At 39.1% G+C, this 71,577-nt stretch overlaps 5 protein-coding genes across 12 annotated transcripts; 2 read left to right on the top strand and 3 right to left on the bottom strand.

Annotated features, from left to right (window-relative positions):
* Nucleotides 1-25,300: 25,300 nt before the first annotated feature.
* LOC131332771 (uncharacterized mitochondrial protein AtMg00810-like) lies at nt 25,301-26,302 on the bottom strand. The gene is made up of 2 exons (XM_058367069.1): nt 26,058-26,302; nt 25,301-25,955 (listed from the first exon to the last, which is right to left on the bottom strand). The coding sequence occupies exons 1-2, from the start codon at nt 26,300-26,302 to the stop codon at nt 25,301-25,303; spliced, it is 900 nt and encodes a 299-aa protein (XP_058223052.1).
* Nucleotides 26,303-34,339: 8,037 nt separating this feature from the next.
* On the top strand, nt 34,340-35,144 carry LOC131331910 (dof zinc finger protein DOF1.5-like). Its single transcript, XM_058365875.1, has one exon. The coding sequence runs from the start codon at nt 34,455-34,457 to the stop codon at nt 34,938-34,940; it is 486 nt and encodes a 161-aa protein (XP_058221858.1). The 5' UTR covers nt 34,340-34,454; the 3' UTR covers nt 34,941-35,144.
* Nucleotides 35,145-42,190: 7,046 nt separating this feature from the next.
* Nucleotides 42,191-47,080, bottom strand: LOC131333518 (NADH dehydrogenase [ubiquinone] iron-sulfur protein 7, mitochondrial). Its single transcript, XM_058368080.1, has 2 exons — nt 46,504-47,080; nt 42,191-42,737 (listed from the first exon to the last, which is right to left on the bottom strand). Exons 1-2 carry the CDS (start codon nt 46,902-46,904, stop codon nt 42,503-42,505), a joined length of 636 nt encoding a protein of 211 aa, XP_058224063.1. The 5' UTR covers nt 46,905-47,080; the 3' UTR covers nt 42,191-42,502.
* An 8,182-nt stretch (nt 47,081-55,262) lies between these two features.
* On the top strand, nt 55,263-61,157 carry LOC131333197 (protein NDL2-like). Of its 6 annotated transcripts, none has more exons than XM_058367594.1 (11): nt 55,265-55,410; nt 56,718-56,817; nt 57,973-58,070; nt 58,190-58,278; nt 59,121-59,181; nt 59,302-59,388; nt 59,480-59,557; nt 59,636-59,692; nt 59,809-59,864; nt 60,185-60,320; nt 60,821-61,157. In XM_058367594.1, the coding sequence occupies exons 1-11, from the start codon at nt 55,351-55,353 to the stop codon at nt 61,040-61,042; spliced, it is 1,044 nt and encodes a 347-aa protein (XP_058223577.1). In that variant the 5' UTR covers nt 55,265-55,350; the 3' UTR covers nt 61,043-61,157. The 6 variants fall into 6 exon arrangements, with proteins under 6 accessions (XP_058223580.1, XP_058223577.1, XP_058223576.1 ...); XM_058367593.1 differs by having other exon boundaries at nt 57,970-58,070; XM_058367597.1 differs by lacking the exon at nt 56,718-56,817 and having other exon boundaries at nt 55,263-55,410; nt 58,162-58,278.
* A 2,749-nt stretch (nt 61,158-63,906) lies between these two features.
* On the bottom strand, nt 63,907-71,327 carry LOC131333196 (homeobox protein ATH1). 3 transcript variants are annotated; one of them, XM_058367592.1, is made up of 5 exons: nt 69,870-71,327; nt 66,622-67,692; nt 65,450-65,805; nt 64,864-64,924; nt 63,907-64,387 (listed from the first exon to the last, which is right to left on the bottom strand). In XM_058367592.1, exons 2-5 carry the CDS (start codon nt 67,663-67,665, stop codon nt 64,220-64,222), a joined length of 1,629 nt encoding a protein of 542 aa, XP_058223575.1. In that variant the 5' UTR covers nt 67,666-67,692; nt 69,870-71,327; the 3' UTR covers nt 63,907-64,219. The 3 variants fall into 3 exon arrangements, with proteins under 3 accessions (XP_058223575.1, XP_058223574.1, XP_058223573.1); XM_058367591.1 differs by having other exon boundaries at nt 66,622-67,667; XM_058367590.1 differs by having other exon boundaries at nt 66,622-71,327.
* Between the last annotated feature and the right edge of the window lie 250 nt (nt 71,328-71,577).

Raw genomic sequence — 71,577 nt, 5'->3', positions numbered from 1 at the left:
GTTCTTCTTCACCGCCAAGAATCCGTAGCATTGCCAGGGCGTGTCCTGCCCACTCTCCGCCTCGTAAATTAAATCGCATTCGCAAAGGCCCAATGACCGAAGAAGCTCCAGTTCATACTCTATGTGATTATCTGAATCCAAAACGGGCTCCTTAAGTATCTCCTATCGTTATTCCGACTCCGACCGCTGGGAATGCATTTGAATTCAAAGCTGAGTATCTTCGGATAATTTCAGAATTTCGGGGGTGAGAATTGGAGGATCCTTATTTGCATATCCGTGAGTTCGAGAATATTCTACACTCTTTCGTTACAGTCCCGGGACAACTTGATCAAGCTCGCCTGAAGTTGTTCCCATTCACTCTCAAGGACAAGGCGAAAACAATGGTTCAATTCTTTGAAGCCTCGATCTTTGCGTAACTGGGGAGAAGTTCAGGATGCTTTCACCACTAAATTCTTTCCAGCAAGCAGGACGAAGTTACTTATCGATCAGATTCAATGTTTCAAGTTACCACAAGTATTGGGAGCGATACAAGGACTTGCTTATGTCGGTTCCTCATCGTAACCTTCCGTTGTATCTCAGAGTCAACTATTTCTACACAGGGTGTTCCCAAGAGAGTAAACAACTTCTGGATACTATGGGTGGAGATGATTTTATGGGAAAGACACCGGAGGATGCTTGGGATTACTATGAGTCACTAGTTGAGAAGACCCAGTCTTGGCAATTTGCAGATCCAGGAGATAGAGTGATGTACAATCAAGGTCCTATAGGTTCAAGAAAATTCTCTATTGCAGAGCACACAGCTTTTGAAACTCGATTGGAGGAGATTGCTCGGAAACTTGACAAGTTGGAATTAAAAAGTGCTCAATCTCAAGAAGTGAAAGTAGTGCGCCAATTGGAAGAAGTATGTGTTATTTGTGAGATTGTGGGCCATTCTACCGAAGCGTGCCCCAACATTCCTGCTCTTAAGAACGTGATTAATGAGATTGCTCCAGAAGAAGTACATGTCGTCCAACGTTTTGACCCTTATTCTCAATCTTATAATCCGGGGACAAGGCAACATCCGGCTTTCCGTTGGAATCAATCTAATGAAGGGAGTTCTTCTCAAGTTCTACCCCCCGCTCCTCAATTACCTTGGAAGCAACCTCAGAATGCTTTCCGTTTCCCTCAAGCTCAAGGCCCGCCAGGATTTGCTCCTTCTACTTTGTTCCCACATGCAAACCAATTTCAACAACAACCTGCCCAGTTCCACCAACAACCACCAAAACGTTCTTGGGAAGATCAATTCAGTCCTCTCTTGCAAGGTCAAACTGCTATCAATGAGCAACAAACTTAGATGATGAATGATATCAGAAACCAGTTGGGGAAGTTGACAAATACAGTGGGTTTGTTACAACAAGAGAAGGGAAAGTTTCCTACTCAACCTAATCCGCAACCGAATTCTAATCCGTCTTCTCAAGGTCTTCACTTTGCTAGCTCTTCGGTGACTTTTCCCGAGCAAACAAAGGCTATTATTTCTCTTCGAAATGGCAAGATGGTGGATAACCAAGTGGTGATGCCTCCGGAACCTACCTTGTTACCCTCGCCTATCGAGCATTCAATTCCAATTCTTGGGGAATCTCCCAAGGAAGCAAGCAATAAGACTCTTGAAGAAGAAGAAAAGGGTAAAGGCAAGAACAAGGAAAGTGTACCGGACCCTCAAGTTATTCCAACACCGGCTCCGTATCCTAATCGTTTGAAGGTTTTGGCGAAACCAAACTACAATGCGGAGTTGCATAAGTTATTCAATCAAGTGAAGATCAACATTCCTCTCATGGATGCAGTCAAGCAAATTCCCTCATATGCCAAGTATCTTAAGAATTTGTGTACTCGGAAGCGCAAGCTCAATGTTCAAAAGAAGATATTCCTTACTGAGCAAGTGAGTTCTATCATTCAAACGAATATCGTGCCTAAGTACAAGGATCCAGGGAGCCCTACTATCGCTGTCACAATTGGAGGGAAGCGAATCGAACAAGCTTTGCTCGATCTTGGTGCTAGTGTTAATCTACTTCCATACTCTGTTTATCAAGAACTTGGGTTGGGGGAGATAAAGCCTACTCGTGTCACACTACAGTTGGCCGATCGAAGTGTTCGTGTACCAAGAGGGGTAGCGGAAGATGTTCTAGAGCAAGTTGATCAGTTTGTCTATCCGGTGGATTTTGTGATTCTCGATACAAATCTGACCGACTCTTCTGCTGTTTCGACTCCAGTGATTCTTGGAAGACCCTTTTTAGCCACGGCGGATGTAGTTATCAATTGTTGAAATGGGCTTCTCAATATGACCTTCAGTAACATGAGGATGGAGGTCAATGTTTTTAATGTGGACAGTCAAATGGGGGATGACAAGAACGGGAATGAAGTGAGCCTTATTGATACTCTTGTAGAAGAACACGTGGACGAGTTGCTCTATAGTGATCCTTTGGAAGTTGCTCTTACAACCAAAGAGGCCGAATTTCTCGAGTCTTTTGAAGTGAGTTATTTGTGTGCGTTGCTCGATAAGGATGAAGTTTGTTCCATGACCTCTTAGACTCCAAAATTTGAAGAGTTTGAAGAACTACCCCCAATAGAGAAGAAGGTTCTTTCCTCTCTTGTGGATGCCCCTTTATATGATGATCCGGGGGGAAAACGCCTCACCACTAACGTTGTCTTTTTCGATCTCCCGTATCTTGATTCTTCCTCGGAAGACTTACTCTTTGCTCACGAGATGAACATGCTTGAAACGTCGGGCTGCTACTATGAAGATCCTTTGGAAAAATCTCTCACCGCTAAGGAAATGGATGCCGAAGTGGATTATTTGTATTCATCGTTGGCTAAACAGGATGCTTATGGACCAATCTTTGAAGAGTTGGAGCCCATGGAAGCTACAATTGTCCCTTCGAATTCTCCATGCCTTGATCCTCTCAACACTGAAGAAATGAATAGCGATGTAGATTTCTCACACTCTTTGTTAGAAAAATAAGATGCATGTGGGCCTATTCTTGAGAAGTTGCCAATCATAGAACCAATTGATTTTCTTGGTGTTGACAATTTTCTTGTGATATATCATCCTTATATTGTAGATTTGGTCAACAAATTGAAAATTGATTTTGTTTGGGCTTTGCACTTGGTGGAACTTAAGTTTTTAAAACGAATTCGACAATTGCTTTACTCAAAGTATCTTATCTTATGGCATGGTCGAGTTCAATTCTTCGCAAAGAGTGTAGCATGTGGTGTTATGTTCATTAGATTAGCTCTTAATGGCATGATAACAATTCGAAACCATCATGTGGATGAACATATTTTCTCTCTCTTTCACTCATTGTCACACTCTTTTTCTCTCTCTCATCTCTTTTTCATTTTCAACGGTCTAGTATAACCACCCATTTCTTATCCCATCGGTAAGAGATGGGAAGAAAAGTATGACTCGTGTGATCGCGTGAAGATTGGGTGGTTTGCATTTGTTTGTTTTGCATTTTCGTTGTGTTTACGTCGTGCTTTGTTTCTTTATTTTCTGTCTGTTTATTTTTGTTTTGTTTGAAGCAGGATAACACGGGTCGGTGTTACTAATGTCAATTATTTTGTGGAAAGTCGTCCTCTTAAGTCTTCTGCAGGGTTTATATGCTACCACACCAGCCTTGGTAGTTTGGGTCTAAAGCCGGAGTGAGTGAGGCGTTCAGGAGCCCTAAGCATGGGTGCGGCTAAACGCCGCGATTGTTAGTCTGATAAAGCTTTGGAAATGACCCAGTGTGACTAGCTATGGTTTCGAGTTGGTAGAACCGAAGGAGTAAATCCTGGAAGCATCTAATCTGACTAGAGCAAGACATTGATATCACATCCTCCAACTTGGTCGAGGTATTTAGGGGTTGACATTCCCCTTGGACGGTACATTCGCACACTCTTCCTCTTTTCGCTCTTGTTCTTCATGCTATGAGGGCATAGCATCGCTATAAGTTGGGGGGAGGGGTTAGCTATGTGCTATTTGTTGCATTTTTGGGAAATTTTGAAAAATTTGAAAAACTCAAAAACATTGAAAATTTTGAAAATCCAAAAAAATGAGAAAATGGAAAATTTCAAAAATAAATAAAAGTTTTTTACTTGCAATTCTTCCTTTTGTCATGGTTTTTTGTTCTCTTTCATGACTTGTTGCATGCTCAATAATTGTTAGTTGGCAAGAGTTTGTAGCAATACTAAGAAATTTTGTGCTTCTCAATTTGCATGCTTAGTTGAAAATTCAACGGTTTAGGTGTTAAGTAAGTTTTTGAGCAAGTTTTGGCCCATATCCCCATCTTTTCAATAAAAATGTTTGTAGTTAGGCGAATAATCGAATGTCCATCTCTAATTGTGTTTGAATGTCAATTTTCAATTATTTTGGAATCCAAAGCGCACTTAGGAAAGGATACAAGGCATTCTTTGCATGATCATACCACATATGAGTCACTTAATCCTACTTTGCATCCTAGTCTGTTTCTCATTCTTTGATTTAACATAGGCAACTGGTTGTTTGGAGGATTGTTGGGATCATTGTTCAATGTTCAAGGTGCTTTGGAGGTGTAACGCCCCGAATTTTGGGTACGTTAAGAAGACAATTTATTGATAAAATCTATAACGCCCTGAATTTTGGGTACGTTAAAAGGACATTTTATTGATAACATCAAATGGAGTCTGGCTCGTTATTACAACAAAACTCTCTCAAGAGTTCAATATTTACACAATGAAGGGGGGTCCTACGGTTCCTAACTACAGCTCCTCAGCTCCTCCATTCTTGCCAACTCCTCAGCTCCAAAGCCTCCATGGTGATTTGCTTACCCTGATCATCTACAAAATCTGACACATTATACCAGCGTCGCCACCGATATAATATGTCAGGGTCACCAAAAGGCAACACCGTGAGCTACAAAGCTCAGCAGGACAAACCCATACCCGCTAACCCATAACTTATAAACAAGGCTATAATACAACATCAATTTTCACATGATAAGTATAAACACAGTTTAATCAATGACATATCCACATTCATTAATCAACTATCATTCGTATTTCTCCTACGTGACTCATCGTAGACTGTGTCAACAATTTCACATATCAATTCACCTTTTCAAAAAACATTTGTTTACACACCCAATCTTTTAAAATCATTTGCATTGGCTCCGTACCGCGGATAACCAAGCTACACACCCAACCTTGGTTCCGCCGCGCCGGGTTCCCAAGTATCCTCACAATGGTTCCGCCGCGCCGGGTTCCCATTGGCACACAAAAATATTTGCATTGGCTCCGTACCGCGGATAACCAAGCTACACACCCAACCTCACAATGGTTCCGTTTTTCCCGGATCCCATTGGAACACACACAAAACACACTCCACACAATGGGCTACCACATCCGGCCACATTGCGGTTTCCAAAACATTTCCTTTCAAACCAAAAATTAGTTTTTAACACACCCAACCTCGGTTCCGCCGCGCCGGTCTCCTGAGTATCCTCACAATGGTTCCGCCGCGCCGGGTTCCCATTGGCACACAATTGCATTGGCTCCTCTCCGCGGATAACCAAGCCATACCTCACCATGGTTCCGCCGGTCCGGGTTCCCATGGGAACGCACACAACCTCACAATGGTTCCGCTATTCCGGATCTCCATTGGAACACACACAACCTCACAATGGTTCCGCTATTCCGGATCTCCATTGGAACACACACAACCTCACAATGGTTCCGCTTTTCCCGGATCCCATTGGAACACACACAACCTCACAATGGTTCCGCTATTCCGGATCTCCATTGGAACACACGCAACCTCACAATGGTTCCGCTATTCCGGATCTCCATTGGAACACACACAACCTCACAATGGTTCCGCTTTTCCCGGATTCCCATTGGAACGCACACAACCTCACAATGGTTCCGCTATTCCGGATCTCCATTGGAACACACACAACCTCACAATGGTTCCGCTTTTCCCGGATTCCCATTGGAACGCACACAACCTCACAATGGTTCCGCTATTCCGGATCTCCATTGGAACACACACAACCTCACAATGGTTCCGCTTTTCCCGGATTCCCATTGGAACGCACACAAAACACACACCACACAATGGGCTACCACGTCCGGCCACATTGTGGTTTTCACAATCCACGCAATGGGCTACCAAGTCCGGCCACATTACGAGTTTTCATACACACAACGGGCTACCAAGTCCGACCACGTTGCGGTTTTCAAAATCCACACGATGGGCTACCACGTCCGGCCACATCGCGGTTTCCAAAACATTTCAACCTTTTCAAATGTTTCTGTTACACACGCACACAACTCACATAATGCCACCCAAAACCGGTCATTATGTTGTTTCAAAAATATTTCCTTCCTCGGAAAACGTCTCCTTTCATTAATCACACCCTAGGTGTCATGTTTCTACATTCTCGGTTCTCGTGTCTCGTTTACATTCAAGACTCCGCGGTAGGACACGTATCTTTCTAACAAGATCGTCCAATTCTATATTACTTTAACACGCTCAATCACTACTTATAGCATAACGCCACATATACGGACGCCTTTGGAGTGTATCACTTATGCTTTATTCAAAGCACAACGCCACATGTACGGACGTCTTTGGAGTGAAATCACTTATGCTTTATCACATACCACAAGTAATACAAGCAATTCATATACGCATACTCATAACTATCTGTATGGAGGTATTCCCGAGCAGATACATTTAGTTACCAAACACGTGATGTTTGGGAACACGAGGTAAATACAACTGGACTTATCGCCGGGCAGTTCGGTGAACAGCGATATGGACCAGTGATATGAGAAGTCATGGCTATAAAAAGACTGTTCGGTTATGATACAGCCGAACAGATGATATAAAGAACCTAGCACGTGATACGAGTGATCACGGGCTGAAAGCAATACATTCGCTATCCGAATAAATGGTGTGTGGGACCATAGTTTGAATATAGACAGGACAGTCATGCTAAACAAGTGTTCGGCAATATGGACCAGTGACATGAGAAGTCAATAGTCCAGGAAGGTTGTACGGGCTCAAGGACCAGTTACATGTGAGGTAATTGGTTCAAGCCGTCTGCTCGGCTATGAGACGGCCGAACAAAGATTGAGCTCCAACTGAGAATGGGAGCAAAGGGAATACTCTGGAAGATTCCAGAATAGTCATGTCCCATATAGGGATAAAAGATCCCAAGAATATAGGATCTGAGAAAGATACCCAACGAGTATGGGATGTTCGGCTCTTAAAGGAAAAGAATCCTAAAAGGACTCTTTTCCATAAACTGATAACGGAAACGAGACTCCTTGATATCCTGGGTTTCCTATACGAGTTAGGAATCCTATGGCAATAAGGATGCTTGGACAGCAAGCATCCATAAATCTATAAATATGAGGAAAACCTAGAGGTGAAAGGTACGCAATATTGCATTATTATTGCTTTCCTACTGATAATTAGGGCTGAGTTTTCTAGTACGTGATACTAACAAAAGCATCGGAGGGCCTTTGCCACGAGAGGCAAAGGTGCACTCACCCCCTGTCTATTTTGCAGATTAGGGTTCAGACGTCGAGCTAGGGTTCCGGTGAAGAGGCACGAATAAGCCGTTGCAATCCAGTTGATCCGAAGCGTCAATTGTTTTCATCCCCCTACAATTGGCGCCGTCTGTGGGAAACGAAAGAATTCCCTTTTGAAATACGACCATGGTGGAAGTAACTCCAGCAACGCCGCATGAACCAAAAGATGTGTTAGACAAGGGAAGGGACAAATCACCACCCGGGGCTCCGAGAAAGCCCCAGGGTGGGCACAGAAGGAACACGAGTAAGGACCGCCCCCTTACCGTGCATCATAACTCCAAAAATAGAGGAGATGGAGAGACGGCTTCAAGATCCACGAGAAGGAGTAAATCCCATCAAAGGGATGAATCAATCGCGCACTCCAGGAGTGTGCACCATAGTGACGACGTTCTTGATAGGAAGAGGCAAGAAGTCGAGGAGTATGCTCGTCTGATTAAAAAACGAGAGCATGAGATCAGAGAATTGGAAAGAATTAGGGAGCATCCGGAGGATTCTGGCCTGTCTCGAGGAAATTCTAGAGGCAGTAGGTATGCTATGGTACAATACAGAAAAGATCCTTCACGAGGAAGAAGGAGCAGAAGTCCTGTTAGAGGGCGTCACGAAGCTTCTCCACGAAAAAGGGGAAGAACAAGTAGAAGCCGAACACCGGAGAGAAAGACTTCTTCAAGAAAAAGGAGGAGCAGAGACCGGAGTTCTACCCCCGAGGAAGAGGACACGAGAAAGCATCATCGAGACAGGTACGAGAGACCTGATGCTGATTGGGTCAAGGCTTCGGCCCACAAGTCAAAGGAGCAAGAGTATGGGACAGTGACTGCACGAGAAGCAGCACGCAAGGCCCTGAGTAATATTGCAGCCTCTCCCTTTACAAAGAGGCTACAAGAAGCAAGGTTGCCGAGCAGAGTGAAGCACGGTGCGTTCGTACTTTACGAGACAAATACGGATCCCGTAGCTCACATACAGCATTACCAACAGGCCATGTTTATGCATGAGAGGGATGATTCCATCTTGTGCAAGATGTTTCCCTCCAGTCTTGGCAAGGTGGCTTTATCTTGGTTTCATAAGTTGGCCCCACGATCCATACGAGGATGGAGGCAGTTGGCAGAAGAATTCACTGCTCGGTTCTTAACGAGCAGAAAGGCCCCAAAGACTTTTGAGAGTCTTTCCACCATGAAGCAGGAGGAGAACGAGCAGATCAGGGATTATGCAAAGAAGTACTGGGAAACTTTTAACGAAAGTGAAAGTTGCAGTGAAGAGTATGCAATTGCTACGTTCAAAACTGGTTTGCCTGTTCGGGGAGAGCTGCGCCGTTCATTGAATAAACATCCAGTAGCCACCTTGGCTAAATTGATGGAACGGATAGAGCAACATGCCAGAATGGAGGATGACATACTCCGTGAGGATGGCAGGACGATTGCCGAACAGCAGAAGGCACCTGCCAAAAAGGTGGATAAGCCTGAACCCAAGTCTTACAAAGACAAAAGGGAGTACGGGCAGGCTAAGAAAGAGCCATACAAGGACAAGCAAGCTCCTGACCCCAAGTCCTTCTTCTCTATCACTACAGTTTGGAAGGAGCCAATATACAGGATTCTTTATCGAATAAAGAATCAGCCATATTTCAAATGGCCCCCAAGTCTAGGCGGAGACAAAGATGCAAAGCGTGCTACAAATCAGCACTGCAGTTATCACAAAGATTGGGGCCATATGACCGAGGATTGTGAGGTATACAAGAGGCACCTTGATGATTTGGTCTCGCGGGGCTATCTCAAGGAGTTTATCCAGGAGGACCCTAAAGAGAAAGGGAAGGCCATGGAACTGGGTTACGAGCAACACCCTAAAGGCGTGATCCATATGATACATGGGCTGGCTGCACCTTATACGAGGAGTGAGGTAAGGCTGTTGCAAAGACAGGTCAAGCATGATCAGCACGTGATGCGGTTGGGAAACAAGAGAGGGCGAGAGACTAATGCATGCAACGAGAGCATGGCATTCAGTGACGATGATTTGGCGGAGGTCCAAATACCCCACAATGATGCATTGGTCGTGACCCTACGAGTTGGGGAATACGACATCGAAAGAATTCTAGTGGATTCGGGGAGCTGTACAGAGGTGTTGTACTATGATGCATTCAAGAAGCTGGGCCTGGCCCAATCAAACTTAGAACAATCAACAACACCTCTAATTGGGTTCGGTGCAGGAGCAGTCTGGCCCCTAGGAAAGGTGACTTTACCTGTTCGGGCTGGATCTGTGGTGTTAAGAACAGACTTTTTGGTAGTCGATGTCCCATCTTCCTACAACGCGATTATAGGGAGGACATGGTTGCACAAAATGAGGGCAGTCTCCTCGACATACCACCAGATGGTGAAATTTCCAGGATCAAATGGGATCGAAGTCCTTAAAGGAAACCAGAAGGTGGCACAGCAATGCTTGATTTCCATCATCAAAACAGCCCCGAAGGTCCACCATGTTCACACACTAGAAGTACCAGATCAACCAACCATCGAGGATGTTGGGAGAAGCCCGGCTGAAAAAGTGGTTGAGGGCCTGGAGAAGATTCAGATCAACGAGATTGATCCTGAAAGATATTTTTTGATTGGGAAATCATTACCAGCAAACGAAAAGGCCGAGTCGATAAGATTTCTAAAGGAATATATTGATGTTTTTGCATGGGTGCCAGAGGAAATGCCCGGGGTGGATGCAGACGTGATCTGTCATCATTTAAACATTGACCCTCAACACAAGCCAATCATTCAGAAAAAACGAAGGGCTGCCGTACAGCATGTAGATGCAGTGATTGAAGAGGTCGATCGTTTGTTGGAGGCCAAGGCAATACGTGAAGTCTATTACCCAGAGTGGTTATCCAACACTGTTGTGGTAAAAAAGAAGAATGGGAAGTGGCGTGTCTGTGTGGACTTCACAGACCTGAACAAAGCATGTCCTAAGGACAGTTTTCCTTTGCCTAGGATTGACCAATTGGTTGATGCAACCTCTGGTTACGAGCGAATGAGTTTTCTCGATGCATATCGAGGATATCATCAGATTGCTATGTTCGAACCTGATCAAGAGAAGACTTCGTTCATCACACCACGAGGGTTATACTGTTACAGTGTCATGCCGTTTGGGCTAAGGAATGCTGGGGCTACATACCAAAGACTTGCAACCATTATGTTCAAGAAGCTCATCGGGAAGACTTTGGAAGTTTACATAGATGATATGGTGGTAAAGAGTCGAGAAAAGGGAGGGCATATTTCTGATCTAAAGGAAGTGTTCGAAATCCTGAGGAAGTATAAATTAAAGCTCAACGCCTCGAAGTGTGCGTTTGGAGTTGGCTCAGGAAAATTTCTGGGTCATTTGGTAACTTTGAGGGGGATAGAGGCAAATCCCGATCAGATTGATGCCTTACAAAGATTACAGAGTCCCAAAGCTACCAAGGAAGTCCAGAGGCTGACTGGAATGGCAGCAGCACTTAACAGATTCATCAGCAGGTCAAGCGATAAATGCAGACCCTTTTTTCAGTTATTGAAAAAAAGGGAGGGATTTGAATGGGGAGCAGAATGTGAACAAGCTTTCCAGGACCTGAAGAAGTACCTGGCCGAGCCCCCACTGTTGTCAACTCCACAGCCTGGTGAGTCTTTAATTCTGTACTTAGCTGTTTCCGAGCATGCAGTAAGTGCAGTCTTGTTGAGGGACTTGGGGATCGAACAAATCCCCATCTATTATGTTAGCAAGACGTTGTTGAATGCAGAGACGAGATATCTGCCTTTAGAAAAACTTGTCCTGGCACTTAGGACAGCAACCAGGAAATTGCCACACTACTTCCAAAGCCATAAGGTTGTGGTTTATACTGAGTATCCATTAAAATCACTGCTTCGAAAGGCAGATTTCTCGGGAAGGATCTCGACGTGGTCCGTGGAGTTAAGTCAGTATGATCTCGAGTATCAGCCACGCACAGCAATTAAAGGCCAGGTGTTGGCTGATTTTGTGGCAGAGTTTTCCCCCACTGTTGCTCCCTTGCCTCCTACGAGAAAGGAACGGGCAGTTAAGACATCATCCTTGAAGGATCAACCCGTAGCCGAACAGGATCCCAAAGAATGGAAGTTATTCGTTGATGGATCAGCGTGTAATACTGGTTCTGGAATTGGAGTTGTCCTCTTTCCTCCTCAAGGAGTTCTGATTGAACTCTCTATTCGGCTTGGATTCAGTGCATCGAATAATGTGGCTGAATATGAAGCACTCTTGGCTGGATTGAGAAGTGCAAAGACCCTTAAAGCAGAACGGGTCAGGGTGTATTGTGATTCCCAGCTTGTTGTGAATCAATTGTCCGGCGAGTACGAGACTCGGAATGAAAAGATGGTAGCCTACGTGCAGGCAGCAAAAGACTTGCTTGATACCTTCGAGAGGGTATATATTGAGCAAATAAGTTCTGGACAGAATGCTCATGCAGATTCTTTAGCTTGGTTGGCTGCAGCAGTACCAACAGAGTTTAAAAGAAGGGTGGCAGTAGAATACCTCAATGAGCCGAGCATTGGGAGGAGTGTAGACTTGGTCTTGGACGTGAACCAAGGACCAAGTTGGATGGACCCAATAATGGAGTTCTTACGAGACGAGATACTCCCTTCTGATAAAAAGGAGGCCCACAAGATAAGAGTCAAATCTGCTAGGTTTTGGCTGTCCCCAGAGGGTAAGTTGTATAGGAAATCCTTTACGGGTCCCTATTTGCTATGTGTACATCCTGAGATGGTACAGAAGTTCCTTCATGAAATCCACGAGGGAACATGTGGGAGCCATGCTGGAGGCAGATCTATTGCCCACCGAGCAATTACTCAAGGCTATTGGTGGCCACACATGCAAGAAGATGCAAAGGTGTATGTAAAGATTTGTGAGAAGTGTCAAAAATTCTCACCAATGATTCGAACACCAGCCGAAGATCTGGTGCCTTTAACAAGTCCCTGGCCTTTTGCTCAATGGGGGATGGATATCGTGGGTCCATTGCACAAAGCAACTGGGAATCGAAAATTCCTGCTTGTTGCAACTGACTATTTTACAAAGTGGATTGAGGCAGAACCACTGGCCAAAATCACTGAGCCTATGATAGAAAGGTTCGTGTGGAAAAACATCATCACTCGTTTTGGGGTCCCTTATTCATTGATTACAGACAATGGATCCCAATTCCAGAAGAAATTCAAGGCTTTTTGTGCCCAATATGGAATAAGAAATTTTTATTCCACCCCAGCCTACCCTCAGAGTAATGGGCAAGCAGAGGCGTCTAATAAAACTATCCTAGATGGGATAAAGAAGAGGCTGGACAAAGCAAAGGGAAAATGGCCTGATGAGTTACCATTAGTTTTGTGGGCTCACCGAACAACGCCTAGGAGGTCTACGGGAGAGACCCCCTATTCGTTGGCATTTGGAATAGAGGCTGTCATACCTCTGGAAGTTGGTCTGCCGACCAACAGGACAGCTTTGGTTGAAAGTGGAGGCAATGACAGGGCCCTTGAAATCGAGCTTGATCTTGCCGAGGAGAAGAGAGAAAAGGCCTTGGTACATCTTGCTTCATACCAAGAACAGCTGATGAAAAGCTACAACAAACATGTTCATCCTAGAGAATTTGGTGTTGGGGACCTTGTGCTACGAAAAGTGCTCGGCAACACCAAGGTTGCCAATGAAGGCAAGCTGGGGGCCAACTGGGAAGGCCCGTATAGAGTAACTGAGATTGTGGGCGTAGGAGCCTATAGATTGGCAGATCTGGATGGTGATCCAATTCCTAGGCCTTGGAATGTTCATAATTTACGAAAGTTCTTTGTTTAGAAGTATTAAAATTTGTTTTGGATTTACACTACGTGATTGTGTGGGGATTACGAATATAATCCCTTTGTTCTAGTTTTGATTATTTTTGCAAAGGGTACGAGTAACGCCCTCTCGCGTTTTACAGATTATGAATAAAATCACTTCTTTCGAATAACTGTTGTGGTATTTCAATACGAACTACGAGTTTGATTCTCCTTATTCGTATTGGGGAGCAGGGTATACCTTTTGAGTATGTGAAACTTAAAAGTTTTATACATTTTTAAGTACGTGGCACTTAACGAGTACAAGTACGAAACACTTGTATAGAATCCCAAGTATGTGTAACCTGGGTATACATTTGAATGCAAGTATGAACACACTTGTATGTATTGTCTTAAAGTACGTGATACTTAGCAAGTATGAAAATACTTGTGTGTTTTCTTTTTAACAAATACAAGTACGAAATACTTGTATGGACGTTCAAAGTACGAGATACTTATATAGTGTTTTAAGTACGTGATACTTGAGAACCTATATTGGCTTGACTTAAATGTAAGCCACATTTAGTTCAGTACGTGAAACTGAAACACAAGTATACTTGTAAATCTTCAAGTATGAAACACTTGTAAGATTTTCAAAACGTTAAGTACGTGAAACTTAAACACAAGTACGAAACACTTGTGTGATGTTCTAAATACGTGATACTTAACAAGTATGAATACACTTGTAAAGTACTTAAAACAGTACGAGACACTGGGAAACAAATGTTTTGAAGTACGTGAAACTTAAACAAAATTAAGTATGTGAAACTTAACAGGCGTGAAAGATTTGCTACGACATACTTAGATTGAAAAATTGCATACGAACAGTTGCAACAACAAAGGACGCCGAGCAAAACATAAGGTTATGCCACGAAGGGCCAAATACCTGTGTTAACAAAGTATTCAAACTGAACTGGTGCCTCACAGGGCCAAAGTATGCTTATGGTCACGCAGGACCAGCAACCAAAACAATTCTTATACTTACCAAATCAGTCCACATTCTGGACCTCAGGAGTGTTAGTGTTGATGTCAGTATCAGCACCATCTTCGACTACATTTTCTTCCAGGTTAATGGGCTCAACAGGTACATCCCGAGCAGGAGCTTCAGTAGGGACCACATCCGTGGGGATATCTTCCTCAGCATTAGCAAATTCTTCAATTTGCTGTTCAAAGTCTTCCTCTGGATGTCCTGTTGGCTCTGGAATGTCCTCGATGTTCTGAACACGGGTGCTAGGCAGCTCGTTCTCAACCCAGAAGGGTGAATCCTCAGCAACCCCTAGTTTTGTCAGACAGGTTTCCCAGCTGGCAATCCAGACCTGGTCCTGTAAAGCTGGCATCTGTTCCACGTAACTGGCAGTTGTGGCATCATAACCCTTCTGGTAGCCATCTTCATATGAAGCCTTCTTGGTGCTGTCAATTTCAGATAAAGCCTGGTTTAGGCTCTCTTCGGCAACTTGCAGCTTGCCTTTAGCACCATTAAAATCCGCCTTGGCTTTGTCTCTTTCTCTTTCAAGCCGAGCAACTGTCCGAAGAAGTCGAGTGTTGTCATTTAGCAACCTGATTTGTTCGGCCTCAGCTTCTTGGTACTTTTGCCCTATGGTTACCATTTTTTGGATAAACTGGCAAAAACAGCGAGTGGTAAGTGACAAGTGTAGCAGTATATGATATGTGGTATACGAAATATACATAGAGACTTATACGAAACGATTGAGTCACATTACCTTAATTCCATTAACAAGACCAGTAGACACCAGCCGATCAGGAGACGACAGAGACTCCTTTTGCAAATCAACAGGGAGCATTAACCCTTGGGCCAAGGCTAGAGCAGTCTCAGATGAACTAGCACTATCCCCAACATGGACAAGACGGTCTCCCCTAGTAAAAGAAGGAGTCCATGTCTGGGGGAGTACTTGAGCAGTTGGTGACACGGGGAGATGGGTTTCTGTATCAGTCTGTGGGACAGAACCAGTTGGGTCATCAGACCTCGGCCGTTTGTCTCGATGTGCGTCAGCAGCATCAAGGGAACCCTCCTCCCCCCGAGGAGAAGATGACGATCTTGCTGATCCCCCCCTATTGCGACGAGGTTGTGGGGGCGGAGCGCCAGATGATGCTACCCTGTTGGTAGCACCTCGTCCTCGTGCGGGCACAGTAAGTAAGGAGCTGAGATTAAGAGGTTGACGGGTCATTGTACCTGGGTTACAAGGGGATCGAGAATAACCAGAAGAAGAAGACTGGCTGGTATCACGATATGCAATCAGCTGCTCGGATTGTTGTTGATTAGAGACTGATCCACGAGAAGATCTTCTGAGTCTCAAACGAGGAAGTGGCACGCCTTCTGAAATGGGAACTTCACCAGGTAGGCCAGCAACAGTAACCCCAGTTTGAAGTCTTGAGATACGTTCTTGAGGGGCAGTTGAGGTGGATGCAGCACTGGTACTGGGATGAGCAAGTCTTCTATCAATGACCCCTCTGTACGAAGGATCGTATCCCAGCAGTATATCAGCGTCTCGACCCCGACCAGCTGTTCGGGTTCCTGGTTCTCCTGTGTACTTTAGTATCCTGTTAATGTCCCCTGCTCGGACGTAGCTCGGCTCACGTCTAGGACGTTTGTTAACGTTTTCAGCTGCAAGTTTCAGATTGAAAAGCCAATTTAGTTCATGAGAAAGCTACGAGAAAGCAGTAAATGAAGAAATTGCAAAAGATTAAAAGCAAGAGCATACGTGGATAACCCCATATGTGGGGGCAATGGAGCCCTATCACTTGGCCATCTTCCCCTAAGGGCTCGAATGCTCCAGTCACATAGAGGAAGTCGATCTCGTGGTCACGAGCAGAATCTGGCAGATTGAGCACGAAGCGCTTTTCTGCCCTTCTAACTTTGAAATAGTAGGTATTATAATCAGGGTTTAGTACAATACTGTACCACCACTGAATATCCCAAATTCCTAACTGGGTCCCCAGAATCCTATTCAAAGCTATTACACCCATTATCAGCCTAAAGACGTTTGTTGATACTTGCATGGGGGTGAGACGATACCAGTTTAGGATCTGACGGAGTAGTGGGTGAAGAGGAAATCGAACTCCACCTTCGACGATGGCAACAATGGGGATACACATTCGATCCCAGGAACCTCCGTCTCTATCTGCGCCCAGGGGGGCGAGTTCGAGACCAACGTTCTCTGGAACGTTATATTCCCTCCTAAATGCCGCCATGGCAGTAGGGGTCTCACATAATTTCCTAAATTTACTGGGTCTCAAAGGATTCTCACCATCGTCAGCCATGGGTATACTCAGGAAAGAAGAAAGACTGAAAAAGGGTGTAATTGAAACCCTAGAAAAACGACCCACGAATCTGAGAGTGAGATCCCAAGAGGGAAGCCTAAGTAGACGAAATGGAGTAAGAACGAGAATCTTACAAGAATAATGTGACGATTCCCTTGAATGCAATTGAATTTGCAGGTGGCGGCAATGGCGGATAGCGGGATGCTTTCGCCTGGTTTCTAGAGAGAGAAGGAGTGCGTGTAAGTTTTTGGTAAAAACCCAAAGAGAGCCCTTTCAGGGGTTAAAGGGTGAGAGACGGAGACGAAACGTCTCCTCTCACACCGTTACAGGAAAGAGTAACGGAAAGCAGAAACCGTTCTGACGCCGTTTCGTAGAACGTCAGTTCGAAGTTAATGCTAGGCATACGAAAACGTGCCACGTAGAGTCGTTTTACCCCGAAATGGTATAATGACATAGGCGCCAAAAGGCATCAATGAAGTATTGAAATTTTTGATTGCACGGGATCAAAAGAGTTTGGTCTAGATAGAATTCAGTTTCTAAGCATCATATATTACCCCCGAATAGTGGTAAATACATGAAGCTGGGGAGCAATTGTATGGAGGTATTCCCGAGCAGATACATTTAGTTACCAAACACGTGATGTTTGGGAACACGAGGTAAATACAACTGGACTTATCGCCGGGCAGTTCGGTGAACAGCGATATGGACCAGTGATATGAGAAGTCATGGCTATAAAAAGACTGTTCGGTTATGATACAGCCGAACAGATGATATAAAGAACCTAGCACGTGATACGAGTGATCACGGGCTGAAAGCAATACATTCGCTATCCGAATAAATGGTGTGTGGGACCATAGTTTGAATATAGACAGGACAGTCATGCTAAACAAGTGTTCGGCAATATGGACCAGTGACATGAGAAGTCAATAGTCCAGGAAGGTTGTACGGGCTCAAGGACCAGTTACATGTGAGGTAATTGGTTCAAGCCGTCTGCTCGGCTATGAGACGGCCGAACAAAGATTGAGCTCCAACTGAGAATGGGAGCAAAGGGAATACTCTGGAAGATTCCAGAATAGTCATGTCCCATATAGGGATAAAAGATCCCAAGAATATAGGATCTGAGAAAGATACCCAACGAGTATGGGATGTTCGGCTCTTAAAGGAAAAGAATCCTAAAAGGACTCTTTTCCATAAACTGATAACGGAAACGAGACTCCTTGATATCCTGGGTTTCCTATACGAGTTAGGAATCCTATGGCAATAAGGATGCTTGGACAGCAAGCATCCATAAATCTATAAATATGAGGAAAACCTAGAGGTGAAAGGTACGCAATATTGCATTATTATTGCTTTCCTACTGATAATTAGGGCTGAGTTTTCTAGTACGTGATACTAACAAAAGCATCGGAGGGCCTTTGCCACGAGAGGCAAAGGTGCACTCACCCCCTGTCTATTTTGCAGATTAGGGTTCAGACGTCGAGCTAGGGTTCCGGTGAAGAGGCACGAATAAGCCGTTGCAATCCAGTTGATCCGAAGCGTCAATTGTTTTCATCCCCCTACACTATCTTAAAGATCGAAATACAAATACTTCTAATCAAACGATAAGTACGTAAATAAAGATAACCTACTTTATACTTGAGTAAGTAAATACATAGGGAGTAAGTAAGGATTTCCTTACATATACGTTGAGATGGTGGACAAGGGATTCTACATTATACTTTTCAACATACAGTTCTACGTTATACGTTGAGTTAGGGTCAAGGGGTTCTACCTTACTTCTTGGCGGTAGTCGGTTACGGAAAGTACGTCGGTGGTCGGGCGGAGTAACTTCCTACGGTGGTCTCCGGTAGCTTCGAAAGAGAAAAGTTTCTCTCGAAACTTCTACTTGACTATTACTACTACTACTTTTTGGATCGAAAGGTGGTCGAGTGGCGGTTTAGTGGCGGCTTAGGATGAGTTTCTTGAAGAACTCAAGAAGAACTCAAGAACATGAAGAACAAAAGAAAGAACAAAGAAAGAATACAATTTTTCTAGAGAGAGAAGTTGCTAGGTGAAGGTGTGAGTTCAATGGCATGGGATGACTTGCTATTTATAGGCAAAACCTTGGCCCTCTCCTCCCTCTCATGGCCGGCCCCCCTCTCTCTCTCTTTACCTCAAATTTTGACACATGGCATGCACTTATGGAAGGTTAAAGTCTAAACCTAGGCTTGCATGGCTAAATGGTAGGCTTGCATGGCTAGGATTTGCTAAGGATTTGATCTTTGGGAGATTTGTTGCAAGGATGGGAGACAATGGTACAAGATTTGGGTACTAATCAAATATGGAAGTACAATGGAGGTTAATGGAGGGCTAGTTCCTTAGCTAGGAAGGAAGACTCACCAAGGATTTGAAAGATGTAGGAAAGTCAAGTCAAGGTACAACCCATCTTCTTCTCTCCTTCCTCTCTCTCTCTCTCTCTCTCTCTCTCTCTCTCTCTCGGGTCTCTCTCCCTCTATCTCTCTCGGCAATCTCTCTCTCTCTCTCTCTCTCTCTCTCTCTCTCTCTCTCTCCCTAGTACATACACACACACACATAGATATATAACAAGAAAGAATAAGGAAGTACAAAGTACAAAGATTCTCAAAATCAAATACCCAATAAAGAAATCCAATTAGGCACATGCCACAAAAAAAATAAATAAACTAGGGTACTTTGTAATCTAGGGAGATCAACTCCCCAATAAATAAATCCAATTGGGTACAAAACCCCAATACAAAATAATAACAAAGTACTTAGGAGAATATTAGGCTTTAAAGGCTACAAGGCTACTAAGTACTTTTGTACTAAAATAAAAATACTTCATCACATGGGTTTTTAAGAAAAAGACTAGTTTAATAGATTCATGTACTTGGTTGAAAGTATAAGGCTATTACCCAATGGATAATAAAATCCCTAACGGTTAATAACCAAAGGATAATAAGGTAAGAGTACTTTAAATCATAATTTAAGTCTTTTAAAAGACTACATGTCCTTTTGAATTTTACCCATGTGTTTATATATATGTACTCTAGTCAAATATAATAAAGGAAAAGCTTTTGTCCAATGGGTAAAGATTTCCCTAACAATCTTTGTCCAATGGACAATAGTTACTATGGTACTTTTATTAGAAAAAAATAATTATAAATGTCATTTCTTTTAAAAGATCAAAGTACTTGTCAAATCTTTCAAAAACCCTTTTAATATAAAGAATTGGGTTTCTATTATCCAATGGATAATAGTTCCCCTAACATTTATTGTCCAATGGACAAAGAATAAAACCAAATTAACAAAAAGAAATAAATAAGAAATTTCTAGGATTTGAAAAGTTTGACTAGTCACATCAACTTTATTGGAAGATTCCCTAGTCACATCGGTACTTTATTTGGTCAAAAGACTTTATTACCCAATGGTTACTAACTTCTCTAACAGTTATTACCCAATGGATAATAGTTTCCCTTGCGGTTAATAACCATTGGACAAAAGAGTACAAGTACCTTTTATAAAAATAAAATTTTGAAAAGACTACATGTACTTTTATAATAAAAAGTTTTATTATCCAATGGACAAAATTTACCCTTGCGGTTATTAACCAATGGATAATGGAGGGGTGGAAGAATCCCCAATAAACAAAGAATAAATGTACTTTGCACATGTTTTTATAAACCATTAAAATACTATATCTTGTACTTTACCAAAATATTTAAATGGAAGCCTATTGTCCAATGGATAAAGATTACCCTAACCATTATGGACCAATGGGTAATGGCAAAGGTTCAAAAGGTCCAAAGGGTTCAAAAGGTCCCACTAGTAACTAGGTAAGTTGGTTGCTCGGTTCCTCCAAGTAGTCGGTTGGAAATTAACTAAATTGGTCACGTAGGTTTTTCTAGTCACGAGTTTAACCAAGGACCAAAATTTAACTACGAAGAATATCAACAAGAAATCATATAACACTCAAGAGAAAATAAGTAATTCAAATAAAATTCAAATATTTAACGAAATTTTTACAGACCAAAATTCAGGGTCGTTACAGGAGGGTTGCGTGAAAATAGTTTTCATTGATTCAAGGAGATTTGGGGGTGGTGTGAATGTGATAAAAGTGATTGAAATGCGAAAAGGCAAAGAATTGATACATGATTTGTAACACCCGTTCCAAGCATGCACGTGCATCGCATATGACATTTAACTTCATAGGTCATGTTATTTGATACACGTGTTGTGTTATCATTCGCATATCATTCATTAATTGTTTAGCGTTACATGATTAAATTTGAGAGTTTAATTAAGTTAATTAAAAGGGATTGGTCTTAGTAGGTGGATGAAGGGTTAAGATGAGTTATTACCCTTTTGAACCCATGCACCCAACCTCATGGGATAACTTTTTCCTAATAAACCTTATACAGTATTCTATACCGTTCTACCGTTCCCGTTTTTTTTTTGTAAACAGAGAGAGAGAGAGAGTGAGTGAGAAGAAGAAGAAGAGGAGGAAGAAGGGAAAAAAAATTGGGGAAAAATCTAATTGAAGGTAAACTCTATCTTATACCTAATTTATGTTTTGGGTATTGATCAAACATGTATATACCTGCATATTCATGTAATTTAAACCCTAATTAGGTCATAGGAGAATGGATTTTGTGTAGTTAAAGTAGTTTAGAACAAAAATTGCTTGGTTTGGAATTGTACAGAATTGGAGAATTCATGTTTGCCTGAATTTGGGGAATTTTATTGAGATAGTTCGAAAGTTCTGAAATTTTTGAGAATTTTTCTGAGAGTTCCTCTATGAGTCTTCTATATACAGTAAAAATTTCAGGATCTAGTTCAAAGTATTGAGCTCTATAGAAATTTTTAGCCTAGCATCACTCAAATTCGGAATTGAGCAGTCAGCACCGACACAAGTTGGAAAAACAGTCATATCTCCTAGCTCGAGACTCGAAAACACATTCTGCTTGCTTTGCCAGGAACTAGACACGTAGAGCTTTCCAACAATGCAACCCGTGCGCTTTGGTTATGCCTGGGCAATAACAGATTTGCTGTTAAAATTGACCCAAAATCTGTCTCTGCACCAATTTTAGTATTTGTTACGTTATAATCGCGAGGCCATAGTAAGGTTACCCGAACTCCATTTTTATGAATGACCTGTCGATTCGAAGAGGAAGAAGTTTACTTTTCAATGGTTAAAGTGTCATTCTTCAATTCACGATTATGTTTTGGATACGGTCAGAACAGTACATGTTGGTCATGGATTAAGCCTTATTCTTGGGAATTCTTGTATCAAATCTCATTGAATCATCTTTTGAGCATTAAAGCACATCACCCATCATTTTTATTGCATTGGTCTCATGCAGTATCATACTAGGGATGGAGATTAAAAAGAAGATCATATGTTAGACTTATTGATGCATTTTACTTGCATTTTAACATGAGTTGGAGTATGAAATATACTAAGTATAGTGTCATTCATATTCTAGGATCGGGGGACGAGTCTCCACCTCAAAGTTGAGAAGGGGGCCTTTCGCAAGGTGAGTGTACTATTCCATTAAAGTGGCTAGCTAAAAATAAACTTATCATTTTTCTGCAAATGTTGGGAATTTTTGACGGTAGTGATATGGATCAAGTTGCTTGAAACATGATTTATTTCAAGAGCATGCCATAGCTGTATTGTTGGTTGGAATTGTTTTTTTCTTGATGTACACAAGAAGGGTATAAATTGTCTGTTTGCTGTACACAAACAGGGTATAAATTGTTGGAAGTACCCTGTTCACAGGGTCACGATATCGTCATAACTCCTGGTTGCGAGGGAAGCAACCCTATGGTTTCTTGAAATATTGTTGCTTACTTAATGGTTTGTGAAAAATAGTCTTGCTAAATATGATTAGAAGCATTACTCGATCCATGTTTGCTCGTGTAAATTGTTTTATGCTTTCCGCTTGAATGAAGTAGTAACACTCACAATCCTTTTAGGTAATTGAAGTAGAGTTTTGGTCCACTACTGGTCTGACAGGCTGTAGGAGCGAGGACGAGGGTCGACTTGATGTCCTTTTGGCATAGTACATTTTGTTATATCAATTTTTGGAGAGTTGTCGTACCTTATGTGGATGCAACTCATCTTGTATAGTTCTCTTGTAAATTTTATTTTGGAAGCCAGTTGTAATCTACTTATTCGACATTGTCTTGCGTTTATGGAATGAATTTCATTAAGGTTGATATTTAGCTTTCATTAAGACAGATTGTGTTAATCCTTCTAGAGCGAGTTGTTACATGATTCCCTATATTTCCTCTCTTACTACAAAAGCAAAAGCCCCAAATTTTCATCTATCTCTCCAAAAAGCCCCAAAATTGGCTCCAATATCTCTCTCGCTACAAATCTCACCTCAAATGACCCTATTCCTCGAAGAAAGAAGATCAAAGAAATGTTATGAAAGAGCAAAAGTGAATTCGAAAGATGATTGAATATTTTGATGAGAGAATTGGTTGACTTATGGGCTAGCATACATTCCGGATGAGAAAGAATCCAATGAAAATGGGGAGCTCGAGGCACAATACCATGAGAAGCCGGATGAGGATGGCGACTATGTGTGATGGAGTCGGTGGTAGTAGTTTTAGTTTGACTTTTCTAGTAGTTTTTTTTATTTCTTCTTCGTAGCTTTGTTTGGTGCTTAGCCGGCGTATGGTCATGTCTTGAGTAGTTTAGGGTCGGTAGTGGCCAAGGGTAGATGAACCTTGCTAGCATATGGCCACTACACTTTTTGTAGTCCCTTTTCTTTTGTATCCAAGGTCATTACAAGCTAATGAAGTCTTTAGTTGATCTTTAGCGCACATGGATTCCTTTGTGATTGACTGTTGATATTTGCATAATTAGTTGCATGGCATGCTTTCCTTTCGTTATCCAAATTTCATCTACTAGTTTTCATTTCAGTTGAATAAAGTGCTTTCGTTGTTTGAGGCGTAGTATTTCTTGTTCGCTGTTGCCTGTTTGTAAAGCACTTCTTTGTCGGTGGATATGGTTTAGTTTGAATTCGCAAGTTTTGTGTCCCGTATCCTCCCCTTGTTCGAGGACACAAACCTTTTTATGCTTTCTCTTAGACTTGCTTCATATTTGGCCTGTTTAGTTGGATGCTGGAATTGTGAATTAGAGAAATGAAATAAAAAGCCAGATTGATTGAACTCTTGTTAATTTACAATGTTGAGCATGTTCTAAGTTATGATAGCGGAATGGATTGCAAAGACGTTAGTTTTCAAATTTCCCGTAGTTTATTTGCTAGGGACTAGCAAACCTCAAGTTGGGGGGTGTGATAAGCACCCAATAAAGCAACAGAGGTTGCGCTAGTTATTTAGTTTTAGTGTTAAATTAGTGTTTTTAATTACTTCTACTCGTAGGGTATTTTAGTTTGTTTTGTAGGAAAGCTGTTCAATTCAGGAATTGTAAAGTCCAAAACTTGTCAAGATTATTCAAAGTGCAAAGATGATCAAGAACGGAATAATCAAGTTCCAAAGCTTAGGCCAAAAAGACCCGAAGGTGACCCGACGAGACGAACGGCCAAGGCAAGGACCAAAAGTCAAGTGCTGGAGATAAGCAGTTCGGTACCGATACCTACATATTTGTTCTATCGGTACCGAGGGTATTAGCAAGGTTTCAGCGGCAGCAGTTAAGCAGCTCGGTATTGATACCATATTTTGACTTCTATCGGTACTGAAGCTTTTAGCACAGCAACGTAAGGCCTTTGCTATCGGTACCGAGGTTCTTGGAGGGTAATTTTGAAGTATCTCCTGAAGAATATTCCGTGCGCGAACCTTGGAGTATAAAAGCCCGTGATGTCATTGTACAAACAAGTAGAATATATTTTATTACAACATTTTTAGATCTAGATCTAGATTTTGAATTGTTCTTGGTTATTCTTCAATTTCCAGCTTTGAATCTTTAATTTTCTATCTTCATTAATTAGTTTTTGATATTGTCGTCTTCATTAAAGTTGTAGTAAATTCCTTGATCTATCGTTTAATCTAATTTTCTTCTAGTGTTGTTATTTCAATTATGCTAAGTAGATTTTTGCTTGCTCTTATCTCAATAGATATATGTGAGTAGTTTTCCAAGGTTAGGTCATGGGGTGATTAGCACCTCATGGCTCAAGTAGAATTGTGTTTTTCACCATAAAGTTTAAACCTTTGGTTCGAGAATCGATGTGGGGTTCGGGTTTATTTGTCAAATCGCTGAGGTGTTAATCTCCTTAATCATGTGTAGGTAAGAGCACCGCCTACTTACCACACATGATGCTTGGAGCTCTGACGCACGAGGCATTTGCTAAAGAAATTATAGAGCTAGCTTGGTAATCAAACCATCTTATTTTCCGATTTGGAAACCTTAATTGTGTATCCTGAATCGCGTAATTGGGTGAGAAACGCAGTTTAACTTGAGTCTTGAGTGTTAATTGAAGAGAAATTAGAAAATCTTCATTCTTGATTCTATTGATTACATCAGAGAGTGCTTTTATACAACAATCCTAACCGCTTACAACTCAAGCTATCATTACAGCTGGCACTTTTGCTAATCTGTTAGAATATTACAACGCACCACTAACTACCTAAAGCACTAACTAACCAACTCCTAAACTCAGATTAATGGAGGAAGTGTTTGAGTGTGAGTGAGGTGCACGAGAGTCCTGTTGCACTTGCTGCTGATGAGTCTCAATACTTTTATCATTCCCCCTCAAACGAATGGGAGATGAAATCACCAGAAGTTTGCCCTTAAGAAACTGAAAATGTGCAATGGATAATGCTTTAGTAAACACATCAGCTAATTGGTCTGAGGTAGGCACGTAATGCAGCGCAAGAGCTTTGGCAGCAACCCTATCACGTACATAATGACAATCAACCTCTATATGCTTTGATCTGGCATGAAAAACAGGATTGATAGCAAGAGCCAAAGCTGAAGTGTTATCATACCAAAGAACAGGAATAGAAGGAACTGAAATATGTAATTCATGAAGCAGCATCTGAAGCCAACTTAGTTCTGCAGCTGTGTGTGCCAAGGAACAATACTCTGCTTTGGTGGATGATCGAGAAACAGTAGTTTGTTTCTTTGCAGACCAGGAAATGAGATTATCTCCAAGAAAGACACAATAACCAGATGTAGATTTTCTGTCTTCACAGTCACCAGCCCAATCTGAATCAGAGAAGGCTTGAAGAAGAAAAGAAGATGGTTGAAAGATCAAACCATGATCAAGAGTGCCTTTTAGATAATGAAGCAACCTTTTCACAGTAGCAAAATGACCCACAGTTGGTGCATGCATGTGTTGACAAGCTTGGTTTACTGAGAATGTTAAGTCAGGTCTAGTAATAGTGAGGTATTACAATGCTCCAACAATGCTTCTATAAAGAGCAGGATAAGCAAAAAGAGCAGAAGCATTCATTGGAGATATGGTTTTTGTAGCTGAAGGAGACAAGCAAGGCTTGCAATCAACTAGACCAGACTTAATAAGAATTTCTTGAGCATACTTGGATTGTGACAGAAAATAACCCTTGGCGCATGGTTGAACAGAAATGCCTAAAAAATATGAAATGGAACCAAGCTCTATCATGGAGAAAGCAGTATGCATCTAAGTAATAAGTTGTTGAATATGTGTAGATGAGTTTCCCGTGAGTAGAATATCATCAACATATACCAGCAAAATGGTAATAATAGAGGTTGTCTTGTAGATAAACAAAGAAGAGTCACACTTACTATTAGCAAAACCCTGACTTAGAAGAAAACTGGAAAAGGTTGAGTACCATGCCATGGGAGCCTGCTTTAAACCATACAAAGCCTTCTGTAATTTGCACACATGCTGAGTTTGAGTGGGATCAACAAATCCATGTGGTTGTAGCATGTACACTTCTTCATCTAGCTTTCCATGAAGAAAAGCATTTGAAATGTCTAACTGCTTAATGGGCCAATTGAAATGTAAAGCCATACACAATAGAATTCTCACAGTAGGTTGCTTAGCAACAGGGCTAAAAGTATCATGAAAATCTACCCCTTCTTCTTGCAAATAACCCTTGGCCACTAATCTGGCCTTGTGGTGAGCAATACTACCATTTGAGTTTCTTTTAAGTTTGAAAACCCATTTACAACCAATAGCATTTTTGCCGAATGGTAAAGGAACCAAAGACCAAGTATGTTGAGTCTGAAGAGCTTGAAACTCTTCTTTCATAGCCTGGGCCCAAACAGGAACAGAGAGGGCTTCCTGGTAAGTATTAGGTTCAATAAAGGCTGTGGGAACTGTGATTGCTGTAAGGCATTGTGACTGGGGTTGAGTAGACTGTCCTTTAGATTGAGATCTTCTGACCATAGGGTGTGGTACAGGACCAGTAGTGCGATGAGGAGGTAGAGAAGGAAGAAAAACTTCCAAAGATTGGATGGGAATAGGAGTAGGACTAGAATGAACAGAATTCCTAGAAGTAGAAGAGGACATGGATGTAGATGAGGGAACATAACCTAATGGAGAAGGTAAAGAAGATTCTAAAAATGGAACAAACAAAGGGGCATTAGAATCTGAACTTGGAGAATCTGGTGACAAAGAATGAGAAGATAATGAGCCAGAATTAGTAGATGGCCAAAAGAAAGTTTGAAGCTGTGTAAGACTGGGAGCTAGTGAGTTAGTAGGACAAGACTGAGCAAAGGGAAAAACTGTCTCATAGAAGAGAACATGTCTAGAGATGTAAATCCGACCAGTTGTAGTATCAAGACATCTATAACCTTTGTATGAAGGATGCTATCCAAGAAAAACACAAGGAATAGATCTTGGTTGAAGCTTATGTTTAGTGTAAGGTTTCAACCAAGGGAAGCATCGACAACCAAATACTTTTAGAAAAGCATAGTCAGATAAAGTGTGAAAAAGGATTTCAAAGGGTGTCTTATTCTTGATTGAAGAGCTAGGCATTCGATTAATCAGAAACACAGCAGTAGCCAAAGCATCAAACCAAAACTTAAGAGGTAAAGAAGACTGATGTAAAAGAGCAATAGTAGTTTCTATTAAATGTCTATGTTTGCGTTCGGCTATGCCATTTGAGGAAGAAGTATGAGGACAAGACAGTTGATGCACAACACCATGAGTAGTGAGAAAGTCCTCAAAAGGTTTACTAATGTACTCACCTCCACCATCAGTTGTAAATATTTTCAAAGAAGTAGAGAACTGATTCTCAGTGTATGACTTAAAGGCAAGAAATCTAGAGAAAACTTCATGTTTATGAGATAAGGGATATACCCAAGTAAACCTACTGTAATCGTCAATGAACAACACATAGTAAGAAAAACCAAATGTAGACATTGTAAATGGTCCCCAAACATCACTATGCACAAGAGATAATGGACTATTCACAGTAGAATTGGACAAAGTAAAAGGCAATCTATGACTTTTGGACACAGCACAATGTGTACAATTGAGAGAAGTACACTTATTAACAAAAGACAAATTGAGATGCTTAGCAAGTTGAGTAAACTTTTCAGAGGATGGATGACCAAATTTGCTATGCCAAGTTGCAGCAGAAACAGAAGTGCTGAGATAAGTGTGGGAGGAGAATGAGTGGAATTAGTAGAAGGAGAAAACTGATAGAGACCGTGAAGGTTATGGCCTTTAGACAGAATTCTCTTCGTTTCGTTGTCCTAGACAAGAAAAGAAGAATCATCAAAAGTGACAGTACAATTGTTATCTTTAGTAAGTTTTTGGACCGAAATCAAGTTATTGGTTAAAGTTGGAACATGATAAACATGATTAAGATGAAAAGAATGAGTTGGTGTAGGTAATAGACCTTTACCAGAGTTATGAATAGGCATGGCAGTCCCATTGCCAACCATGACCTGATCATTGCCTTGATAAGGCTGATAGAAATTAAGATTGGATAGATCATTTGTAAGATGATGAGTAGAAGCTGAATCAAGATACCAGTCTGATGAAGGAGAAGCCGATGCGGAAGTCACAAATGCCTTTGCAGGAGTGGAAGTTGAAGAAGTCGTAGAAATTGAAGGCTGGTAAGTAGAGTCCATACGGTACCAACATTTCCAAGCGGTATGCCCTGGTTTGTTACAAATTTGACAAACCACTGAGTTGTCACCAGAAGAGAAGTGAGAGCTAGAAGAACCTGAGAAACCAGACCTTCCAAAATCAGGTCTACCAAAGGTACGACCACCTCATCGCATACCAAATCTACCTCCACCACGATAACCATTCCTAGAAGGATATCGACGCCGAAAACCAGAGTGATAACCATGAGAACTAGGGCTAGAAAATGAATTGAACTGTGATTTATTGCCAGAAGTAACAGCAGAATATGCAACTGTGAGATCACCACTGTGATTGGAGGTCTTAGAATGTGAATCGATGTGAATAGATTTTGAACATAACAGAGAGGTCAACTCATCAATGGTGATAGTAGCAGATCTAGTGCGAATTGAGGTCTTGAAAGCATCATAAACACTAGGAAGACCATGCAGAATATGAAACACAAGATCCTCATCATGAATTGGACACGAAGCAATTGCTAATTAATCTGCAATATCTTTGATCTGTTTCAAATAATCCTCCATAGATTTTGTTCCTTTTCCACAGAAGTGAGACGATCTTTCAATTGATGGATGTGAGACCGTGAGAGCGTGGTAAAACGCTTTTCAAGAACAAGCCAAACCTCGCGACTAGTAGAGAGATTAAGAACCAAGGTAAAGACAGGCGTAGTAAGAGTAGCAGTAAGACTACTCACAAGATGAGAATCAATAATCTTCCACTTCATGAATTCTGACGATATCCTTTCCTGTAGCATCTTTGATTATTGGAGCGGGACACTCAATGGAGCCGTCGAGATAGCCGAACAAATATGTGGCCTGCAAAATATTCTGAACTTGCTTTTTCCAAACTATGTAATTGGAGGGATCAAGCTTCACGGTGATGAGAGAAGCGAGATTAGAGATCAGAAGCTTTAGGTTTTCAGGAATGAGATACGAAGAAGACGACGAAGAAGTTTGAGAAGTCATCATGAAATTGGTGAGATCGTTCAAGACAGATCAATTCTCGTGAGAGATGAGGGCTCTGATACCATGAAGAGAAATTAGAAAATCTTCATTCTTGATTCTATTGATTACATCAGAGAGTGCTTTTATACAACAATCCTTACCGCTTACAACTCAAGCTATCAATACGGCTGGCACTTTTGCTAATCTGTTAGAATATTACAACGCACCACTAACTACCTAAAGCACTAACTAACCAACTCCTAAACTCAGATTAATGGAGGAAGTGTTTGAGTGTGAGTGAGGTGCACAAGAGTCCTGTTGCACCTGCTGCTGATGAGTCTCAATACTCTTATCATTAATAATTCCTAGACCTAACCTGCTTTTTATCTTAGTTTATTCACTTTTCAATTTAGCCCTTTTTACTTTCCACTACAAACGTAAAACCCAGTTGGCTGCCTAAAAGCCGAAAGCCCTTGCTTGCATCTACAAATCCAGCAAAGCCGTATTAATTATTCCCGTGGGTATGATCCCGGTCTTCCGGATTATTATGCTTCAACTGACGTATTAAGCCCTACGCTTGGGGCGTTATTCCTTATATCGGAGTGAACGAAGCAGGTCTATTTTCAAATAAGTGGGTTTGGGTTTTTTAATGGATCTGAGTTCAATTTGTCACCTCTAGAAATTATATATGGTTTGTTTAAGTCTTTCAATTACCGTTTCTCTCTCCCTACATTATTTTATTTGTGTTTTTATGAACAGCAGCAGGCCGTGCTAGCTTGTTGCCGGTGCTAAAGTAGTTATCGGTATCCATTATGGGTACCAACCGCAATGTGATTAGTGTCCATTATTTCCAGTCTCTATCTTCCTTCTCTCTCCTCTCACCACTCTCTCTCCTCTTTCTCTCTCAAAATCCGTGCCGTCGAAAACTAAAATAGACGGTTTGGATATGCCAAGCGGGCATCACATGGTACCCACCTAGCACTAGAAAATTTCTCCTAATTCTCATCAATGAGGGGTAGATTTGGTTAGGAACTTGGACTTGGTTTGACATGGCCTAGCTAGCTACCATACCCACTGCCCCGATATAGGTGTAGTGGGGTTCCCTATAAATAGTGGTGTGATGTGATGGAACAATACTCTTTATGGGAAATGACGGGGTACCTGCACTCTCATTTTGATTTTGTGTACTAAAAAATCCCTAATTCTCCATGAAAAGGGCCAAGTAATCCCAACCAATACTCCACCGTTCCACAGCAGTTGCAACTTGCAACTGATCAGACCAAAAGACACTTCAACTTCCATTCATGCAAATGAAAAAAGTAACAACAAAGTCGTCTCATCAAACAAAGAATCCCTGAAAAGAATGTGTTCGCAATTTATGCCATTACAGGAGCATCCAGATATGGGGATCAATCACACCTTCTCGACTCCACTGTTAAAGTTTAAAAAAAGTGTACCAAATGTATAAAAAGTGTATATAAATGTGTGAAAGTATATTAAAAAATAAAAAATGTAATTAGAGTGTGTGTCTTTTTGTCATTATCTTTGTCATATTGACAACTCAGCATGTTGTCAATATAAAAACCCAATAATATCTTATTAGGGTAAAACTATACTACCCGGCCAGAAAACATAACAAGATTAATACCTTATGTTACATAAAAAATTTCTAATACGGTATAATATTTTCAAAAATATATTTTTGTAAGTATCCCTGTCATAACAATATTCAACATAAAAAACATAGCTTTTTATGCTTTTTATGATTGGACACATCATATGGTCGGAGACATCTTAAAATTTCTCATCCTGTTGTTGCCCTCTATCTATTTTTTATTCTTGTTGATGGGGAAATTTAAAATAAACTTGTCGTGAACAAGAGAGAAACTTCTTTCCACCTTAGGTCCACCTTAATTAGCTGGAAACCCCATGGTTTCCACCACGTATTGCAGGTTTTGCTGTGTATTTTTTTTTTAATAATCTGAATCATTCATCTTGTAGGGCCCGCATAATAATACATTCACACAAAAAATTATATTTATTGGATATCAATAGGTATATTAAAAATTAAATCTTAGTTTATAAAATAGACGGCTATGGATAGTTTAACTTTAAACTTATCTACCGTCGATTTTTTAAACCAAACTTCAATTTTTATATAACTATCCATGTCCGATAAAGCTGATTTTTTGTGAAGATGTACTACTTTGCGAACCCTACAAGATAAACGATTTAGATTACTATAATATACGCACTATGGGACCCACAATTGATGGTGGTAGAAAATCCAAATTTTCCACCTAAGTTGGATGGAATTCACACTCTGTTTTGATATCTAACTTACTTAAGGTTTTTGTGTGGAACTTTTTCTTTTCAGAGAGTGTAAATTCCACACAAAAACCTTAAGTAAGTTAGATATATCAAAATAAGGTATCCTGCAGTCAACTTCTTATAGCCCTCATGATTGTTTTCTGTGTAATTAATTATACTTGTGCGAGTGAATATGGAGGTTTGTTTAAAATTGGGGCTTAGCAATCTAAGTTAATGTTTTTTCTTTTTTTTGAGGGGTCATAATTTGTTTTATATTTTTTAAACATGAAAAAGTTTTAAAAATATTCTTTCTTCATATACTTTTAATTTTTACTATATATGGAATTATTATTTTTATCATAAATTCAACGATAACAAACAACCGCATTCTTAACGATCTTGTTGCTGACTCATCAGGTGCAGCTATTGGGAGGCCAATTGACAGCCTAGCTCCGTCTACATTTTAAAACCTAATACCCATGAAGTATTAATTTGTGTATTATGGTACGTAGAATCATGAGTATATTAGCATATAGTCCACGTACGTTTGAATCTAGGATAATTTTAAGTAATTTTTTATCATTCCATGTATGTTTTGAAATTTTTTATACACAGGTAGCAAGTACATGTGTGTTGTAATTACTCAGAGGAAAAACAAAATAAATTCACTTTTTTTGGTAATTCGGAAATTCAAATAATGTGAATTCAAATAAATTCACATACCTATAGTTTCATTGGGCAAACATGATCTACATGTCTATTTTTCATAGGCGTAACACAAAAACAAATATGTATTAATATAAAGAGTGTATTTTGTAGAATGAAACAACATCAGAAAAATATATCTCGAATATTTATAATAGTGATATCATGACGCCGTTTTATCAAAATTCCAATATCTACCCACTAAATTTACATGGGATAGTTATTTATTGTGTTTAGATTACTATCTAGTCTCATTTGAACAGTAGAGATTGGTTTCGTAAAGTCAATTCTTTTGTTTAACGTACGTAATACTCCTTGCAACCACATGAAAAGTGAGACAGGCAGGTTCAACATAACGACGATTAAAGCACAGGACTATGATGTGGCAACGTAATCTTATCTTTTTTGATAAGTATTAGCCTCAGGGGTTAGTTCGATTGATTGATAGATTTGTTCTCCACACAATTAACCGTTGGGGTCAGGCCACAATAAAGAAATGTTTTGTAAATACTCCTACTTTGGTCCCGACATGAATGCATCTTTGATCGAATTGGAGAGGGAATTAGCTATGATGCTTATTAGCTCGTCCGGATACCCTTGACATCGAAAACAAAAAAAGAAGAAATAAAGGAAATTCGCAGACAAGTGAAAAACGTGGATACATACAGAGGATATATGCATATATGAAAGACTTTGGTTCCATATATATTCTAAATGAAAAAGGCCTTTTAGCTTTCCCACCTTTATGCCCCCGACTTTCAATTGGGATTACCTTTCCTACGCAACCCCACCTGGCTTTTGGGACCCACACCAAGGAGGGGGACTTTTCTCCTTGACGACGTGGCGCAGTGATGCGGACAAAAAGTTCAGCACCAACTTATCACATCCCCACCTCCTATTTTCTTGGCGGCTATAATGCGCACATGATGAACCTAGTACTACTATTAATTTTCATTTTTTTACCCAAACAACAATACTACTAGTAATAGAGGCAATATATTTCATATGTCTACTAGGGATATATTAAATACACTTTTTGATCTTTTTCCTCATGTACGCTTATCTAAAAATGATCGTATAAGTACGTACTTTATCTTTTGATTTGAAATTTTTTTCGTAAGTACAACAATTTTTTTTACTATATCGATACATTTAAGTTATTCAACATCATTAATCAAATTTTGGAGCATATAAATTAACTATAAGAAACCATTTTATGAATGATGATGCGTAAAAATTAAAAACATACAAATATTCGGACAAGCAAGGTTTTAAATAACGATATTGGAACGTTGCGATAATTGATTGTGGGGTTGTGAATCTTCAAAATTTACATGTTTGACAAAAAAATTCAAAATGTCTACGTTAAGGACCGTGAACTGATCTGTCTGTAAAAAAAATGAACCAATACAAAATGGGAATAGCCGATATGTATGAGATTTGTTATCTCACCGATATATTGCGATGTAATGGTATTAAAAAAAAAAAAAAAAAAGGTTACGTATTGGCCTTTACGGTGCATAACGATTGATATTTAAAGCCTTAATCGAAGATTGCATGCCAACTAATTCATGTGTAATTTGCTACATACTCTTATACGTATAAAAGCATATCCTTAGTCTCTTCCCAGCAACCATAAACATATCTCTCTCTCTCTCTCTCTCTCTCTCTCTCTCTCTCTCTCTCTCTCTCTCTCTCTCTCTCTCTCTCTCTCTTCAAAACATACCCATCTCTCTCTCTCTCTCTCTCTCATGGCTGATGTTCAAGAAGCATATGGTATTAAGCTATTCGGAGCAACAATAGCAGTGCAAGTGAGACAAGCGAAGGAGGAGCCAAGCAAATCAGATGATCAAACCATAGAAAAAAGGCCTGACAAAATCATACCATGCCCTAGGTGCAAAAGCATGGAAACCAAGTTTTGTTACTTCAACAATTACAATGTTAACCAACCAAGGCACTTTTGCAAGGGCTGCCAGCGGTACTGGACAGCTGGTGGGGCCCTCCGCAACGTGCCCGTCGGAGCTGGTCGCCGGAAGAAAGAGCCACCATGCCGGGGATTCACCGGCGGGTTCTCGGTGGAGAGTTGCTTCTTTGATGCTTCTGCTGCCCATGGGGTGCAACAGTTTGATTTTGATGGGATGGTGGAGGAGTGGCAGTTGGCGACAGCACAAGGCAGTTGTCACCATGTTTTTCCTGTGAAGAGGCGGAGGAGCAGAGCATCATGCGGTCAAAGTTGATATATATATTAATTCTTCTTCCTTTTGTTATTTTTCCTTTCATAATCCGGTTACTCAGAATGGGATTAGTGAATATAAATATTGCTAGTGATCAAGTGGTGGTGTAAATACCAGCTGTCTTTAATTAATTAAAGAAGAAATGATTAGTAATTTAAGTAACTGTTTCAAGTTATTGAAATAAATAGATCGATCAATGATTGGATGGAATATTGAGAGGTGTATACTCAAGTTTTAGGACGTTGCTGCCAGCTAGTAGCTAGCTAGGCTGTTTGGTTTCCTTTTCGTGGCTTGTATTTGGCCAGTTTTTCGTGAGCTTTGTGTCAATTGTACTAGCTGGGTGGTTTCTTGCCTACTTTTTTTAAGTTTCTTTTCCGGCCGGGGTTCACAGTGGCATATGATTGTCAGGTTCTTGTCTGCCAAATTTGTTGGGATGCTCGTTTCCCGCTGTAATGTCATCGTGCCCTTGCTTCTTTTAATTATTAAAATTTATTTTCGAAGATTAATAAAATCTTTTTTTTTTCTGATGAAAATAAATTAGTAGTAAAATAGATCACTGGCCGGGAGATAGATAAATGTAGGAGGGAGAGGTTCCGTAGAAATCGCTTACGTGTGCATATTCGTGAGCTGGAGAGGTGCGATTGGTCGATGATTAGCAAAAAGAATAGGGGAGAAATCTTGTGGGGTGAGGGAGAGAGCGGAAGGTACAGACAGAACAGAGGCAGCGTGTCTCTTTCGTTCTCCGCGGGATGCTCGGCCTTTTTCCGAGGTTGAGTGGGTGAGGTCACTCTTTTTCTTTGAAGAAGAATGTTGTCCTTCCTCAAATTCAGTACTCACGCACTCTCTCCCAGAAAAAGATCCTCTCTCATCATTGGGAATGTCAGGGATATATATAAGGCACCTGGGCCTAGGTCAAGCCCAGGACGACGCTCCTATTAAATCCTGACACGTGTCCCCTCTGTACCTCCTGGCCTTGGGAAAACTTTCCATTTCCGCGGACATTTGTCCGCGGGGCAGCTCGTAACCCCGTGGCGATACCTCAATCCCAAGCCACCAAGCCACAAAAGAAACCCCCTATTCCCGCTGGAGCGAGGTCGCAACCCGCGGCGATCGTATTTTCTGCGTGGAGTCCCTCTCGAACCCTGCCTCTGGGTTAGGACGGGACCCCGGGAACTCTTTAGTATCATCTTTTGTAGTCACACGGTCCCCTCTCTGATAGGATAATTTCAGGATGCGTCTCATAATTCCGCGGTAACATCGGGGCTCCGCGGTAACTTCCCGCGGACAACTTCTGCGGGAACTAATATCCTCGTCGCGGGTCCACATGCCCTCTTCTCATTGGGTGGTCAACTTCACTCAGTTGGGTAAAGGTCAGACCGAGGTTACTTTTCTTTGCGGGTTCCGCTGCCACGTGTCTATAAACAATTGGAAGGTTAAATAGTCTCTCGGCAGCAAGTTTGATGATTTTGACTGTACCTACAATGAATAAGGGATAAGTTTGAAATTGAGTAATTTGCATCTATTGAAGATCTCTCTCTCAGTACGCCCTTTGTAATTGAGAAACTCCACTACTACTTTAACCGAATTGACTCTCCTAACGCGCACGCATCAAATATTTTCTAACCATTAATAATGTCAAATAGGAAATTAAGTCACATATGTTGACGTTGGAAATTATATATGGTTGGTTTAAGTCTTTCATCAATTACCGTTTCTCTCTCTCTACATTATTTTATTTGTTCTTTCATGAACAACAGCAGACCGTACTAGCTTGTTGCCGGTGCTAAAGTAGTTATCGGTATCCATTAGGGGTACCAACCGCAGTGTGATCAGTGTCCATTAATTCCAGTGACGCGATCGTCAAAATTGGATGAAAATATGACATTTTAATTTGTTCTACTAATTGCTTGTAATTTGAGGCACAGAATAGCTATACTCTTTCTAATTACTACGTACGGAGTAATTATCTAGCAAAGTACCCACCTTTCATCCCTTACAAATTAGTACAATATAGTAATTTATAACCTGCCTGATCTAGAGTTTAAGATGTTTTCATTTTTTAATGTGTCAGCCAATCTTAATTTACTCACTTAGAATTTTAATTTTGTGTAAATTAAACGATAAATCAATGTTTAGAGTAAGTTTAAGATCGTGTTGAGAATTGAGATAAACGAAACACAGGAATTATTAAAGGGACGAGTTTTTGCTTAAAGCAACTTTCCTGTTCGAGTTTAACGGGAGAGAATTAGCTTTGTTGTCGATGTTAGGTTAGGTGAGTTTCAAAACAAGTGATAGGAGTTTTTAATGCCATCGACGTACGTGGCCTTCAGAGAGGCAGTAAGATCTACTGTATAGGAAAACTGAGGGGGTGTTCGGACAAATAAGTCAAAGAGGCTTATTTTTTGTTCTTATTCAAATTTTTTTCGTATCACTTGGCTTATCCTCATTTCTTTGGGGATTATTGCATCTTCATGACGAGAGAAATCTAAAAAGTATAAAATTTTGATCGAAATCCAATATTTTTTGAATAAAGACGAAAAAAGTGGCTTATTAATTTATTTTTGTTTTTATGTGAGTTTGTTTGGATTATTTTTGGCGGGAAAGTCAATGGCGTTTTTAGCCAAACAAGCCCTCAGTCCTTCAAATGAAGTGACGTACGGACCCACTGAACCTTACCATTTGTGTAAAATAAGGTCTCATTAATTAGAGCGGGCATCAAGGTCAAATATATACTAATTAAATCATTCAAAATTACATGACACTGACAGCAAAAGTTTTAAATAAAATAGCCACAAAGTAAGTGTTTGTTTTGATTAAAATAAACAGGTCAAGAAAATTGCATCATTGGATTAAAAAATTAGTTTGTTGAATTAACTTGCATGTCGAATATTAACGTTGGATGCCAACTGGGTGATCTAGCTTCAACTAGATCACCAGAGTTTTACTACTGATAGTCGGGGTCAAAGAAATAGGGTGTCATGAGGGAATTTGGGTACATAATTAGCTTCATGATCATCTCTCATAATAATAAGATCGTACAAGGGGTTGACCAGCTGGTTAATGCAATTAATTCGGGTGGAGTGGGTTAATGTTTGATAAAATTGAAACTGAAAGCTGAAAAATTAAGTACTGAAAGCTGAATGCTGAATTTTTTAAGTTAAAAAACTGTTTGATAAACATATTAAGCACTGAATTAAAAAAATTATGAATTAATTTTAGTTTTGAATCTTTTTTAATTTACTAATAGTCACAATGTACTTATGGTTATGGTGAAGTTGTGATTTTGTTGGTGGTTTGTTGGTGGTGATGGAGCGAGGGTGGTGGTGGAGTGGTGAAGGTGGGGATGGAGTGGGAGTGGGAGTGGTGGTGGCGGTGGTGTTGGAGTGGTGGCGGTGGTGTTGGAGTGGTGGCGGTGTAATGGGGTAGGGTGGTTGTGGAGTAATGGTGGTGTAATAGTGATAGTGAGTGGTGGTGGTTGTGCAATGATAGCGTTGTGGTGGTGGCAGTGGCGTGGTAGTGGTGGTGGTGGTGTGGTGGTGGTAGTGGTGGTGGCAGTGTGGTGGTGGGCTAAACTAGTGGTGGTGGTAGTGGATTAGTGGTGGTGCAGTGGTGGTTGTGTAATGGTGGCATTATGGTGGTGGTGGTGGCGGCAACGGCGTGGTGGTGGAGTGGTGGTTGTGCAATGGTGGCGTTGTGGTGGTGGCAGCAGCGCGGCGTGGTAGTAGTTGTAGCGATGGGCTGGAGTGGTGGTATAGTTGTTCAATGCAAGTACACAAAATTTAGTCATAATAAGTAGCTCAAAGCTACTTAATTTTTTTCAACTTTTTAGCTTATATTTTGAGTAGCACTTAATTTATTAAGTAATATAAAATATGATTATCAAACTTACTAAATCACTTATTACTTAATTGATTTAGTTTTAAGTGTTGAATTTAGGTTATCAAACAAGTAAATCTATACGGGAGCAAACCAAACTTGTTAAGTTGGTAAACTAACCCTCCTCTGTCAGTGGAGGCAGGAGTTTGAGCCCCACGAGGGGTGATGATGGGGTTCAGGGCTATGGAGAGTCTTTGGACTCCCTGTGAACTAAGGGCCTGATTGGATGCGGGTATCATTTCACTCTCAATTTTTTATTTTGCATAACAATGCTACACACATAACAATCCAAATACAATTGGATTGTTGTGTAAGTATTATTTTTGTTTCGCATATAATAGTTTTTGCATGGATTCTACTACTATACCTGCATCCAATCGAGCCCTTAGTTCACAGGGAGTCCAAAGACTGTCTATAGCCTGAACCCCACTCTCACTTCTCGCAGGACTTGAACTCTTGCCTCTACTGAGGGAGAAGGGTGAGGTTAGCAACTTAACAAGCTTGGTTTGCTTCCGTATAGACATTGCTTTATGTCTTGATATAAACATTGAACTTTTTTTTTTTTTTTTCTCTTTTCTTTTCTTTTCTTTTCTTTTTTCTTTGGTAAATATGTAGGCCTGAAAGTTTACGAAACTCCTACGAACATTGAACCCGTTTTCTAGTATCTTTATTTAGCTTCTAATTTCATTTTCTAGAACGGAATCCACATGCTTATGGTTAATTATGGGAAAAAATTAGGATCGAATGCTCCTTGTGATCAACAGTTCTGCTACGGAAACCGATGGGCACTGACAATGAGAACCGACAGGCACACGGGACCCACTCCGGGTCCCGCATAGATGATCCGAGCCGTTCAATAATTTAAAAAAAAAACTGAGTGGGCTCCATGGAAATTAGCTCAAACTAATATGTATAGGTGCTCGATCCAATCTTTTATTTTTTTATTCAGATTTCGAATCCATGAAAAAATGAAAGATTGGATCGAGCACCTACACATATCGGATTGAGCTGATTTTTTACGGGCTCACCCAATTTTATTCTTTAAAATTATTAAACGGCTTGAATCATCTGTATGGGGTTCGGAATGCGGCCCCCATGGCCGTCAGTTCCCCCGATTGGTTTCCTTAGCTTTTTCGTTGTGAAAAGACTTGAAAATTAACGAGCTAATTAATTTAACGAAAATAGACCAAATACCCAAACGAAACTTAATAATGTCTCTATCAGAGCCGGCTCCGAGTAAGCCCCACAAGACCTCGGGCTTGGGCAACCCCCCACCATGGGACAACAAAAAAAAATACTCAATGTAACCTTGATTTAATTAGTTTTTACTTGTTTATTATTTTTTTATTTTCTAAGACTTAATAGTAAGTGGGCAACCAAATTTGAGGTCGGGCTTGAGTAAACTAAACATCGAGGCCAGCACTATCTCTATATACAGTGGCAGAGGGACATAGAGACAAGGGTGGGCAACCGACCCTACTGGCTGCCAAATTTGGGAAAATGACAGCTAATGACGTGTTTTGATAATTAATACCCGCCAAGGATATTTTTAGCATTAACAAATGTTCTCAGCATGTCCTTGGCGAGTATTAATTATCAAAACACACCCTTGGCCGTCATTTTCCAGCCAAATTTTCATAAATATGGGTATAATATTTACCTTATTTTTACTAATTTGACCCAATTTTAAAATTTATTTTTGCCCTAGTCCATATAAGGGTTTTGTACTTAAGGAAAAAAGGAGTCAAAATATAATCTCTACGCACAAAATTTCCAAACGCAGCGCTAGTTTGTTCATTCCTCAAAACAAATAAGGGTTTTGTTCGGCAATGACATATAGTTCAAATTTCCGACCCTATTTATCAAAAATACTGACTCTGCCACTATCTATACATCATCTTTTCATTGAGGGTGTTAACACTAGTCACTGGGGGTGGGGGGTCAACTGTTGTCATATGTGTGTCATGCCATACGAACTCTTCTCTAAATTACTCAGTTTTTTTTTTTTTACTTATTGTTGTGTTTCCTTTTTTTTTGACGAACAAGAAACATTTACTGCTGTCTAATTCGTGTCATGTTCGTGTGATATGGCAGAAACATTTACTATACCGTCTAAAAATATCACATGCGAGAAGAAAATAAGGCTCAAGTTATGTTTCATGAAGTAGTATCTGAGATTGACTTCAACAACAAAAAATTCCAACTTAGGCTCCATTTGATTTGTTTCAACGTAAAATATTTTTCCTGAAAAACAATTTTGCCAAAAAGAAAATTCCAACTTAGGCTCCATTTGGATTTTTTTTTTTTGAAAAAATGTAGCATCGCTCAAAACCATCAAAATAGTTATTTTATATGTGATTAAGGTTTGATTGTGAAGTTAGCATGCTTGGACATTGTGAACATATTGGGAACGAAAAGGTTGGGACCTTGGCGGAAGAGATGAGGCTGTGAATGAAAAGGATGATCAAGCGCGTGGAATTAATTGGAAACCAAAAACGACTTACGCCCTTTCTGAGAGGAAAATATTTTCATCCATATGACCAAAAATATTTTACTAGGTAAAATAATAAATTGTCTTTTTTTCCAACCAAACACTGAAAAATAGGTAAAACATTTTATATGAAAATATTTTACATCAAAACAAATGGAGTCTAGTTTTGTTTCTCAAGTTTTGGAAAATTGAATCGTATTTTAGCAGATTTTCCCGAGATGAGAAAATGACGGCTTAGAACATGCTTTGATAATTAATAGTATCTGCCAAAGACAAGCTAAGAACATTTGTTAATGCTGAAAATGTCTTTGATGGGTATTAATTATCAAAACACGTCATTAGCCGTCATTTTCCCTTAGTAGATTGACTTCTAATGCAGTAACAAGATCAAATTGGCACCAAATGAAAAATTATACTCCAATATTGAAAAGTTTCATTCAATGAGAGGTGGTTACACAAGGAACAACTCCCTCAAGTTTATTCTTTTTCAAAAAATCTTGCCATTTTTTAAATAAAAAATATTATCCATGTATTTTTTTAATCATAATGAAATGATATTTCAATGTAGATTCTTATTGGGGGCGCTTTGGAAATGTGTTAAGTTCTTACAAAGACCACAAAGAAAACCCGAAGGAAACTAAGGTCCAAGTGTCTTTGAAAACAAAAGCGCCTACCAGTAGCCCTTTTCAAAGGTTTGTGCTCAAAAGTTTGCACTTGTTTGTGAGCTCCACCGTGTACTACACTTCTGTCATTTTCACTACCTAAAAACAAAGGCAATCAGACATCATACATTAAGTATGGCAAGATGAAACGAAAAAAGGCATTACCATTCCCAGACAGCTTCCGTCGACACCACACACAAATAAAAAATAAGGACATCGAAAGAGACGAGGAAGCCACACTTAATATCGAGGAAGCCACACTTAATATGTTTAGATTTGGAACATCCGGTACCCTAAAGTGACAAACAATACAGTTGTTTCGCAAACAGATATAGAATCACACCACTTATGGCTCGTTTGTTTCACAAACGGATATAAAATCACACCACTTATGGCTTGTCGAGAACAACAGTTGTGAGAGAAAAGTCTCCTCACACTTAACAAACTCAGTTTGCAAAGGATAAGCCAGCACAATTTGGTTTTATTCTCAAGTACAAAAAAAACTAATATAACGGGTGGATAAACATAGTAAACTCTTATTTAGTCCACCAAATCTGGAAATCCTTGCGCCTGTTGATCTTCTTCTGCAGCTGGAGGATTCCATAGAGCAGGGCCTCAGCTGTAGGTGGGCAACCTGGAACATATATATCAACTGGGACAATCCTGTCGCAACCACGGACGACAGAGTAGGAGTAGTGGTAGTAACCACCACCATTTGCACAGCTTCCCATGGAGATGACCCACCTTGGCTCTGGCATTTGATCGTAGACCCTGCAATTATTTTTCATGATGAAAGATCATCAAAAACTTGCCCCAACGAACATAATCATGCTACATTTATTACAAAGGAATTTGAGTTAATCAAGTATATATCATATACACAAGAAGGGAACATGAAACCAAAGCAGTTACGAGAACCCAACTTCCGATTTATGTTTGTGTCCTCTAAGCACACCAATTTGAAACAAAAAAGTGGCAAATCTCAAATTACGAATCTCACATACTGTATATAACAGTCACCATATGCAACACATATAGTTCGGGGTGAACTAGAACGAGGTGTCATTTTTGAGAGTGCATAATATCACCTTTTGCTGGAAGTACACTGCAAAAAATTATCAGCAACATTCCTGAAAGGTGGCAATTTGCAGAAAAATTGCCTGGTTGTAAAAGGAGTTCCTAGCAGCAATGGTCAACAACCCTCCAAAGAAAACTATGAAAATACCCTCCCTCCCAATGTGAGCGACACATACCATCAGGACCGGCAAACAAAATTGTTCACTAGAAGCCCTAAGCCTCGATTTATTTAGCACCAGCAAAACCAAAATCATTAACACCCCCTCAAGATCAAAAATGAACACCAGTATCGCATAACATGTCGGCTCCAGCTCCAGTCATTAATGAAGTTTAAAGACACTGAAGTTGATTGTAGCCAACAATATCTTAGGTAAACTACAGATCATAATGCAGTGGCATTCATGACAGGAGATATGTAAAGGTGCCCATGCCACCATAAGTCCTCATCTTTGCCAAAGTCATTCAACCTCCCACAAAAGGATGGTCACCCACTAGTTACCCATGGTAATAGATGGAACATGATTAAGACATTCCCGCCAAGACCATACATCAGTGTGATATTAGAGATGAATAGCAAACAGGTTAGGCAATTCAAGGAAAACCATACCTAATGTCCAAAAGTGTAAATAACAACAAGAAGAGATACGAGAATAGGAAACATTTACGGAGTAAATTTTAATAACATGTACATGCCATGGTGTGAAAGCAGTCCATTATTGCCTTCTGAAGCACGATTGTTAGTCTATAAAACTGGTCTCCCCACCATCATCATACCTTTGTCACCATTTTTTCAATCCCGCGAAAATAAGATGAGCACCCACTAAATAAGCATTGTAATTTGGGAAGCAAATTCTAAGCACAAATTTGGAAGGAAATTTTCAACAATATAATTCATTATTGTGGTGAGAAGATCCACTACTCATTTCTGATAGCTGCATTCCAACATCCTCTACCTTATCTTATTTAACAAGAAATGTCCTAATGATCTCCAACTAGTCACCATATCTAACCCCAGAAGTTGGTCAACCACAACATCCATGATATGGAAAGGCACTCTCTCAAGAGTCAAGATCCAAAACATCCTCTCTAAATATACTAAATGGTGTATTGGCGATGGCTCTAGCATCTCTCTTGCGAGTGATTGAAGTAGATCCAAGCCACTTTTTGAAACTAATTCCAACTCTAAAGACAAGGTCAGCCTTATCATTGATGATTAAGGTAACGGGAACTGCTCCACTATTCTAACTCTGTTTCTTCTATTGTTTGCATGATGATAATAGAACCCAATGCCCAGATTCACTCTACCATGATGTCCCCTAAAGGGGTTGTCATATTAGTACGGAATTCACCACTAAAGCAGCTTCTGAGTTCATCACTAAGGAGAATGACATGTCTACTAACTCCCTCACTCCGTTCAACCCTAAGTGAAATCGGAAACGAAAAGATAACTATGAAGCACAGATACTCCGAAACGAGTATGGGTATCAGATTGTGTAGCAGACAACAATACATGTCCGATATGTATCGGACATGGCAAATACATATCCTGTATGTAAATTAAATGTTTTTAATTTCGGATACTTGAGAGATACACAAGGGATAAGGCAGGATAGGTTGACGGATACAGCAGGGTTAAAATGAATTTTGTAAGGAATCAACTAAAAACTATAAGGGGAAACAACAATTGTAAGCAATTAAACATAGAAGTACAAAATTACACACGGATTTAAATTTGGAAGAATCAGACCAAACTAGTCACTACAAACCCTACAACCAGCACCAGTTGACATCCGAGATTCGCAATTCTCACCACCCCCCGCTCTCTCTCTCTCTCTCTCTCTCTCTCTCTCTCTCTCTCTCACACACACACACACACACACACACACACAGATGCTCACTCAAAATATTTGTGACACAAACACGAGGGGACCTGACACGATGCTCACTCCTATTTACCACCCTCTTCTCATGCAGGAGGTTGCTTTCCAAGAGCCTACGAACCAAAAAATCAAAGTAGAGCAATAAAATAAATACTAACACTTTGATATACCTTAAAATTAGTCCTAATAAAAAATTAAGATGATTAAATTCTTAGTCAGAGTTACAGTACAACTGGATGTCAAAGGAATTGGAGTACATTTGAGTACATCCATTCTAGGAGCCGAAATAGACCAAAGCACAAAAGTTAAATGATCCAGTCTTTGTTCATCATAATTTAAAAACTTCGAGAAAGGTACTATTTAACAAAATGATCATAAATTCATGTTTGATGTGCTATGAATATGGAGCTACTGAAAAGTGAGTGTTATATTTGTAGGAATAATAAGTGAAGAAAAGATGGTCCTGACCCAATTAGTCTTGAGGGCACAGATGTGTGAGACGAGTGGGTTTGTGAAGAAGCTACTCTACTTGATATCGAGGATGTTGGATGGGAGATTATTGAACCACTGTTTTTACAAGCATTGAAGTTGGAAGATGGTGAGCCTAACTTCGATGCTGCTGCAGACAATTCCCCAAATGAGAAGGAGAGCCACTATAATACAGGAAATGGAAGTACTTCTATCGGAGGAGGCCAAGATGGAAAGATTCCTATGTGCTATGTAGAACTTTAGCCTTTCTTCTTCTACTTCTTAAGTCTCTTTTGGAGTACTTTATGCTATGTATTATGTGCTCGACAATGTGTATGTTTTGATGTCCTTCGATGATCTTGTAACTTACGGTTGGTTGTTTTGTAGTCTATCTTCGGGTATTTTGTTGACTTTAATGTATGATTCGCCATGGTGAACTGTATGTTGTCTGCAATTGTTTTTAAAGTAGATATATGCATTGAGAGTAGCGCCCGCAACGGGTAAGTCCCCAATACTGGTACATACTGCCAGGGGAAATTTCTATAGGCTTTACCATACTATTCATACTAATAGTTGCAATCATAACTAGTGTGTTTCCTGTTTTTCCCTCCTGCAGGAAGGGTAAAGCTAAACAAGGGTGGCAGGTCCAAGGGTAGTGCACGACCTGTGCGCGGCAATGGGTGGCATAATTCAAGATGGTCATAAAATTGGAAATGTAAATATGAAAATTCGCATACCGTTATATGCAGTTAGTGGTGTTAAACGTGCCAAACAAGCCGATTAGTTTGAAAACTTAATAAACTTCAGAAATATGTTCAAGCTTAGCTTGTTTATGAGACGACCCGATATCAAACGAGCTTTAATCAAGCCAAATATATGCTGATCTCCAGTATCTTGAATTTTTTATACATAATAAGCCGAATGAGCCTAGTAGCATGTTCAAGCTTGGTTCGTTTAGGAGCCCTATCTGCGGTCCTAACTGAATTAGCAACCGAATCTCATTTCTAACCCAACCAATCAAATAACCCCTAAATTCACCATAAAGCAAACGACACAACAACAATTGAGACACAAAAATACATAGACAGATAGATAAGGAAATGAGAATGTACTTGCGAAGGGCCGGGGCCATCTTATTGGTGAGGGTACCGGCAACGATCATGCAGTCGGACTGCCTAGGGCTCGGCCTGAAGATGACTCCGAACCGGTCCAGGTCGTACCGGGCGGCGCCGGTGTGCATCATCTCGACGGCGCAGCAGGCCAGCCCGAAGGTCATGGGCCAGATGGATCCGCGCCGGGCCCAGTTCATGAGGTCGTCGACCTTCGAGATCACGAACTCCGCCGCCTTCGACAGCCCTGCCGGGGACGTCGCGGACGGGGGCGGCGGGGGGGCGTAAGGCGTGGGCTGCTGCGAGGGCGTGGGGGCCAGCGATGGGAAGGTCGTGTGGATCGTTGCTGCCCTCTGGGAGGCGATTAGGGCCAGTCGATGCGAGTTTCGAGCGAGAAGGGCCATAGGAGATGGTGTCTGTGTGTGTGTGTGTGTGTGTGTGTGTGTGAGAGAGAGGTTGAAATTCAGGCTGATTGGAGGAGAATCGGAGGGGAAGGCTATGAGGTGGGTTTTCTCTCTCCGTTCGTTTGGTTGGCACACGCGGGGGCTCTTGAATGATGCGAAGGGTAACGGTCCGTTTGGAATTGGGGAAGGAAGGGTGACAGAGGACTAAGGAGTTGTTCGGACAAATAAGTCAAAGTGGCTTATTTTTTATTTTTATTCAAATTTTTTTCATATCACTTGGCTTATTCTCATTTTTTTGGGGATTATTGCATCTTCATGACGAGAGAAATCTAAAAAATATAAAATTTTGATCGAAATCCAATATTTTTTGAATAAAGACGAAAAAAATGGCTTATTGACTTATTTTTGTTTTTATGTGGGTTTGTTTGGCTTATTTTTGGCGGGAAAGCCAATGGCTTTTTTGTCCGAACAAGCCTTAAGGGGGTGTTCGGAGTCTTCGGACAAATAAGCCAAAGTGGCTTATTTTTTGTCCTTATTCAAATTTTTTTCGTATCACTTGGCTTATCCTCATTTTTTGAGGATTATTGCATCTTCATGACGAGAGGAATCTAAAAAGTATAAAATTTTGATCGAAATTCAATATTTTTTGAATAAAGACGAAAAAAATGGCTTATTGGCTTATTTTTGTTTTTATGTGGGTTTGTTTGGCTTATTTTTGGCGGGAAAGCCAATGGCTTTTTTAGCCGAACAGGGCCTAAGAGGAGAGAGAATGTGTATGAAACGACCCGCTCTATGAGAATTAGCCTAAACTGTCTTAAAGAAAGCTAAGCAACAAACTTAATAAAAAATTTTCCATAACGCAAGACAATGTCAACTAAGTAGATTACAACCGAGTTCCAAAATAAAATTTACAAAAGAACTATACAAGACGAGTTCACATTCACAGGAGCTACAACTCCCCAAAAATTTGTATCATAAAATGTCCTACGCCAGAAGGACACCAAGTCGCCCCTCACCTCCACTCCTACAGCCTGTCCGACCAGTAGTGGACCAAAACTATACTTCAGTTACCTGGAAGGATTGTGAGTGTTACTACTTCATTCAAGCAAAAAGCATAAAACAATTTACACGAGCAAACATGGATCGAGTAATGCTTCTAACCATATTTAGCAAGAAACAAGTTATTTTTCACAAACCATTAAATAAGCACAATATTTCAATAAGCCATAGGGTTGCTTCCCTCGCAACCAGGAGTTATGACGGTACCGTGACCCTGTAAACAGGGTACTTTCAACAATTTATACCCTGTTTGTGTACAGCAAACAGACAATTTATACACTTCTTGTGTACATCAAGAAGAAAACAATTCCAACCAACAATACAGCTATGGCATGCTCTTGAAATAAATCATGTTTCAAGCAACTTGATCCATATCACTACCGTCAAAATTTTCAACATTTGCAGAAAAATGATAAGTTTATTTTTAGCTAGCCACTTCAATGAAATAGCACACTCACCTTAGAGATTCAAAAGACAAAAGCGAAAGGCTCCCTTCTCAACTTTGAGGTGGAGACTCGTCCCCCGATCCTAGAATATGAATGACACTATACTTAGTATATTTCATACTCCAACTCATGATAAAATGCAAGTAAAATGCATCAATAAGTCTAGTATATGATCTTCTTTTTAATCTCCATCCCTAGTATGCTACTGCATGAGACAAATGCAATAAAAATGATGGGTGATGTTCTTCAATGCTCAAAAGATGATTCAATGAGATTTGATACAAGAATTCCCAAGAATAAGGCTTAATCCATGACCAACATGTACGGTTCTGACCATATTCAAAACATAATTGTGAATTGAAGAAAGACACTTTAACCATTGAAAAGTAAACTTCTTCCTCTTCGAATCGACAGGTCATTCATAAAAAACGGAGTTCGGGTAACCTTACTACGGCCTCGCGATTATAACTTAACAAATACTAAAACTGGTGCAGAGACAGATTTTGGGTCAACTTAAACAGCAAATCTGTTACTGCTCAGGCATAACCACAGCGCATGGGTTACACCGTTGGAAAGCTCTATAAGTCTAGTTTCTAGCAAAACAAGCGGAATGTGATTTCGAGTCTCGAGCTAGGAGATATGACTGTTTTCCCAACTTGTGTCAGTGCAGTCAGCAATACGAGTTTCACAGCAGCAGTTCGGTGCGCGATTTTTAACTTTTTCCCCTCTTTGAAATAAATTTTCAAAATTTTACCCAATAAACTAGACATGCATATCCATCTCCAGTAAAAATTTCAGAAAATTACAAGGTCGGAAAGTCTGTGAGACAAATTTGCTAAGAACAGGACAGATTCAATTATGTTCAAGCTCTAATTGAGACATGCCCCAAAGATGGACGAATTTGCTAGGTTAAAATCCATTCTCTTATGAACCAATTTGGATTTAAACTACAAGAATATACAGGTATTTACATGTTTGATCAAAACCCAAACCATAGATTAGGTATAAAATAGGGTTTACCTTCAATTAGATTTCCCCAATTCCCCTTCTTCTCCTCCTCTTCTTCTTCTTCTTCTTCTTCTGCTTCTCTCTCTCTCTCTCTCTCTCTCTCTCTCTCTATACGTGATACAAAAAAAACGGTGGAGGGGTGTGGAATGGTGTAGAATACCGTAGAAGCTAGGTTTATTAGGGAAGAATTATCCCATGAGGTTGGGTGTATAGGTTTAAATGTGTCATAACTCATCTCTACCCTTCATTCCACCTACCAAGTCAATCTCTTTTAATTAACTTAATTAAACCCTCAAACTTAATCATGTATCGCTAAACAATTTATGAATGATATGTGAACGAGAACACAACACGTGTAACAATTAGCATGACCTATGCAACATAAAATTAAATGTCATATGCGATGCACGTGCATGCTCGGAACGGGTGTTACAGTGTACGGCTCCGTTTAACTATTTTGCGTGTGAAAATATTTCTCGGTTTTTTAAAAAATGAATGTAATTTTAAGCTTAAAAATTACGTTTTTAAGCAAATAATTTTTCTGCCAATATAAATCTTGTTTGATAGATCTCATTGAGATTTTTTAAACGATGAAAAAAATATTTGAAAAAATATTTTTTATTTAAATTATATTTAAACTTGAAATAACCTTCTTTTTTAAAAAGAAAGTTTAAAAAGAAAGCGGATGGCACCTGAGTATGCATAAGCCAAATTAGAGTTGAGAAAAAATATTAGCCTCTACACACATTTACAGCTCGTTTGGATTGAGAGATTTCGAGAGAGAGAAAAAGAAATAGAGGAAAAAGTGATTCTTTCCCATGTTTGGGAGCTTAATCGGGCGAGAGAGGATGAGAAATGGGGAGAATGAGAAACCCCTCATAGGCCATTTCGTTTCTTGCCGAAACGCGATTCCGTGAGAAACCATAGAGTTGCCAAGTTTGTCCTTGTCGCCGTTGCACCACCACTTTATGTCCTCACCGCCGCTGCAACCCACCCCCTCAAATCGTCGATGCAACCCCAAGACGATGGGAGGTACCTGATTTTGGCTGATTTTGATTGATGGGAGGCACTACTGGTCAATTGAAACTAAACTGGAGAGAGAGAGAGAGAGGGAGGGAGGGAGGGAGGGGTACCTGGTCGATTAGTTGCAGGAGCATCGACAAGTACAAAACCCTAGAGAATGATTTATGATAAGGCTAAGGTTATATATATATATATATATATATATATATATATATATATATATATATATATATATATATATATATATATATATATATATATATATATATATATATATATATGACTCTCTTTTCTTTTCTCGCCATCTCTTTTGTCCATCCAAACGAGATGGTGAGAAACCATACCTATTTCTTTTCTTTTTTCTCCTTAATAAAGGAAACCATACCCCTTTCTTTTCTTTTCTCTCGTAGGTTGTCAAAGGAGTTGTCAACTATTTAAGTGTGATTGGACACATACCATGAGATCAATTATCTCCTTTAAAGGGTGATGCTGGCTTATACGGATGCACATTTTCTTCAATGAAACTTCTTTCTTAGAATTGGGCAAAAAAGAGAGAAAATATGTTAATTTGGTTATTCATGAGAGGATGTTTGAACCTATGATGTATACCGTACGTGAGTTCCCTAGTCAAAGGATCCCATTGAAATTTAAAGTTTATGACTAAAATTCATGTTATAAATAATTAGAGAATGTACAATTATCCCACGACACAAGATCCTTTGCTCCATTTGTTAATTTCTTGTTTAATATAGTCTTAATTCAGCCACAATTATAGACCAGTTACTATTTTTTGAAAATTGTATTATATTGATGAGAGTATAAAGCGACTTTGAATGCTAAGATATGAAAAAGAAAAAGGAGAGATCCATCGAGTGTATTGTGGCTGAATAGCGGTTCCTTTGCCTTAGCACATATACATATGTTGCTTTATTGAATTTGCTTATCAGTCTTGCTATTGTCAGTTCACTGGGTTGATAATAAGCACGATAGAAAAAAATAAAAATACGTATTTTTGTGAACGTTTTACACCCTTTAATATACATTCACTCACTTACTATTGTCAGCCCATTTGACTGATTTTAAAATTTTCCTTTGCTTATTGTGGAGTAACAGTTGGAAAGTTAATAGTAAATTTACATGCTCAATAATTTGAGAAGCACCTCCTAAAATGCTTCTGAATATAAACCAAAATTCAGCTCCCTTTTTACTCTTTGGAAAGTTAACAAAATTTCTATTTGCGAGCTTTTGATCCAAACAAAGGTAATATGCACTTTTCTTTCAATAACTGCAAATAATTGGCTATAACTTTTGAAATGAAATAATCACCTACTAAATTTAGCTTTAACGAAATAAATCTTGCTAATCTCAAGGAACCATTAAGTTTCTAGAAGGGGCAATTCCAAGCAGAGCTAGTGGTGGGCATTTTTGTCGCATTCCAAGTTCGTGTCATTTTGAATTCGTGCCAATACATCTACTATTCTACTATTAATTTAAGGAAAATTCTAAAATCAGCTCAATAGGCTGACAATAGTGAGTGTGTGAATGCGTATTAAATAGTATAAAAAGTACACAGAAATACGTGTTTTTTTTTGTTTGTTAGTGTGCTTATTGTCAGCCCAATGGGTTGACAATAGTAAGACCGTTAATTTAAAGGTGTCATATATATCTTAATACTCCACCCAACCTACTTAACCTCTTCAGTTACAAATCTATTTATGTAGACAAAATACACATAGAATTGAACACATGACAATGTTATACATGAATTAAGAATAATCTGGGTCACTCCATATGTAGAGACCCGTATTTTCGGGAATTACTTAAAGGTTTTATAAATAAAAAGAATTGAGGAAAATGAGAAATTTGTTGAGTTTATATGACAATGTTATTTTTCACTCGAGATGTACCGTCTTACTATGTCCATTCCGGTCCTCCCGACTCCCCAATCAACTCTGTCAAGGGTTAATTTTGTACTAGTAAAATGTGTCATCAATATAGAAACAACTAATTCGTACAAGTTGATTAACAGAGTATTTTTTAACATGTCATGTGAACACCTTTATGAGTGGTGTGTGTCCAAATCATTTTCATTTTTTCGAGTAAAAGTGGTAGCTTGTTATGACATTTAATTCAATGTGTCATTACCCGACAATGACAAAATAAGAAAATAGGAGTAACATACAGTGTCTCCAAAGTTTTACAACCAGATATGTAACTTTGTTTAATAAAAATACTGTTACATTGTACCTAATTCCAAAAACAGCTAACACCAATTTCTCAGTTTTTTTTTTGACAATCCAGGGTTTTTCATGCCAGTTTGTGTGTATCTCGAATTAATCTCAACAGATCCTCTCACAACCGTTTCACTTGCTTACGTATGGGGTGAAGTGGCCCTAACATGTGCTGGCAAGGAGAGCCAAATACACCATCAAATTAGGAGTAGCATCAGGATTATTGATTTGTTACCCCTTCTGTTGAAACATAGTAGTAATCACTTTGTTAAAGAAAATAGTGTGATTGGCTGGCTATACCTATGATTAGGGGTGAGTATGGTTCGGATTGGTTCGGTTTTGTAATAAACTAGAACCAAACCAATACCTACGGATTGTGAATTTGAAAAACCAAACCATAAAAAAATGGTTTGGTTTAGGTTTTGAACCACAGTTCGCATGAAACTGAGATATTTCATAAACTATTTAAATTAGTACTGAGAGACATATTAAATCAGTCATTATCAGTATAAAAACCGATTCTTTTCCTATGTAAGGAATACAGTAAAGAAAAAACTAATTAAGAGAAAAAATAGTGTCTAACAAAAAGTGCATATTATTGACCGAGAAAGAAAGATATGGATGCAATTTGCCAATATATGTTTATTATGTTGGGTTTGGATAAAATAGGAATATAGTTTCAACATACAAATTTTATTTGATGTATCTAAATCATGTATATATCAATATATATACATATATTCACACACACACACATACATACATACATACGGTTCGGATCGAATTGAAACCCAAACCGTTAACATAAATCCACAGACCATACCATTGAACATGGTTCATAATTTTTTAAAATCGGAGCCAAACCACATTTCTAAAAAATCAAACCAAACTATGCGGTTTGGATTGGTTTGGATCGGATTCGCGGATCGACGGTTTTTTTCTCACCCCTACCTACGATTATCCAAGCTGGCCAGGCCATTTCGGTCATTTCACGGCACGTTACATTGGTAACTAACCTGAGGTTAGTTCAGACGGTTTCGCTGGTTAGTTGTTGTGCGTGTGGGTACTATTACCGACCTCGCGTGAGCTTCATAGTAAGTAAGTAACTAGGAGCATCGGTGGCGGAGCGGGTCTGACCCGAAAGTAACTTAAGGAGAGAAAGAGAGATTATGAGACTTTATTTCACTTTTGTCCCCAAAATTATTGTTTTGTTTACTTAGTCTCTAAACTTTGAACCTGGTCTATGACATCCCCTAATGTTTCTGATTTTTTCTATAAAATCCAATGGAAGGTCTCCGTTTAAATCTATTGGATTTTATAGATTTTTCTATAAAATCCAATAGAGTTGCTTTATATTTATGGATTACGCACTTATCGGTATACAAACAAATTGAGTTTCCATGAAAACAATAAAAAATAGTAATTTAAAAAAAAATAAACGGTTCGAATTATTATAAGAAAATATCTCAATTGATTTCATTTAAAGATTACAAGATAATTCAATCAAACCTTGTATAACAACTCCATTGCCTCACATCGATGGGCAAGAATAATTGGTTGTTACTATATATTAACGGATGCAAGCAACTACTCAATAATTCAAGGCTAACTTTTTGAGCCACATACTCACTTTATACTTAAACATTTTTTTTTTGTCTATACACGCAATAATATTTAACAATACAAATGGAGTCTCATTAAAAAACCCTAGTCCTAATTCTAAGTCCTGGCTTTGCCACTAGGTCTAAATCAGAAGCCAAATAGCTTCAAGTAGCATAACAAAAAAAAAAGTAATTTTAAATATCAAATTCTAGTTCATCTGAAACAAATTTTATCTAGTTCAGACTTAATCAAATCACCCAAAACAAATTTTATCTGGTTCAGACTTAATCAAATCATCCAAGAGCTTTATCTATAGAAGGATCCTCCCTTCATTATTGCTATCTATATCTCTCTCTTGCAGACTCACACCCAAGGCGTTACGATAGAGAGAAAGTCAAACATAGATGGGTTTGAATTTATGTATGTAGGGATGGAGTTTCCTTTGTATGGGTTGCTTGTATTGAAAAGTTTATCTTCGTTATTGAAGGTCACGTGTATCGCACATTTTGAGTTTTCTGCTACTCCCTTCGCTATGAATTATTAATTCGCTACAGCAACTCGTGCAATTTTTTTGTATAAAAAGATGTAACAATTATGTGCATAATTTGTAAATATTTTTATGCCGAATTAAAGATCTCAATTAGTTTTTTAAATCAATGCAAAAAAATTATAAATCATAAAAGGAAATAATTTATCGTTTAATTCAACAATTGGATTTTTTATTTTTTTTTGTTTGCAGTGAACTACTAACAATTAAGATCGGATGTAGTACTAAATCCTTAAGAAATCTTAATGGAAGAAAATTAAGAAGTTCAGGGACGTAATAGGTCAAATTAGTAGTTTGGTGATGAAGTAAACACAAAAAATGATAGTTTAGGGGATGCAGTTGAAATAAACCCATGGGAGATATATACAAATCTATAGAGAGAGAAAAGAACGAAGATTCGTTTCCATCCGTATATAAACCGACGGAGCCGAATCCAATGCGTCTCAAATTTTCCATTTAATTTGAGAGAGAGAGAGAGAGAGAGAGAGAGAGAGAGAGAGAGTTCTAGAGAGAGAAGGGTCCCGCGGCCAATGGCGGATTCTAGCGACTCTGTTTCCGTTGACATGGAGATGATCTCTGTCAGCGGAAAGGTTAGTCTCTACTCCATGTACTTCATTGTAGTATATATTCCATATATGTATGTATATTGTTGCAATGCGTATTGTTTGATTGTTAAGTTATTGTGGACTTGTGGAAACATCTGTGTTTTGAGTTTGATGTTTTGATCGCGAATCGTGTTGTTAGTTTTTGATACTCCCTCCGTCTCAAAATGTATGACAATTTTTGAAACTCGTGTCATTTTTCATTGTTTATATCTTTCAATCTATAATATTTTTCATGAGTTTGAAAACTTTGTATAATAGAACTAATCAAGAACTATCAAACAAGATCCATATTGCATATATTTTGAGATCTATATTGAAATATATAAGTAATTGAAATTGACACAGATATCAAAAATTGACATCCAATTTGGGGACGGAGGGAGTAAAATACTTATGGTTTTTGAATTTTTCTGTCTTTGGTAGGTAGGAGGATTTGATTATTTTCGCAACATTTTGTATTGCAGTACTTTTTATTTAGGGATGATTAATTTCTATTTTTAGATACATTGCTGTAGGTATGAGTTGATCTTTAGAGTTTCGAAGTTTTGCACTTGATAATAGCCTTCATAGGCGCAAATTGATTGGTTTTTTCAGTAATGGAGTGCAATTAATTTCAGATTTTGAACATTTGGAGTGAGGGATTGGAATGAACTTGTGTAAAAATCTTAATTGAATGTAATAGTGGGTAGGTTTTGCTATTGGGTTACAATTGCCATGTCACTTACTGCTGCTATTTTTGTTGGTTTTAATGCAATTCGATGATTTTATTTGGGCAAATGGTATAACTTTCGTTTGCCATTGTGTTTACCATTTCGTTACAAACTTGCAAGTATTAATTTTCTTTCCTCTTTCCTTATTTTCAAATTGCGGGTGGAGTGTGGAAGAATATGTTGAAGTCAATTGAACCATTTGTTATTTCCTTTTTCTCTTTTTTCTTTTCTAAGTGTGGGAGGTTTCTTAGTTAATACTATAAGCTGAATTCAGTGCTCAGGACATTTGACATTTTGCAAAAGTCAATCAACTACTTTGAGTAGAATAGCAGCAAGTTCTAATTAAGCAATCTCTGTTGATGCAAAATTCATTTTTATCTTAAGTTGAGTATGCCCTAATTGTCTTCATATCGTAAAGGATATGCAAAAAGTTGTGTACCAGAAACAGAATGTTGTGCTTGTAGATTTTTTCAAGGAGTTTTGGCATACTTTCCTTCACTAGGACTTGTAATAGTTTGACTATACTTTGTGCTGACAAGGAGCTTATTTATATGAATGGTTGCATTTCTAATGTGCCTACAGGAGTACCTTATAAAAACTGGCCGTGGTTCTATCTCTGTGGCAGTGTTTGGAGATCCAGACAAGCCAGCTCTTGTTACTTACCCTGATGTAGCATTGAACTGTAAGAAGATCAATGACATGTGAAACCAAATCTTACGTCCTTTGTCTTCAACCAAACCACTGGCATATCCTATGTAGCACGGATATGGATATGGACACAGACATGAGATACGGGATTTCGTAAAAAAATGGGGACACGACACGACAGGGAACACGGAAAAAATAAATAAATACTCCCTCCGTCTCGCAATGTTTGGTACTTTTGAGAATTCCCACTTTTAAGAGAAAAATTTTGATGTACAATTGATGAGCTAACTTTCCAATTTTACCCTTATGTAATTTCAACACTATTTGAAAATTTTCAAATTTGGGCCGGATACCAAAAAATTTTGGCGGCAATTGTGGCTCTCAAATTGAAAAGTGTACTTTTGTTTCTTTGAATTTTGAATAGGTTGTTGTTTAGAGTGAAAAAAAAGGGTAAAATGGGAAATTCACCTAATTTTGCTATTGACTTTTCAAAGCAGCCAAATATTATGGGACAAGGAAAAGCACAAAAGTGCCAAACATTGCGGGACGGAGGGAGTAGTATTTATTTTATACGAGTGGAAATATAGTTAGATAGATGAGCATGAAGCTTCAATATATACAAACAATTATCATATATATTACACACATCACATTACACTTTTAACGCAAAATATTTGAAGTAATACACGTTTACCCCCAAAAAAATATATAAAAAACTTGCATATTTAACCCTTGCCGTGCCCCTGACGTGTCCCTCCTGAGTACCCCTAAAAAAATTAATTAAATTTGTTTGACACGTGTCCCTTGTGTATTTGCCGTGTCAGTGCTTAATAGGGCATATTTGTTGCCATAAACATTCTTTTTACTGCTCGATGACTTTGTCATTACATTGGGTTACATACTTTGCTCTTTGATTTTGTGTTTTGATAAAATTATCACAACAAGTATCACATAGACAAATGCATGTATTTATTTGAAATTTGTTGGAGTTGATTGGCTTAAGTGTCACTGAACTGTTTAAATGAGTTGAAAGTGTTTTTACTGGTTAAAAGTTGGTTGGTGTTTTTCTTGTTGAAAACTTAGAAGAAGCTCGTTTGTTTGCACTAGTTCGAGTTTGCTTTTTTGGAACTGGATAACCCAATACTTCATTTCTCACTTTTCTGTTGTTTCTGGCATATGTTTTAAGCAGATACGTCCTGCTTTCATGGGCTATTCTGTTGTCCAGAAGCTTTTTCCTTGCTGCTCCATAACTTCTGCATCTACCATATTAGTCCCCCTGGGCATGAGGTTTGTAATTCATCAGTAGCTTGACTGCATATTGTGGTTGAGCTCCTAATTTTTCGATGCTTCTTTTACTACCAGTCACTGTGTTTCTTAGCTGGTACTTCCTTCAAGAGCTATTGCAGTTTGGTGCAGCCATAATTAAGTCCAGTGACCCAGTGCCATCCGTGGATGACTTAGCAGAACAGATTGCTGAGGTTCTTGACTATTTTAGGTAATTAAGTTTTGTGGCCTTCCTTCTTCCTTCTTCCTTCTTAATTTATTTAATCCTCAGTCAGAGTCATTCTCTGTCCAGTATATCTGCTTTTTTTTTTTCTTTTTCGTTTGAAGAAGATTCAATTTGACATTTCAAATACAACTAGAAAGTTGTGGGGTGGGGTGGTATTTATCTGGTTTTCTATGGATGGATCTTGGGTTTGGATTTGGTATGGAGCTCCCTCTTCGTGGCCTAGATCTGCAAGACTTACCACCGTTAGTGCCTGACTGGCCAGCAACGACCGGTAGGCATTCCGATGGTATAAGTAAGTCTTAATTCGAAGAGAGAGAGTATAGCGCTCTGAGGGTGCGAATGAACAGCGTACCTATCTAGAGTTTAGATTTGTACTTTATGTAAAGTAATTGAATGTAGACTCCAAGTAAGCTCATGCTCGGCACATGCCCTAAACCGCTTTTTGGAATGATGTCATGCATGACGCACCGAGTGCCACGTGACCGAACCGTCTCTAGTTAATTTGCGGACTCCTCTCCTCGTCTTGATTCAGGTTGAACCTTCTCCGACCCAGTCCAGTCCGACCCGTCTCCTTGGATCCATGCACTTGGGCTTTACGCTCGACAGGCCATAGTGCCTCACTCTCCTGCAGGCCCAAAGCGGATGGTTTGGCCCAAGCGCTCAACCTATTGGGCTGCTGATCCGCTAGGCCCAATGGGGCTTATGGTTCAGCCCACCACAATGGCCTTCAGCTCCTTTTTCTCTTCTTTTGGCTGTCAGTTGATTTTGAGTTTTGAATGGAAACAAGCTGATTTTTCTTTGATTTTGCAATTTTTATTACTCTTCAGAGTTGATGCAGTGATGTGTATGGGGGTGGCTGCTGGAGCTTATATCCTTTCCCTGTTTGCTGTAAGATGGGGTTTTCACTCAGACTTGCTTTGTTTGCTATGTGGTGATTTGAATTTTTCTTTTTCTTTTTCGTTTTGGTTAGACATTGAAAGATCTGGTCATTTAATGATCTGGCGGCAGATAAAATATACAGAACGCGTTCTTGGTTTGATACTCATCTCTCCTCTATGCAAAGCACCATCGTGGACAGAATGGTTGTATAATAAGGTTCCTTTCCCCAAGATTTTCTTTTATTGTTCTCAACATTCTATTGGGGGATATTTCATAATTCTCTCCTAAGATGCTACATCCCTTGCAGGTGATGTTGAAGTTTCTTTTTTTTTATGGCATGTGTAGTGTGGCGAAGGAGTTGTTGCTTATGCGGTACTTCAGCAAGGTGCTATTGTGCTTCTTGTACCCTTTGCTATTAGTTTTTCTAGAATTTTGGATGTGTTAAAATTGGATAATATTACAGAAAGTTCGTGGTAACTCTCAAGTACCAGAGTCAGATATAGTTCAAGCATGCAGAAGAGTAAGTGTATCTTCTTTTCTTTTCTTCTTTCTCATTTTATCTTGCAAAGGGGATATTGGCAAGTCAGAAAGATGCCACACTTGTATTATTTCAGCCAATAAATGTTGTTTTTGCAGTTGCTGGATGAGAGGCTGAGTCTAAATGTTTCGCGGTTTCTTCAAGCTATCAATGGGTAAAATTTATCTCCATTGAAGTTATTTAAAATAAATTATGCTAAAAGATTTATACGAGAAGAAAATGTTATCAATTCTCATTGTCTTGTGGTAGTTTAGTATTGGTCTCTACTCCCAAGTAATCTAGACCGAGTCCCAAAGTCTAGAAGCAGCACTTTGGGTTCCCATGAGCATTTTCAAGCGAAGGAAATGCTGAATTCTAATGAGTCAAGTCAAGTAGAATTTCTCTTCCACAGCAAAAGATAGTTACCACCCATCAAGTATGCAGAGTAACACACTTTCTGGAATTGTTTGTTTCAAATGTCTTTTTATCTGACAGGAGAGAAGACATCACTGAAGGGCTCAAGAAACTAAAATGCCGGTCTTTAGTATTTGTTGGAGAGTACTCTCCGTTTCACGCCGATGCTTTACACATGACTTCAAATCTAGAAGAAAGATATACTGCCTTAGTTGAGGTATGCACTAGAGGCATTTTACTATCTGGATTCTGGATATAAACTTTATCTCGCGTAAAATGATTGATGCCAGTTTCACTTGGGCTGTGTTTGATTATGAATTTCTAGAAACAAAGGGAAATTGATTAACCTAGAAATTTTAAAAAAGTTAGTTATATTCCCTAGAAATTTTAAAAAAGTTAGTTATATTCCTTTGTTTGGATACGTAAAGAAAAAAGAAAGAAAATTTCCATCTCATTTGCTTATATTATTTTTCTCTCTCAAAGTAGAAACCTAACATGCAAGAAAGGAAAATTTGACGGATATCCTTATTTTCCTTTATTTTCTCTTTCCTTCCTGCGTTCCAAACACCGGAGGGAAAGTCTACGGTAAATAGAAAACTAAGTAATGAATCCACAAATTAATTGTCTTTTTTCCAATGAGTTTCTAGGCCGCAGTGAATTCCTCTGCAAATCTGGGAAACCTAAAACGACCTTAAAGACATGTATCTGGTTTTGCAGGTTCAGGGATGTGGGTCAGTGGTGACAGAGGAGCAGCCCGATGCCATGTTGATACCATTGGAATACTTCCTTGTTGGGTTTGGCTTCTACAAGCCGTCTCAGGTCAATGCCAGCCCGAGAAGCCCATTGAGTCCAACTTCCATCTCTCCAGAGCTTTTCTCTCCGGAGAGCATGGGCGTGAAATTAAAACCCATAAAAACACGAATCTCTGTCGAAGACTGAAGAAAACTATACGTAGGTGAGAAATTTTTGGTAATCTGTATATGGAGAAATAGCTAATATTTCACATGATTGGGTGGGGGTGATTAAAGGAAAAAGTTCCTTGGGGACTGTAGATTAGAGAGAGAGGAAAGCTACAAACACAACTTTAAAACACATTATTGTGTTCGGAGCCGTTCGATGCAGTCCACATGCATCGAACGACGAAGTTGTGTTTTAAAGATGTGTTTGTAGACTTTTTGATAAGTTGTGTTTTAAAGATGTGTTTGTAGACTTTTTGATAGAGAAAAAGCTAAAAAGGTAAGGAGAGATGTGATTCTTTCAATTGTAACTATAAATGGTAGTAGCTAATAGGGCTGACTGCTGAGTTTGGTGATCAGAAATTGTATCAGTGAGTGGTGGCAGGCGAATTTATTCTTTTCTAATGGTAAAAATGCTTGTGTTGATTTTTTTTTTTTTTTTTTTTTTATGTTTCAAACAAGTTCTTGGTTTGATCAGAATTTCTTTGGTGACTTTGCCAAAAAAAAAAGAAGAGAGAAATTGTTAGGTGCTGACTGTCGAACTGGCATGCCGAAATTTTGCAATTTTGAATAGGGGTGCAACGAAGCCTAGCCAAGCTTTGTTGTGTTAGAGCTCAACTTTACTCCAAAGAAATCTTTAAATTGTTTTCATTATCTATATCTTTAAATTGTTTTCATTATCTATCAACTTATAAGATGTGAATTTAACACCCCATTCTTGGAAATTTAGTAATTTTTTTTTTTATAGCAATGACTTGTCAAGTTGAAGAGTAATTTCTCTCTTTAAATTTGAAGAGAAACAAAGCTATACTTTGATTGTGCTATCTCTCTTGAAATACTCTTATAATACTACTAATGGATTTTCTTATGCTCTGTCTAGGACTTGTGAAAGTAAAAAAGACTAGGAAATTAATTTAAAAGGAAAACGTAAGAAAAATAAAGGAAAATTTACACTGTTTAATACTCTATTTTTGCCAATTTTTTGTTCTCTCTCAAATCAATCAAGTGAAAGTTTGTTTGGAATGATTTACTTTCTTAAACCGGTCAAGTAGATAATATATGTAAATCTTTTTGGTTAACTGGGCATTCATTCATATTTCATATTATTACTGTTTTTTTTGCAGCTTTTGTATTTGCTTTTTTCGGTTGTTTACCTTTTTTTTTTGGACCGATAGTGTCTTTTGTACTTTTCTATTATGAATGCAATATATTTGTACTCCTTAAAAAAAAAAACTAAAAGTGTACAATACAGACCTTTGGTTCACTGATAAATAACACAAGTTAACTTTTCGATATGTTATGCTATGGTGTCCCCGGTCATTTTGGGGACACCGTAATTTTTGGCATAACTTCACCATTATGAGCATAATTAAAACCCATTACAAGCATAACCGAACCCAAACAAGGTATAACTAAGGAATATCCAAAAAACCAACCAAGGCATAACCAAACCCAATCAAGGCATAACAAACAAGTTATGCTTTGCTATGGTTCTATTATGCTCATAATGGTTTTGGTTATGCTCATAATAGGTTTTGGTTATACTCATAATGGTTTTGTTATGCCAAAAGTTACGGTGTCTCCAAAATGACCGGGGACACCGAAGTCATTCCCTAAAATGAAAGCTAGGTTCTGTTTGGACTGTTTTGGATATGCCAAAAGTTCAGAGGTGAGACCATAATGTCCCAATGGATTCCTTCTCTGTTGTTCTTAATTCTCCATCTAAGCTACAACTCTTAATTTCTGCTGTCACAAACTTAATAGTTTGAAATGTTTTCAATGATATTTTTAGGCTGACGCTCGCGTATTGTGTAACTTAAGTGAGACCGTTTTTTGTTTTTGTTTTCGATTGGAAAGGCGTGAAGTCATATTTGTTCCTTAGAAGTTGCTTTTCACATCTCTTGTATTAAAAATGAGGTGGGCTCGTGGGACTGACAATGTCTAAATTAAATTTAATACTCCCTTCATTCCAAAATGAGAGTCATTCTTAAGAATTTTAACTTTTTTAGAGAACATGTAATCATTATATATATTTGCCATCATTACTCCTATATTCTACATACTCCAATTTTGCACCATTTGTATTCACATCTAAGGGATCCTTTTGGAATTTTATCAAATTTTCACTTCTATTTTTGGAAAAAGACAATCATTTTGGAACATTCCAAAATAGAATAAAAGACTCCCAATTAGGAACGGAGAGAGTATCAATTAGACCTAAAACTAGTGCTAGGACCATACAATAAGGCTAGGCCCATGATACATAATTTGATAGTTACTCTAAAGAAATTGATGGTGAAAGCGAATGATATTCAAAATGGAGGAGATTAAAGCAATTGAATACTATAGGTCTACAACTAAAATCAATACAACTCATATGATGGAAATTGATATTGTGATTGAGGAAATTGATTGTGCTAATCACAAAAATAGAACAACTACTATATATTATGACTAAATGAGAAAATGAAAATTTAAAAATATAGAGGCGACAAACCATGGTAGCTAACGAGGTTGAAGAGTATAGAGGCGACAAACCATGGTAGCTAACGAGGTTGAAGATTTCAATATGCGTACATAGATGTCAAAATATCATGACTGGTATGTCGCAATGCTACCATAGACATAAATATAACTACGATGCACAAAATTTCATCCAATCCAATCATGTGTACATTGTAGATCAAATCAAACCACGATAACTGTGGAAGGATCAAACATGGCCTTTAGAAAATTCAGGCGTATCATGCTATACATGAGCATTCAGGAGGTCGTATTTGGATCGTAGATTCGTGATGAACTTTCCGACAAGAAAGGAAAAATGCTAAGAGAGATAAGAACATAATGTTACCAAAAAGGCTTTCCTATCATTTTTATTTCTCAAGATAAATTCTCCCAAAAATCCAAGATGCGAACGTAGCCTTACTGGTATCTATGTTACCACTCAGAAAAACACACTACACAAGTGTGTAATTACTGATAACTTTAAATGAATTTTTCAGCTGATTAACGTACCAACAGATTTTTAGCTAGAGAGAGAGAGAGAGAGAGAGAGCATCATATATGATCGAAACCATGCTTTTGCATGTACTGGTTCCTATGGAATGATCAAGAAATGTTTAATCCCATATATTTCCATGTATCTACCTCTTTCCACTGGTCACTTCATGCCAAATCCTCTAGGTTTGATGCTCATGTGGTTTACATGGATCCCGTGATCCGTGTCTTCAACATTCCTCCAACCTTTTCTCCTGTTCATCTCTGCGTACATCTCATCTATCATTGGCTTCCAAAGACGAACTCGAGCGTTTATAAACCAATTGGACACCTGGTCATAGCCCATTCAGGAAAATGAGACAAGAAATAAAGCTCCTCTTTTTTTTTTTCTTTTCCCTTTCTCAAAATGGATTCGGTTTCTTCTTACTAAGATAAAAGTAGAAATGCAGGGATGTAGGGAAACCAAACAAAAAGGCAACAATAAGTCAAGAAACAACGAAACAAACAACCAGAAGAAATGAACACTAAATTTGAATGTACAGAAATTTAATCTGGTACGCTGTCAACCAAAAACTAGCACCAGAAATCCGGTGTTTAAACTTAGTTTCTAGTTCTGAGAAATTGAACTTGGAGAAAATAGTTGCGGTCCATCTAAAATATTTATGTTCTCAGCAAAAACAGGTAGGAAACGGAAATGTAAAAGCTACTGTATCCCAATTCGTACTGCCTCTCTTAATGATATGAAACCTCCAAAGATTTGATCTGTTTGTGGTATACAGAGATCCAGTGTACCAGAATTTTATGTACCTGGCTCCTTGTCAATCCACTTCTCACTGCAAGCAAGTGCTTCTCTGCATCTTTAGGGTACCTGAAATCCACAATCGCAAACAAATTCCATTTTCAGATGAATCAAAATGAGAGATTTCCAATTTCCAATGCAAGGGTTATGTTGCCAATCATTGACGGATCTTGCATTCAGATACGGACACATAACATGTAAAACATAGCCCTGAACTACCGACGACTTCCTATGGCCAAGTATGACTAGTTAACAGGTTTGACGGAACATCTTAAAATCAAAACAAATAATAATCGAATAAAGATAGCGAAAAAAAAAAAAAATTATCCCTGCCAATCATAATGAGTACCTCAGGTCTTGTGTTAAAAAGAAGTATTGTGTCTGGAAGTGATAGATCATGCAAAAACCTAACTTTTGGAACTGAATGCACAAAGCGACTGTCCTCACACTCGAAGTCTCGAACCCAACACCTAGAGGTTAGTAGGCTGTGTTTTCTATCGCTGAACCAATAATTTCGCCCAAGCTAGAAGTAGTAGTGTCACAAATTATTTGAAATAATTCTGATGTCTACAACATTTTAGTATAGGAACTTACGGGTGAAGAAAATTCTGAAACATCCATGCCCGTAAAACAGATACAGATCTTTCTGGCAAGCCCCTCTGGGGCCTCCAGAATTGATGGTCTTTTCTTTGGAGCTGCTGGAGAGCCCATCGCTTCTGGATGAAGGATGTCTCAAAGGTCCTATCTTCTTCCCTACTGTTTCCTTTGTTACAAGATGCTCCCATTTTAAGGATTTGGGAGCTAATTCTCTCCCTCAGGTTCTTGTACAAGGACGAGATTGTTTGCAAAGCAAAACGAGGATGTCTGTGAGGATCCAACTCGGTTGCAGCATGGAATGCAGATATTACAGTATGAATTTCATCCACGCATTGATTGTACCGTTCGTCAACCTGAGTTCAGAAAAATACGATTCAAATATTAGTCAGCAACTTAGTTTCGTAGCATGAGATACACCCTAAGCACAGACACGTGGCGTGACAAAGACAAATCAACTCCAGTAACATACAGGACACAGGTGCACCTGAGACAAATTAAGAACTTCCAGTTACGCAAATTCATTAAAACACATACATATGTATAATGTAGTAAAAAACAAGGAACATTGTTTAACATAACACTAACTAAACTTAGAAAACGAAATATTCACAAATTGAACTTCGAGATGTCATTTCTGTCACTACTGAATTTTATAGAATGAAAACAATTGCAGGACATTTCTATGAATACCAAGATTCATCTTCCAAATAATTCATAACATTGTTACTGTGAAGATATCTTCAAATAGGACGTGTTTAGAGGGTAGAAGTGTTGGGTAAGTGTCTTTAAGTGTTGAGCTTAGGAAGTGGTGTCTGAGGAGTGAGACACTGACACGGATGTTCAACATGACAAACCTCCCTAGAAGAGTCTGTGCTTCTAACCACGAACCCACCTGACAGTAGCAATTGGAAAGAAACCACAGGAAGCAAACTAAATGAGTCCGCAAGAACAAAGTAAGTCAGCTGAATCAAGTGAGACCCTCATTTTCAGCAAAAGAAAGATTGTTCGTTAAGCACAGTTTCACGGTTGAACATGAATTTAACCATTTCAAGAACATCACACACATGCATGTTTTGCAATTCAGGACTATTACAAACAAGTACGCCAATCATCGTGCATATTTTGAGCACCTAGAGTTCAAAATTACGAAGACAAAATCACCAACATACCAATTCAAGTAGATCCAACAACTTCTTCTTCTTCGCTTCAACAAGGCCCATTTGAACCTCAAATCTAGCATTTCCATCAGAAAAATCATCATAACCGATTGCACCATAGCCTCTGTCAGCAGCATGGCGACTTGAAGAAAGAGTATATTTTGCCCCACCCTCGATCCCACTCGTGGAATAGTTCTCGTGAACTAAACTTTCAAGTGAATAACTGGCAATCTCCGAAAGTATTTCTTGAATCACACGAAGGTATCCAGAACTGGAGAAAAACTGCTGAAGCTGGACTGGTCTACAAGAATTGAAACTGAGGGAAAGATTCTTACTTTTGCAAGATGTTTCCGAACCCAACTGTTTTCCATTCAAAGAACGGTGCGTAACACCGCTACTGCTTATTTCAGAGCATTGATCCTGAATACATGTTCCATGAATAAAAGAAGGCTGGCACGTGGCAAGACTGAGGGACAGCTCATTATTAAAATTGGAGGAGCCAGAAGGATTAGCGGGGCTCATACTTGTATTTTCTGAGGAAATCCACCCATCAGTATCCGTGTTTCCCATGAATGGAAAGGATGGAATCCCAGTTCTTCCAGTGACTTTTCCATAAAGCTCTGGACAGTCAAGAAACTTGTCGGAAGTCCATTTACTGTTCGTACCACCAATCATTTCACCATATCCATAATTCACTGAGGCTGTGAATGCAGAATTTAGTGCAGCAGAGAAGTCATTTGGCATAGTAGCTCTCAAAATCTCCAGCGGATATGGTGAAGGTGCAGAATTTCCAAATTCTGATGAAACGGAAATTCCACTTACGAGTCCTTCCTGAAACTGAGTGTTCTCGACTGGACATGAAGGATTCGAAATGGGGATTGATGAGTCGGAACCACCATAAAAATTTATCATGGGTTCACCTTCTAGCATAGCAAGTGCAGGTAATTCAGACATGATTAGCCTTTGGTTGTTTTGGTGGAGTGCACCGGACTGAGCAGAGGACAGCGAAGTAATATGCGAGAACATTCCATCCAACATAGTGTTCTGGTCGCCCATATCTGATTGTACATTCAATGCATCATCCTGTGTTATGTTAGAGGATGAAGCTAGGGAATCAAAGTGCATTATGCATGAGTAACCTCTAAATCATTGCCAAGTCTCTATGTATATGGGAGATCTGTCAAACAATATTAAGCCAGTTGCATGTTAGGAAAAACTACCACAAACTGGAAACTGGCATTAGTAAACACATATGTCAGATCACCAAGCATTTCAAATGCCTAAGCTAATACCAAAAGAAAATGGGACCAACAATCCAAAGGCTCAAGTTGCCAATAAATGAGCCCAATAGCTATAACAAGCAACCTAACATTCTCCCTCACATGCAACCCCGTCTTGGACATCCAGGGACAGTTGAACATGATGAACAAACACAGACTAACAAAGTGCACAAAGACAGAGATAGCGACTCAACACGATTTGAAAGCGAGACCTCTTGGAATCAGAATAGTTACACGATTGGAATCATTGGATTGCCAATTATCCATAAAGAATGAGATGATAGGAAATGAGCCCAACGATATGTATCAAGCTATCTCATAGCCACACATTAATATATGTCCAAGTAGAACAACTCTAAAGAAAGTTCTCCACAAGTAATATGACATGAATCATCGTGCGCCTACTGGCGAGCAACTAAGAAGGAAACTTGCATACATTGCATTGAATTTATCAAGCTCACTTTTGAAGTCACATGCATTCACATGTCAAGCTCACTTTTGAAGTCAGAAAAATCTTGTATTGAAATCAAAAGTACCAACAATGTTAGCTAAGAATTGCGAATCAAGATTGGTAGCATAATACTGTGTCTTTCAGCTGGAAACTATACATGACAAGAAAACTGCTAACATGCATCCAACGTGGAACAGGTATACTATCAATTGTCCCTGTCAGACAAATGACTGAACTAAGAGCAGAACCCATGTCAAAAATAAAAAACTAAGAGCAGAACACCCAAATTGCATAAAATTGAAGGGGACATGAGTACATATTCACTAAGAGCAGAACCCATGTCAAAAAAAAAAAAAAAAAAACTAAGAGCAGAACACCCAAATTGCATAAAATTGAAGGGGACAGGAGTACATATTCAAAAGGCAACATGAATTTGATGAATATATTGAGAAAATGCTACTATGCAGTAGAATCCACAGGGAAAGTAGGTAAGGAAGTGAACACAATCTCCATTAGCCAAGCACATGCATAAAGGTGCATCATATAGTTGATATATTACTTCATGGACCGGACCCTCCGCTTTCTTACCACCTGCTTCTTCTTTTTTGTGAGAGGCACCTGATTAAAGTTCAAATTACAAAAACAATTTTGGCCGCTGCATTAGAACATTTGGCAGGCCATGTTGAGCACCAACTACTACTGCTACTGCTACAGATATAATTTTGGCCATATTGAGCACCAACTACTATTGCTACTGCTGAAATTACAGATATAATTTTCGCTGCTGCTACTACTGCTACTGCTACAGATATAATTTTGGCCATATTGAGCACCAACTACTACTGCTACTGCTACATTTGGCAGGCCATATTGAGCACCAACTACTACTGCTACTGCTACAGATTTTTGCTCCAAAACCATAGCAACCCAAACCAAACCCCGAATGTCTCAATTAATTGCGGTCGGTCTTCTTCATCTTTTATCAGGTATTCAAAAACAGGACTTTATTACACAAGAAAATGGACTGTCAATAAGTCACGAACATGGCAAAAAAAAAAACACAGTTTTCTAGTGTTAAAGAACCTTGAAAAGTGTTAAAAACGTATTAGAAAATGTGTTTTTTATACTTTCGTATAAAAAACAATAAAAATAAAGGTCATTCATAACTTGGGCCAAGGGTAGGGGATATCGTAGTGAAAATTCTTCTTAACAAGACACAGAAAGAGAGAAAGAAAAATAATTTGGGCCAACGATCCTTTGTTCCCAAAAACCTTTGTCTCCATAGAACAATGCATTCACAACACAACAATATGGGATGGGAGTTCATTGGGGACATAGGAACAAGGACTCTGGGGAGAGAGGCTCACCTGCCCACAACTGTCACCACTAAGGCTGAGAAATATACTATCACAAAACAACATATGAGAGTCTAAAACATCATTTTTTGTTATGGGCACTAACAGATATATGTTTTTTTTAATCAATAACATTAGAAAACAGCAAAAGGGAAACATGACAAAGTAACCAACCTTGACTCATTTGCAAATGAGATATCTATCACCCACCAACAAACCAATGTCTGAACTGCAGCTTCCTCCACCAAGCCAAAAGAGTACAACCAATAAGGTTTATGCAGATTTCTTGGATTTTGCCAAACAAAACTTTTGGTGGATCTTCCAAGTATTCAAAAGAGGGGTACCATCAAAAGAAAGAGTGGCTTGCTTTCATATAGTTTCAAATTACATGTGGTTTTTCTCAGAGAACCAGAAGCAAACAAAGGCAGTTTCAAACTTGATAAATTTAAGAAAGCATTCGTTTTCCTTTCTCCTCCAACATTGCAAAAAGGGGGCTGTGTTTCTTTCTTTAACAAAAGGAACAAGGTGAAAAGGCCGATACTACAAAAAGTGGGTCATTTTCTTCATAAGGGCAAAAGATTTGGGATTCTTTTCAAGAACCCAAAGCCCAAGAAACTGAAGTTCAGAGTTTCAGACCCCCATGAAGAATCATGACCTCTGCCTCTTTTATCTCTGTCTCACTCCATGCACAAGATCTTAAAGACACACAAATGGGTCTTGTAAATAAAGCACAACCCAGTTCAGAGAACCCATTAAAAGCAATAAAGAGTCTCAAGAAAAAAGGGGCTCTTTGCAGGGAGGTAGAGGGATGATTATATGGACCCATGAGTTAAATTGAAGATAGAGAGAGAAGAACAGCCACACAATGGTAAAAACAAGGACATGTACGTAGATTCAGAAAGGCAAGTATTAAAAGTGGAGTAATTTTGGCATCCCAAATTGTTAATCACACCTCACAGTGCCAAACTCAGCTCCATGTTGATTTTAGTATTCCTCGAAGTTACAATTTAATTTGAAGAGTAAAAAAATTAACTTCATACTGATTTTTGCACCTTTCTTGAGAATAAGATTAACAATTTAAGAGGTGCAAAAATCAATCCCCTAATAAAAACAAGGACACAATGGCAAGGTAGTATTACTCCTTGGTGCAGTGCCACTCATTTCTGTTGCAGGCTTTGGAGGAGGGCCCATCCCTACACCTCCTTTTCTCTCTCATCTCTGACTGATGATCTTCCTTTGTCCTCCTCCTCCTCCTCCTCCTCTACCCTATCTCTCATCAATACCTGCTTTTGTGTAATCATCGCAATCAAGATATAGGGATTCCCTCTGTTGAAACTTCTGTTCATGGCAGGGTCTATGTTTTGCTGAGAGAAGGAAGGAAAAAGGCCTTTACTTTTTACCTATTTTAAGCCACCTTGGTAATGTGATGAGAAGGAAGAGTTAAAGAGGGTAACCAGAACAATTACTTTTGTCCCTCCACGATTACAACTATGGGGTTGGGGCAACTCGGATGTGAGAAAGACAAGAGTGGTACTGTTTACGACAGTAGACTCAGTAGTGTTCTATAAGAGAGAGAGAGAGAGAGAGAGAGAGAGAGAGTCCAGTTTTGAAAGAGTGAGGAGTGGGCGAAGAGAACCACCACTTGGCTACACGTTGTGTTGATGCAATTGTCGCATCTCCGGTCCATCTCTAAAACTTCAAAATCAAGAAGAGAAATGTCACATATTGAAAGTATACTTTTTAATTTAAACCCTTTTCTTCTTTTTTTGTACTTTAAAATGTGAGTGTTTATGCATTGAAGTATATGTGTTTCGGTGTGATTCTAGACTTTTTGTAATCATAATTCCATTTTCGTACGGGCAGGAAAAAATGCCTTTTCCAT

Source organism: Rhododendron vialii, chromosome 7a (assembly GCF_030253575.1).
Source record: "Rhododendron vialii isolate Sample 1 chromosome 7a, ASM3025357v1".
NCBI classification, from domain to species: Eukaryota; Viridiplantae; Streptophyta; class Magnoliopsida; order Ericales; family Ericaceae; genus Rhododendron; species Rhododendron vialii.
Note: the sequence above shows the minus strand (reverse complement) of the source record. Positions and strands in the feature narration are given on the sequence as shown.

Bases quoted from the DNA above. Each gene is read 5' to 3' on its own strand.
- LOC131332771 (XM_058367069.1), bottom strand. From the start codon at position 26,302: ATGCATACTGCTTTCTCCATGATAGAGCTTGGTTCCATTTCATATTTT. The intron at 25,956-26,057 runs GTAATACCTCAC...TACTGTGAAAAG, and splicing joins AGAAGCATTGTTGGAGCATT to GTTGCTTCATTATCTAAAAG.
- LOC131331910 (XM_058365875.1), top strand. From the start codon at position 34,455: ATGGCTGATGTTCAAGAAGCATATGGTATTAAGCTATTCGGAGCAACA.
- LOC131333518 (XM_058368080.1), bottom strand. From the start codon at position 46,904: ATGGCCCTTCTCGCTCGAAACTCGCATCGACTGGCCCTAATCGCCTCC. The intron at 42,738-46,503 runs GTACATTCTCAT...AAATAATTGCAG, and splicing joins ATGGCCCCGGCCCTTCGCAA to GGTCTACGATCAAATGCCAG.
- LOC131333197 (XM_058367593.1), top strand. From the start codon at position 55,351: ATGGCGGATTCTAGCGACTCTGTTTCCGTTGACATGGAGATGATCTCT. The intron at 58,279-59,120 runs GTAATTAAGTTT...ATTACTCTTCAG, and splicing joins GAGGTTCTTGACTATTTTAG to AGTTGATGCAGTGATGTGTA. The intron at 59,693-59,808 runs GTAAGTGTATCT...TTGTTTTTGCAG, and splicing joins TAGTTCAAGCATGCAGAAGA to TTGCTGGATGAGAGGCTGAG.
- LOC131333196 (XM_058367590.1), bottom strand. From the start codon at position 67,734: ATGCACTTTGATTCCCTAGCTTCATCCTCTAACATAACACAGGATGAT. The intron at 64,925-65,449 runs GTAAGTTCCTAT...TGTGGATTTCAG, and splicing joins TTTCAGAATTTTCTTCACCC to GTACCCTAAAGATGCAGAGA. The intron at 64,388-64,863 runs GTACATAAAATT...GGCTATGACCAG, and splicing joins GTGGATTGACAAGGAGCCAG to GTGTCCAATTGGTTTATAAA.